This window comes from Trachemys scripta, chromosome 10 (genome assembly GCF_013100865.1).
Source record: "Trachemys scripta elegans isolate TJP31775 chromosome 10, CAS_Tse_1.0, whole genome shotgun sequence".
NCBI lineage: Eukaryota > Metazoa > Chordata > Testudines > Emydidae > Trachemys > Trachemys scripta.
In genome coordinates, this window is record NC_048307.1 from 29,773,112 (window position 1) to 29,844,470 (window position 71,359).

Consider the following 71,359-nt stretch of genomic DNA (forward strand, 5'->3'; position numbering starts at 1 on the left):
GAAGGGAAGGGCAACCAATGCTCAACAGCTGTCATGGGAAGGCCAGGGTGTGCCCTATCCTCCCTCCTCTCACATGCTGTTCAGCCACCAGCTAGCCTGTAAATAATACTCAGGGAGGTCCCTGGCTTTGGGGAGGGAGATGAATCATGATCCATCCTCACTTCAGCTAAGCTCTTGGGGGTAGATTGTTAATGGCCTCTGTAATTGTAAGACAAGAGCTTTGTTCCCGTGGCCTAGCTGCAGCAGGGTTTGCACCATGGGGGACTGGTGGAGAAAGGGGTCTCACATATGCTGTTGCAATATGCTGCAGCATTTAGTGCAATATTGCATTGCAAGTCCTCCAGCCCTACTAGCTCTGAACTGCAAATAACTCGTGTAGGAAAGCAGAGCCCCATGCATACAGCATCAAAAGGAACCAAACAGCCACTGTAAACAGTGGATTAAATGCCCTTAGCCTAGTTTTTGTACTTTGTTGTACTTGATTTCCAGTTTCTGGGCGAGTTAATTTTGATTATAGAATTGCAGGCCATCCAGGTGCAGAAGCATCGCATGGTGTTTGTATTACTGATGGGGAGAGACTAGACCAGCTGCACTGCTAATGATGGGTCTCCACATTTAAAGCCATTCACTTACTTTTAGTGTAGGGAGCCGCAACTAACCCTACGTTCTGGTTCCTCTTAGTGAAATGAGAGAACCGCTTCAAGTACACTCTATTCTGCTTTTGTTATGAATAAGGTTAAGATTATGTCACAGGTATTTTTAGTAAAATACACAATAAATCACAGAAGCACAGGGCTGGCTGCCCGAGCCCCATCCCCTTAGGGGCTGAGGTCACCTAAAATCACAGAATTCATGACCTCCCTAATCTCTGGGACCAACTCATAGCCTTAGTTATGAAACAAATTGAGCACTCCTTTACTTGCTGGAAACAGTGGGGTCCAGCAGCCATTCATTCATCTTTCATCTGTGCCCCAATCATTTTATACAGAGGAACAGGCTGTTCACTAAGCCCAGCCTTTCTGTCTGCCACTGTCAGATCTATTGGTGGAAGAGAGAGACCAAAGGTCAGTATTAAAGGAAGAGGCAAAAAATCATAGAAGCAACCCCTTTGAGAGGCTAAAAGCACCCACTTAAGCCACTGTGAGAAGCAAGACCTTAGGCTGCAGCAATGGTGCAGCCAGCCAGGAGCCACATACCTGAAATCTGCTGCATAGTTACAGATGTACTAAAACATGTACTGCTGCATTTCTGAGACTGGGTTATTCGTTCCTCTCTCACAGGAGAACCTGGATCTGCTTCACCTCAGTCTTGGGGCTGCTGCTTTTGATCAGTGTGGTAGGAAACCTGAGGCTAGTTCTCAGGAGCCGGGCAGCAGAGCGCCGTGAAAGTGGTGACTACATGTACCATCCACTGAAAGAAATGAATGGAGAAGCCAGTCATACATGCCCTTCTGCCTCTTTGGAGCAGTACCAGGCAGAAGACACTCAAGATCAAAGCCAGCCAGAGACTGAAGCACTCCTTTAACTTCACAGGTGAGGAAAGACTTGAGATATTCTCCCCAGCTGTGGTACTGGCTTTCAGCACAGAGGACCTACCAAGGGCTGCTTCGTCCTGGAATGAGAAGCTAGTAACTTGCGCAGAACAGCAGCAAGAAGGGGCACAAGGTGGTATTCACAAAACATGTGAATATGGGCTCAACCCAGCAGCTGCCTCTCTTCTTGCCACTTCTCAAGCAGAAATCTCTCAGTTCCTTTCCTGGGCCTGGTGCTCAGGAGAGAGAGGGAACATGAGAAGCCCTGTGCAACTGCTGCTCTACCATGGAGAACAGGGGCCTGTAATAACTATGGGGATTAGTCAGTATTCACTGCATTAGTTGTGCGTGGATAAGGAATTCCCTGCCCAGCAAACAGAGCCTGATTAATTAAAGAAATGAGGAGAAGAAAACTTAAGAAAAGTCAGTGGAAGTGCAACATGCACTAGCCTACGGCTTTTCTCGCTTTGGGCCAGTTCTCACACCATGGCACGTTCCATGGTTGAGCGGTGTGGCTAGAACACGGTCACATCTGGCTTGTTTCACTCAAGCAGTGTTTCTTGCAATTTGGGCCGGAAGGCGTTTCTTTCACCAAGGGTAGAACTTGTCTGCCACAAGCTGGCTGTTTTGGATGACTGGTTGGTTGCCGCAGCGAGGGATGGATTACGTTTTTGATAGGGTCATAAACAGTGTCAGTCCCCAAAAGTCTCACTCCTCTTCACTGTTGCTAGAGCTGACACACTGCTTTGGGGATTTTAAGTGATTCTGCCCCACTTTTTAGTAAAAGTGAGTTTAGCCTGGGCTCACTCTCTGGACCTGGTCCTGTGCTGTCCCTGGGGCAGTGAAGAACAACTCACCTGGAAGGAAAAGCCTCAAGGCAACAGCGCACACAGGCTACAGAGAGGTGGAACACTTGAGTTAAGTCATATGCTAATTGTGCCAGGATCTAACTTCTTTATTCCCTACCATGTTGGAACATGGTAGGTGCTGAAGGCTCCAATCACTGCTGTAAAAATTGCATTTGCCCTCTGAGTGCAGAAAGTTGCTTAATAGAGAGGACTGAGGTTCAGTAGATTTTAAAGTTGTCAAAGCTAGTAAACATATCAGGTGGAGGTTGATGATTTTACTAGGCCAATGAGTCTAAAAGGGCTTTTAGAAACATGTTCATTTGCTTCCTCTTCTTGAGGCAAGTAACTAGTCTCCAATGTGCCACTGGCTGCTGCAAGGTGGGCTTAAAGCACCTTGAATATGCACTTTGATCATTTTTACTGTGACTCTCCACATAAGCAGAGCTCGTGGAGTTTTTGTGCCATATTTGAAGTGTCAGATCAGTCTGTACATTTAAGAATTGATTTTGCTATTGGTGACTTACCACTTGAATAAACTCAATTAGTAAGTGACTGTTTGAACTCTTAATAAACCAGTATTCGCACTGAGGGAAAATGGTCTATCACAGCCAGGTTTTTAACTGGGGCTCCTTCCCATTTTACCCACTGAGAATCTTTATAGAGCTGGAAGTGCTGCTGTGGGATTTTGTATCATCCTCTGCCACTACAGAAAAAAATATTAATTTTAACTGAACTGTTACCACAGCCCATGAGACAGGTTTGTGAAATGAGGTAAGATTCATCTTTACTCCTTGGTACATTTAGATAACCGCAGCAATAGATACACTATATATAAATTCCTTAGACTACCTGACAGATACACAACTGCAATATTTAGTCATCTAAAAAAACAATTTATTGGTTTATTCGTTTTATTTTTAAGTTACAGAAATATGGAGAGCAGAAAATTACAGCTGGTAACTTCAACTTCCAACTGCCATAAGTACAACATCTGTAGCTTCACATTTGTTGCTGAGTAACATGTCACAAAGCACCCTGTGTATTCCAGTAGCATGCTCTGAATTCTCAGAACAAGATTTTTTTTTTTTTTTTTTTGCTGACAAGAATCAAGACCCTTGTATAAAATTTACGACAGGAGCAGGTTGAGTGGGGAAAATAGTACATTTCCCTAAAAAAAATAATGCCCATTTATTTAGTCTTTATACAGAGATAGCGTGGAAGTGTTACAGTGCCATTAAAATTGATTCCTGGTCAATGCTGACAATGAACATCCTTTATGGCTAGTTAGAGGAATTTTCTCAAGTCGGTGCTGGGAGCATAGAAAACCAACACCAGGCCCTTCAAATAGGCTTTCAGCCTTAACCTGTAAAGAAGAGTCTCATCACAGTAGAATTGCACGACCATTAGCATGAGGAGGGTGAGGAAGTGAAATGCATTTCAAAAGAAGGTCACTGGCTTTGCTGATACAACTGGCCTTGGCAGATATGTTAAACGCATGACAGCTTAGCACCCAAGTTCAGTAGGTAGGACCTGCAGATTCTGGCCCTTTTCCTACCCACTAGTTTTTAAAATGACCTTTGGAGTAGGGCATCAGAGCCTTACTTGTTTGCAAGACTGTAGGCAAGGGGAGTGCAACTGCCACCTTTTAAGGAGCAACGTGCCACTGAAGTCCAACCCTGGGCTCTGGGATTGTAAATGCAAAACAAAGACTATTCAAACAATGTCTGAAATAGTATCCTAATCCTCTAACACTGAATCATCACCATAGCTCAGCATTTCACTAGATAAGTCATCCAACTGAAGATTGTTTCCACATATTTTCCACAATAGGAAAACAATATAGAGAAAGGATCCATATCAAAAGGAATTTATAGTCTATCCCTAACAGAGAAAAAATACAGTAGTGCTTTATTAGTATGATTTTTATGCTCCAGAAAACTCATTTTTGTTCTCTCAGTGGACGGGCTGCTGGGGAGAAAAAAAAAAAAAAAAAAAATCTAGCAATGCTGCTTCAGTCAGATCAAGACCACTTGGACTCAAGTCTCTCTCAGCCCTTCTGCAAAACTAAGGTTGTGGTCCATGCAGGACAATAAAAAAAAGCTCCTTTAAAATAAACACCATTTAAATCTTTAACCACAAGCCCTGAACTCAACTGGAACATTCTGGCTTTTGCCCCTGCATGACACTAGAAATGTAGTCTGGCATCCAGAGTTCAATGCAAATCACCTTTTCTACATCTGTTTTATACCCCAATTTGCTGTGTACCAGACTGTGTATATTTGCAGACACACACGAGTCAAGATGTAAATATGGCCATGTGATTTCTAAACTATAGAGATGGTCATGTAACACTTTGCCTTTCCTCTCAAGATCTCAGAAGCCTTTACAAATGTCAACCTTGCAATGAGCCTGTGAGGTAGGTATTATGTGCATTTTACAGATGGAGTAACTGAAACAAAGAGATTAAAGCCCAAATTTACAGAAGTGATTTCATTCTGGGTGCCCAATTAGACAGCTGGGCCTGATTTTCCAGAAGTGTGGCACAGCCAGAGCTCCATTAACTTCAGCTGAAGTGACAAGTGCTCAGCACTTCTAAAAATTACATGGGTCTATTATCAGACTTTTGAAAGTCCTAGCCCCGTGATCCAGGAGCCAAATTAATGATTAACATTACCCAAGAGAGCCGCCAGAGTGTGAATTCATTGTTTCATTTACTGTAGTGCTATATATTCCTCTTTAAACAGTCTGGCAGGGGTAGGGTGACCAGACAGCAAATGTGAAAAATCGGGACGGGGGTGGGGAGGGGTAATAGGAGCCTATATAAGAAAAAGACCCAAAAATCGGGACTGTCCCTATAAAAATCGGGACATCTGGTCACCCTAGGCAGGGGAAATTTTAATGTATTTATATACACCCCCCCCACAAAATGACTGACCCAAGTACTATTATTTTATCAACTACAATTGGTTAACATAGTAAAAGCATCCTGATTGGTTCATAATTAAATCACATGGTATTTTAATATCATGTGCTGCAAAGAGCCACAGGAGACATGTTAAAGAGCCACTTGCGGCTCGGGAGCTCAGTCTGAGTGTCCCTGTTCTAGCCTAAAGAATTTGCTCTGGATCACAAGGAATCAATGGGGAGCTGTGAACGGAACCCGGGACACCAATCACCTTGTGCTCCAGGCACTAGAGCATGCTCTGAAGAAGTGAGCATTAGGCCTTATGAGCTAATGTAGCTTAGAAAAAAAGAGTCAAGTTTCAGAGGAGTTTTACTTTGTCCTATTTGGTTTTTTTACACGTCTGGAATTACAGTGCAACCTCACACATGGTACTCGGTGCACGGGAGATTGATGTTTCAGGATCATGGGAAAGAACACTGGCCATTGTAAGAAGCCCTAGAAAGACAGCAGGAGTGAGCCATCCCCTGGCCTTTACCCCTTCCACTTAAGGCTCTTGTTCCCCATCTCAGTTCAGAATGTGCAGGCATGCAATAAATTCTAAGCTGAGAATTCCACCTTCAGTACTTTTTACTGGCTGAAAGAGAACTATTCTTACAGGGACAGAGTAAATATGAAAAAACGTAACTATCAAACCAAGAAACAAGCAGCCATCTTGAAATATGGCACAGAATAGGACTTGGGCTTTGCTGTTGGAAAGGGCTGGAAATCAAAACCGTTTAAAAGTTATACAGTAAATTGAGTAATTGTTTTTAGAAAGCGAGTCAGTTGTGGTTAAAGCAACTTTGTGTATGTGGGTACACATACACTCGCTCTCACCAACTTTGATTTCCAGGGCTCTCTCATGGTGAAGCCCATTTTCCATTCTCTCTTCACATTAAACTGGGACTTGCTTGAGAGGTATCATTAAAATGGCAGCCCCTACCTGAGAAAGGCAAAACCCTCGTTCACTTGATGGAGATAACTAAGCACTGGCAAATGCTTGGAAGAGTCCCTGATGTTCGTTCTTATTTAGTAAGGGTTTTACCAGGCAGGTGTTCGCACGGTCACTGGAGCTTTCCTTTTCCATGCTATGAGTGACAGCTAGGATGTTCAAGGGGGCCTCAATTTATCTTCTGGAACTGCCACTAAAAGTCAATGTGAACTAGATGCCTAACTCCCTAGGTTCCTTTGAAAATCCAGCCTACGTATTTATACACTAACTTCCTTATGTACATTGCTCCAGTTATCAGTTTTTCCCCCCATTCTGGCAATGCCCTGTGCTTAGAAACAAGCAAATGAAGGTAGTGAGACGGTTAAGGATGGGTGGGGCAGAGAAGATAAACTCTTATTGAGGAATACTTCTTGCATGTCTGTTAGTTACAAATACTGCCCAGAAGCAGCTCTGTATCGACCACCTGTTTTTCTACCTTCCTAGTTCTTACTCCTTTTGCAATACGTCCGTCACTGACGTAATCAGCAGAGATTGTACAAGAACATATCTTCAACAGCTCTTAATGCTCCCTCCCTGCCAATAACATCCACAAACTCGGTCCCTGCTCTTGCAAAATCTTACTCACGCGAGTAACATTGAAGTCAGTGGTGCCACTCCCATGAGCTTTGGGAGAAGAGATGGCACACTGCCCTGAGTGCTACAGCCCTGAACGCTAAGACGTCCAGCTGCCACAGAGACTAGAAATGAAATCTAAAGGTCTGTGGGTTTCAAGAAGATCTGCCGTTCCCTTTTAAAACAAAAAAGTGCAGCCGGTTAAAAAAGGTGATCTGGTTCAATAAATAGTTATCACTGAAATTATAAATAAATTAAGCAATAATTTAAAATAAGCTATGATACAATTTGAATAAATATGTTTCATTAAGTGTTTAAATACACATGCACACATACTTTAGAAAAAAAGAGTTCTCTCCTCTCCAAGTTAGCCCGTTTTTAAAGGAGCAGCTCCTATAATGCTGCCATAAAACTTGTGCCTTTAAGGAAAGAACATATTGCTTTTCTTAGCCCTTTATAATGTGATTTGATTCCCACCCAGTCTGATGGGGTGGGTCAGAGAGACACTCATTTATTGCTCATAAACCTGAGGAGGAAATAAAGACAAGTGGGTGTCTTTAAGAAAGGACTTGCTTGCTGGAGGTAGGCTTTCTGCCTATGCACTGCAGGAAATACTGGGTTTTTTTAACTAAAAAATTGGAAGCATTTCCAAGCAACATCCAATCGGATTGGGAGAGGTTTCAGGTTTGGGTCACCTTGGAAGTTTCTCCTCTTTCTCCCCACCCCCGTCAAAACGTACTGTCCTGTCTTCAGGTATTTATTTACAATTTGCTTCAAGTCCCTGCTGCTGAAACACCCACTGTATTTTGAGTGTCATTGGTATTGCAGGCGCCCAGAAAAACTAGACTAATTTTGCTATATGTGAATAAATCTAGTTCTACGGGTCATTACAAATAAGGCCACATCAGTCTCCTCTATCGTATGTAGAAATAGGACTGATTGGAAAGAGCCCTTTAACCTTAGTAATACACAGATTCATGCAAAGTGATATTCACCCTAAAACACAGGTCTGTTAAAACACAACTGGTAAGTAGGCCTTTCAATGGAATCCAGTTTGCAGATTGAAAAGTCACACGTCTCTTACTGAAAATAGATTCCAAAGAGTTCCCCAGACTGCTGCTACTCGTGGTCTTATGAATGACTGCCCCCAAAGCCTTGACGCTGAGCCACACTGCAGCCTCTTTGGGTTGGTCCACAGAGCTGCCCTGGAGGGAGGCCTCCAAGCGCGGACGTAACATTTCAGAGGTCAATAGAGGCCTACGCCACGCTATCTAGAAATGAGGGAGCTGCTCTGGGATTGGTTGGAAGATGTCGTGGCTGCACTGAGCTGGGAAAAGCCACTGTTGCAGGATTCCAGGCTTGACATGGACCCCCTGGGATGAAAGAAAATGGATACCTTTGTTACACATACAGCTACTTATTGATACTCGAGTGCGTCCGAGATTCCATTACTTTATTTCCAGTGATGTGCAAAGTGGGATTTTTCACTCTGTCCTCACTGTGGTCTCTCCAAATGTAAAGACATTCAAGATACCTACGTGCCACAAAGAGGAATTAAATTGTCACAGCCAGGGATGTGGTCTACCGAGGTGAAGATTCATCTATAATAGTTATCATGGGAGTAGGGCATAGTAGCTCTCTGGGGCTGTATATACAGTGAGTGGGCAGAGAAACAGTTAAGTGAGCAGTTAATGGCACACTGGATGCTATCAAAAGAGCTGCCACAAGCTGAATTGAGAAGGATCTGTTTGCTGTGGGTTGCCAGCATCAGATCATAGTTTCTCCCTCACTTAAGATGTCTAGCAGTGGTACCCGGATTTCCCGACACTGTGGCAGTCTGAGGTTCTATTTATTACTGTTGTAGCCACTTTCCACTACCACGCAGTGCCGCCCAGAGGATTCAGGGGGCCTGCTGACTTCAGGGCACTTCGGCGGCAGATCTCAGAGCGAGTGAAGGACCCGCCGCCGAACTGCCGCTGAAGACCCGGAGCAGAAACAGCCCCAGGTATTTGGCAGCGGGTTCTTCACTCGCTCCAGGTGTGTTTGGCGGCACTGAAGGACCTGCCGCCGAAGACCTGCCAAAAACTCTCGTGGGGGGCCCTGAAAACTCTTGTGGGGGCACCAGCGGGGCCCAGGGCAAATTGCCCCCCCCCCCAGGCAGCCCTGCTACCACGTTTTTCCCCACAACCACAGCACTGGGAAGTAAGTTTGAATGGCTAGACTTAGGAATTCTGGGTTATTTGCTATTCTCTGCCACTGACTCAGCAAATCATGTCATATTGGTGCCTTCAACTAAAAAAACACAACCCAAAAAACCCACCCACTCTCTCTCCTTCCCCCCCACACACTTTTTCTGCTCTGAGGGTTAGTTGTCTGTAAAGCATTGAGAGCGTCTCTGCTGGGAGGCACCATAGAAATGTGTTATTTTTCCCCATTAAACCATCAGGGTGTACAGATACTCTACAGGTTTCCTCTATGTCAGACTTTCAGCAGACAAGTCTGTTGTCATGTGACTGATATCCTCCTTCGAACCCCAGACATATCACTTGATTACTTTGCCCAATGGTCTGGAAAGAACATGCTATGAAGTTACTCCTAAGCACTGGTCTCCCAAGTAACTGTACTCCACACCCCTTCAAGAAGCTACAGCGACTATTAAAGACATTTGGGGTAAGGCAATATATACAATGAGTAATTCCTCCAGACGATGTATAGTCTAGTCATGGCCCTTACCAAAGGGAAAACTTCACTTCCCACCAAGACTAAGGATGTGTCAAGGCTGCATCTGGTGCTAACAAAGGGAAGTCTCTCTAAGGAAGAAGACCAATCTACTTGTATCCATTTTCCATGTGGTGCGCAACAGACATTTTAAAGGTTAGATACATCTGGAATTCCAGAGTTACAGTCTGCTTTGCTAGACTGTTCCTCTATTGCAAGTCACACAGTAACCTAGCCCCTAGCATGGCTCCTACCTGAAATCCTTGGATGCAAGCACCTCAAAGTAGTACATGAGTTTACACTTGTGACTGGAAACTTGCAAAGAGACCAGGACATCATCTACTCGAGGGAGGCTGGTGCCAGAGCATGGCAAAGAGCTGTGCATTTTCCACTGCAGAACATAAAAGCCAGGCCAACGAGTCACATGAGATCCCTGTAAGAGATGGACAAAGAGCACCATCAAGCGACTGCCAAGTGTCTGAAAAAAATAGTCACACCCTTTTTAAAAAAAAGTTTGTATTTCCAAAAATAAAAATGAAAGCCAAAACCAAAGGCCAACTAACCTCAAACTCTAGTGAAACCAATGTATACGTCATCCGGTTAACACATTATGGGCCTGAGCCAAAGCCCATGAATTCAGTGGGCTTTGGATCATGACCTATTGCTTACCAGTCTCCAATAGAGCATTGTGCGCATTTGGCCTGCAATGTCAAGCTCATGCCAAGGTCCCAGGCCTCACTGAAGACTAACAAATAGCTGGAAACCAGTCTGGCTTCCCTGTGTGTCAGTATAGTTAAAATAGATATTAGAGTTATGAGAATGTGTTTAGAGTTTATGGAATGCTTGCAGGATGCTGCATGTATTAATCCTACTTATAATAACTGTCTCCCATGTTATATAGTAATATGTAAAAGTTTACTCTAGAACTATACAAGTGTTTGCTAAGACTGTAAATCCCCCACAGTCAGGGGAGAAGCATTACCAAGTGTGAAATAGTAGTTCACCACAAGAGGTGTTATCTCCTCCCTAGCAAAAGAAGGTCTACAGACATCAAACAAGCCATTGTGGACAAAAGACTTCATTGATTGTGTCCCCCACGCCCTTGAAGAGGGGCCCTGCTCCAGCCCTATTCCATTACAGATTGAACACTGGGGGAAGGGAATAAAAATGCCGGTTAAAGAAAAATTGTTATTCCTATGCTGCTTGAACTCTGAGAGGTAAGAATTTCTAAACACACGCAAGGAGTCTGCACAGGAGCCCCGCCAGCTTTTTTGCCGCCTTAGGCGGCGGAAGGTCCTGCCCCCGAAATACCGCCAACGACCAGGGTGGCCGAAGATCCGGCCGCCACAGTCACCGCCCCCCAAATGTTAGTGCCCTAGATGGCCGCCTAGGTCGCCTAATGGGTTGCGCCGGCCCTGAGTCCGCAAGCTGTTGAGCTTGGGTTAGCGCGAAGGGACTTCTAAAGCATGCATATAATAGCTACTATCATTTTTTGGAACCTAAGTCTGTACCTCATTTGTGTGTATATCTTTACCTGTTTTACCCTTGTAAATAACATTTCTTTTTCCTAGTTAATAAGCTTTTAGTTAGTTTATTACAGGATTGGCTACAAGTGTGGTCTGATTTGAGATCTGAAGAACAGTTGACCTGAGGTAAGTGAGTGGTCCTTTGGGACTGGGAGTAACCTGAATATTGACCTTTCACAAGATAGACAGGAGTACCCAAGGGGACTGTCTCACTTCATGGTAAGACTGGTATAGTGATTTAGGCATTCACACTTGTTGGTGAAATCTAATTATAGAACATACAATCAGTTTGGGGTTTTTTGTCCTGCTTCTTGACAGTCTGCCCTGAGGCTGGCACTCACGGTCCTGAGCCACTCCAGATATTCTGAAATGCTCTATGCTGTGTGTCAGGCTGTGCTGAAGGAAACAAGTCTAAGTCAGGTACTGCCGTGCTATGCACTTCCTCAGTGGGTCTGGGAGTTTAGTTCATATGCAGAGAGCTGTAAAAAGAGCCTCTATTCCCTTGCAGTGGAGGATTTCCAGTCCCCATTGTCTGGCGTATTTTTAACCATGGGATTCTGGAATTTGTTAAAGTTTTGCAGAAAAACGTCAATGAAAACTACTACTCCCTATGCAACCTGCTCAACAGTCACATACACCCTCCACTACCAGGTTCTGAACATTACACTGGTTCACTACGGCTGTTTAGAGGTCAAGAGGCAGCAGGACGTCCAACCTGGATGCTCTCTCCTTCCCGGCACACCAGCGGAGACTCCATGCGGCTATAATCCACCCCCAGAACCCAGCTCTTATCGATTAGCTGCATGTTGTCCCCAGCAGTCAAAGCACTTGATGAAGTGGCCTCTTTGCGACTGGTCTCGGGCGCTCTCTTGGAGTGAAAGAGGCAGAACACCACATCTCCCTTCAGGATGTCAAAGTCCCATGTGATCACAGACTCGCCCTCCAGGATTTCCACAACGATCTAAACAAGCAGCAAAACAAGCAGGTTTTATGGGCTTGGTCTTCAAGTGAGAGCCAACATCCTCCCACGTTCCCATCACACACAAATCTGTCCAGTTCTTGTAGTCTTAGAATCCATTACTGCTGCAATTCTCAGCTCTCCAGGGGGTCATGAGCTGATCCCAGTTCCTGCCTGCAGATTTCACTGCCGTGGATCTGCTTTCACCACAACCTTCTCCTGCATCAGCAGTACCTTACAAAGTATCGTGCCAGTTCCCATGGTACCCCTCTTAAGCACAATTGGCACCAAAGCAAAGGTTTCTGGGGCTCAACTGTGGACTGCTTTAGAACCACTAATTGTGGGGTTCCAACTGGCTGTTGCACAGGGAAATCGAACAGCCTGAGTCAGAATGAGCCATCGTCCATGGTTAGAAATGGGTGCATCACTCTCAGATCAAAAGGATTCCTCTCCCCAACTTTGTCCTTTTTGATTACACCTGAATATTCTCAGCTCACGTTCTCTTCTCTCACAAGATCAGAGGCATGATAAATAATGGACACAAGGATATTGGTGGGGAAGCCAATGGAGTCTATTTCTCCAGAAAAAGGAGGAAGGTGCTACATTGTGTGCAGGGACAAGTTACACCAGAGAGAGACTAGAGAAACTGCTTCCTGACCCTCAAATTACTGTTCTTAACTTCCACACACCTCAAATGCTGGCTGTGTTATCTCAGCCATCCCCTGCCGAGCACTGTGCTGCTGGAACACATCCAGCAGTTACATGCTGGGATCCCTTCACTGCTCTATCCCAGCCTTCCCAAGAACAAATCTACAGCTCAGTCCTTGGAATCACCTCCCTGCCTTCCCCAGAACAGCACATGGTTGGTCTGTACCTCGTGGGGAGCCCCTTTAAGAACATTTGCAGAGTGGTAGATGGTTTCTGTCCATAGTCGGATGTGATCAGAGTTCTCCGGTTCTTCATCTGTTTGATAAAGTGACTTGGGGACCAGTCCACCCTCAGGGACATTGCACTGTAAGAACCAGAGAGAAACAGACATCTATACTGGGACTTCTACTAAACTAACATTTATGGAAATATCTAGACATCCCCAATATACCCAGTTACCTATTATGAAACATCAGATCCTCAGCTTGGCTTTACAGAAGTAGGATCTGGCCCCTGCTCTTTGTGAGGGGCACCTCCCATCAGTTAGATTGGGAAAAGACAGTGTTACAACATGTAATATTATTTGAAGTTTTACCATGATGTGTCAGTGAAAAGCCCTGGCTTAATTTTAAACGCTCCAAGCAGAGTCTGGAATCCAACCATTGCACCATGGTGCTAGCACCACACAGCCCGAAAGCAAAGTTGACGAAAAATAAGTGAAACTCATCATTGTATTTTCATTGTCTGAATGGGGTGTGACATGGTGAGCAGCATAAATGATGAAAAGTAAATTAAGGTTTTTTTCATTATTTCAAATTTAATATAATTTATTGAGAAGCTTCTGGACAACCTACAATAAGAACACAAGTGCCTGCACATTATTGCATGAAGTTAACAAGGTTCAAAGAAAGTGGCTTCAATGGCAGATATCAAAAATATGAAAACAACCGTTCTAATATTTTAAAGCTCAGACTAAAGGCACATTACCTGTAATGTATGAATTATGCATAAAACCCCCCAAAAAATCAAATTGAGAGTCTTATACACATGTGTTGGTTTATTTTTTTTAGTCTGGTCGTGTCCCTTTAATAATCTTCCTAATCCAATAGGCACTACAGGAGCTAGGCCAGATATTTTTAGACCTGGGCTAATCTGGATGCCCTTCGACAACTGAAGCAGTGGAGTCATATTTTGATGCTATGTCATGGGATTGGGACATGATCACCAATCTCTAGCCTATGGCTCAACCCATCCTTTCACGTATTCTTTTTTTAAAGCAAGATGAAGACAGAGACCCGAATAACCCCAAGGAGAACCACACTGACTCGAGGAAGAACTCTTGATGGCCAAGGACCAAGTTCCGTTTTTCCTTAACATTCAAGGTCAACAGAGTCATAAGAGTAGAAGGGTAAGAATATCTAAACGCATCTCCCTCATAAAGGTTTCCTCGGCAAAATGCCACCTCTCCAAAGGTGAGCTCAGAGGCAAGGATAATCTCAGCACCCAGCATCATGTGTCCCCAGTCCTGTATGGGCCTTTGGGCACTACCAGTCTAGAAAGGTAACTACTCCAAGGGAAGGAGTGGAAGGACCAGGGGAGTTGGGAAGGGAGAGGTCCCCAGGAAGACAGCGTACCTCAGATTCACCTTACACGAAAGTAAGGGAAACTCACCATACATTCTCCTCCAAGGAAATCTGGAATCACGTCTTTGTCCAAATAGTCTACAAGCCCTCCAGGACCCTGGTAGTTATTGCCGCTGTAGATGAGGAACTTCTGCCTGGTGTTTTCATTGATGAAGGGACTAACCTGAAATACAGGTGGACAGAAGATGATGTTCTTATGGCATGGACCGTAATGGGAGAGGATATTGCACCACATTCCAGAAACACTCCTAGCACCATGGACTGGAGTCCACAGGGAAGTTGATGGCCCTGAACCAGAATAGCTTATACACAGAAATATTTCCATTCTCTCACAGGGTTCCCCTGCCATCCCCCCCCATTAGATAAAACTAGAAGTCACCTCCCCATCCTCAACACTATTCCAGAACTGCATTGGGCTTTGTCCGTTCTGTGGCCTATACACCCAGCAGGCCCCAGCCAGGGTCACATTCATTACTTTATTCTCCAGTGCTCTCTCGAGTGGGATTTAAAAGCAGTTTATCTTTGCCACTCAAACCTCTGCCAATTACAGCTTTTTATTGGCGCGACTCTTGCATATCGGTATGAAAGAGTCCCAAGAGCTAGCCTGTCGGTTGGTAGTAATGCAGCAAAGCGCCATGCGAGAGGTCAGAGTGTAGATCCCAAACTCTGGTCAGCACTGGCAGCATGGCGGAGGCTAAAAGTGATGTGAAAACAACATATAGTGCTCTGTGGCAGTTCTATGGCTAATTCCAGAGCTCCGCCAATGAGCAGTGTCTAGCTCTCCTCAGTCCAATGACAGGTTGCCTGAGAGCTTTTTCCTCCGTAACCCTCCAATGATGCAGAACATCTGCAGGCCTGGATGTTTTAGGCACTTGTGGCACTGGCCCAGTTCTCCCTACAGTAAGGATTTCATTTACCAGAGTCCACAGCACAGGGAAAACCCGTGGTGCTCGCACGATCAGTAACCTCCCCAGTGTCTCAGGGTAATTGTCCTCTACAACCTCGATTATCCGAAGGAGAGCCTTAACCCCAGGCCGCCACAGGTGGCGCATGTTTAGCCCTTCCAAATCCACCAGACACGTCCAGGATCTGAAATGCACAGAAGAATTGGAGAGAAATGAACCACAGTATCCCCATTCGTCACCAACACAGCACCTGTCCAGCTAGCACAAATAAGAGTTCCACAAAAATCTTTTATCGTACACTTTCTATTAAACCTAGGGGGTGACTGGCAGTACCAGTGGAGCAACAACTACCCCCCACCATACGAGCAGCAGATGGCCGGAGTCCAAAGGTATTTTCAGTGCACGGAATGGATTCCTCCGCCCAGGGAGGACGACACTTCGAGGTGGTTAAGGGTGCTCAGGCCCTTGAGCAAATGGCTCTTTTAGATCCACCAAGACACAATCTGGGCACTACTGTCATGGCACTAAAGAGTTATTTTGCATTAGTTAAAAACCCGATGCTGTGCAAACGGAGCCAGAACTAAAGGCTTCAAGCAGCTGGATTGGGATCACCAAGGCATCAGATAGAAGATCCACTTGGAATGTGGCAGAAAAGCTGGACAATGTGATTGGGGAAAAATAGCCTTATTTTCCTTCATATGAAATTGTACAGTTTATCTAGGCTAAGCCCAGGACATATGGTACCACAGACACCCCTGCCTTGGCTGGAGTAGGGATTGACACGAACAAAATACTCCTGTCTGTGGCCTGGGCCTAAGAATTCCAGTTACTTATTTCAGTAAAATCCATGATATCTTAAAAACTCTCTCTGAAATGTTACTTCCACCTTGCTGGCTCACACCATACCAGGACCTTAAGACAGTTAAATGCATACTAACGTGATGGGACGGCCAAACAGGTTGGTGTTTTCCTCACACCTCTTTTGTCCCTCCTCGTTAATTGACAAAACCTGAAATGAGAGAGAGAGAGCGCGCTCAAGAGCACAGACTGGGGGTTACCTTGGCAACACACCCAAAGAAGAGCCCCCCATCTCCTACTCCACCATGGAGGAAGTCACATGAACAGGGAGCTGGAGCCAAAACATGTTACGTGTATAAAGAACAAGAAATGAGATTTCTGGAAAGGTTCTGTCTGCTGAAAAGTCAGTTCTACTGAGTTTACAAGGCCTGTTTGTTGAAGAGCCCAAGACGCTGCGTACCAGATTCTCAAGCCCTGCTACAGGCCCCTTTGCATCATTTGGGTAATGTAAGGGCCACAATCCAGCTGCACATCACTAACAGAGAATTGCCCTGGCATCAGAGAACTTCCTGCTGGTGCATTTGCGCCATGGCTGGGCCTTGCCCCACTTTGGGCTGGAGAGTATGTTGGGGGTTGGGAGGAGCTACACCGCTATGCATGCCACTGAAGACCCTACACAAGAGGGGTAATGTAGAGCTGCCTGGTAGCATGGGGGCTGAGGAGACATTCCGAAACAGGGAGTCTGAACGGATTCCCCAACCATGCTCCCCTCTCTCTCCTGCACTGAGAAGAGCTCGGACACTGGAGAGGAGACCAGCTGCTGCTCTTTGTTCAAGGTGATGGCAAAGTAAGCACGTGCTGTAGTGGGAACTGTGCCAACAGACATCAAGGTCGGGCTCTGTGCTTGAGCTAGCATGCTAAAAACAGCAGTATAGCCAGGATAGCATGGGCAGTGACTCAGGCTAGCTACGCAAGCATGTATTTGTCTGGACCCCCTGGGTTCGTGTTAAAGCAGCTAATCCAAGCCATGGCCCCTGCTATCCTGGCTACATTGCTATTTTTGGCAAGCTGACTTGAGCGGAGCTAGGATAGGTACATCTACACAAGCTGGAAATCCATTGTAGATGCACCTTAGTGCTCATTTAGATAAGCCCAAATAGCCACTGTATCAACCAAGTGCCAGGTTCCGTGATGGCCTAACTGTTGAAGACAATGAAGAGTTTGCCTCCAAATTTGTATCTGGTAAGATGCGGCCAATCAGCAGGCTATATAGTTCCCCTATGCTGCATGCTGAACCCTATCGCCATCAACACTTGATGGGAGAGAGATACACAAGGCCAACTGATACGTGGTATTAGAACCAATTCCTTCATCTGCTAGTCAAGTGGATCCCTTCCCATGTGGGCCTGCTGCTGTGATTTGCACTTCATCTAAACCTCTCAGAGCACTGTAGCAGCTGAAGTTATATAGGTAATAAAAGCATCCCTTACGTGTCGCAGGAGCGACTCTTCTCCCAGGGCCTTCAGCAAACCTTTTGTGTCCATCTGACCAAGGCGGAGGATGTAGAGGGGGCGGCCATCTTCAAAGCAAAGAACAAACAAAGACGTTACAGGGAAAACACTAGTTCTAAGCCCCCAAACGGGAGATCCTGCAAAGAACCTGGAAACTCTGCTGAAGAAAAGTAGCATTCAGATGGCTAATCTAACCACAGCTTCTTGTCAGTAATAAATAGGCCAGGTGCCTGGGAGATGGAATAGCCTGGTGGAGGCTGGGGGGAAATGAGCTATAGATTCTCTCTTATCCATGCCACAGTTTAACATTGGCCTAAAATGGTTAGCTGTCTGATGGTCTTAATCCAGTCTTCAGTGAGAAGGTGATGATATCACAACAGCCTTGCCAGAGAGAAGCTGTCAGTTGAATCGGTTGGTGTCTGACCTACTCATCTCCTTAGGGGGCAGACCCTTCTGGGAAGGGATGGGGCACTTGGGTAGGAGAAGCTTCCACTGTAAACAGAGTTGCTTACCTATAAGCGGGTTATTTTCTTAACAATTAAAAGAAAAAAAAAAATGGTGCCCAAAGCATATTCCTATCAAGGGGAGCTTTAGGCCAGCCAGATTCAGCCTCATCTGCATGTACAAAAACAAAGAGATTGCTTTGACAAAATCAGGACATTCATATGAATTAGGAAATGTACCCATGCTAGGATTCTTCACCATGCTACAGTGTAACCTGCACTGGTGGTGCAGATACACCGTCCTACCTTTGTCCTGGTAATGCCACCCCCCGGTGTAGTACTCCTCCAGCAGGGACGGGGGTCGCCAGGTCTGCAGGATGTAATCCACCTGGTACTGCTTGCGCCAGGTCAGCGACTGGCAGAGCATCTCGCGAGCCTTGTCGATGTTGAAATCGCGAGCCCTCAGGAATCGAAGGATATGCTCATCTTTGGGGATCTGAGAGACAGAGGAGACGCACTCATCCCAAAGAACTTGGACTGCACCGCTGCCAGCGCTCCCCTCCCACAAACCCCAGCGAGATGCAAAGAAGCTTCTAGCTCCTCACAGGCATGGAGAAGGACTGAAGTTTAATTTTCTTTCCTCCTGCTATGTCCATTTGGTCTGCTCCAGCTAATCCAGGACTGTAAGGAAATGACAAACCCAGCCCCTCTCCAGAGATAGGGCCCTCCCACCTACCTGGGCCTATACATGCCATGCATATTCAGTCTGGAAACACTGCAAGCCAGTGCATTGAATAGACAGCTGGGAATTGCAGTGAACTCTGCTAGCCAGAGTCTCCCAAAACATTCCCCCACCAGCCGAGACAGACCACCCGCAAATCCTGCCCAAAAGTAACAAAGCTGCAACGTTCCTTCCCCAGAGAGCAGGGTGAGCCCAAGAGAGACAGAAAAGCCACACAGCACCATGCAAAGGGTGAAAAGCATCTTTGTTCAACACGCTAGCTTACAGGAAGGCTCCTGTGCTAGCCCTATGGAGACTGGTCACAGCTGGGCTGTCTATAAATAGACCATCAGACACCCTCCGAAGGCTCCCTTCAGCTGGAACACTGCAGCTCACACTCTTGTGCAGGCTCTTATCATCGGTCTTGTCTGCTGAACCTCCACACTGGCCTTGTCCGGGTAGGTCAGTCCCTCTCCTTTCTCCATGACAGCTCCCCTTCATGACATTACAGTGTAACCCCCCCCCCCCAATTTTCCCCCTCTTTTATTAGCCAGTGGGCCCCCCCCACAAGCTTTCAGCTAATCACACCAGCCTCAAATGTTCATCCACTTCTCCCACCAACACTTCTGTACTTTGTCCCTTGCTGCCCCTTCTGCATGGGGCACTAGGGTGACCAGATGTCCCGATTTTATAGGGACAGTCCCAATTCTGGTGGCTTTTTTTTTTTTTTTTTTAAACTATAGGCACCTATTACCCCCCCACCCCTGTCCCGATGTTTTACACTTGTTATCTGGTCACCCTATGGGGCACCCTCCAGGATAGCAAGCACTTTCTGACTTCCTTCAAATCCCTTGAGATTCACTTCTACCTTAAAGCCCAAGATAAAATTGCCAGCTACTAACGGGGTAGGCAGTTGGCCAGCAGCAATCATCATCAATAAATCCCAAACAAAGCTAAATTTGACTTGAAATTGCAAGTTGTGCATACAGCTAATTTGCAACTACATCTTCCAATCTCCTCCTCGCCCCATTGCCTCAGTTTAAGCTCGTGTTGCATCTCATCTTCATTCAGACTATAAACTCTTCAAAGCGGGGACAGTATCTTCCTATGCATTGCTACGGCATTTAGCATAATAGGGCCATGGTCCCAGGTGGGCCGCCTGCACACTACTGTAACACAAACAATACATATGTTCAGGGTGAAAAGCTCTCTTATCAGCTTACTAACATGCGGATGAAAATAGAAAGAAGGGCCGGAAGCAAAGCAACCAGGAATTTCAGGCCTGAAGCAATCTCCGTTACACATACCGATATGAAGCTGCAATAGACACACTTAGGGCTTGTCTACACAGTGCATTAGTCTGCATTACAAAGATGTCAATTCTAACATGCACTCATAAGTTGCGCACTAGCTGGCCTGTGTGGACCCTGCTGGCATGCACTAAAAGTTCCCTAGTGCATCTGAATGTAGTCCCGTTTCAAACAGTCCTACACAACGTGCACTAGGGAACTTTTAACAGAGTCCACGTGGGCCAGTTAGCGTGCAATATGCTGGTGCAAATTAGAATTTATACCCCTCTACTGTGGACTAATGCACCGTGTAGACAAGGCCTAAGAACAGATTCAGTGGAGAGAAAGCAGATAAGTTTTGAGGTAGCTTGGATGCACACCTGGGGTAAATTGTTTCTAACCAACGCTTTGCAAACATCGCATTCATACAGGTTGGCTACAGGGTGGGGGGGGGGGGGGGAAGAGGGGGTAGTGGACATGTTTCCACATCGGAGCTCAAAATTTTATTTAATAAACGCTGGCAAGAACTGGTCTGCATCACACTATAGAAACAGCTGGGGGTTTTTTTATAGCAGACTTTGAACACACAACTTCAGTGCTGAGAGGAAGCCACTATCCACAGGGCTACTCAGGTTGGTTCAAACTAGAGCTGTCAAGTGATTAAAAAAGTTAATCACGATTAATGGCACTGTTAAAAAATATAAAGTGAGCACTGTACACTTTGTATTCTGTATTGTAATTGAAATCAATATTTTTGAAAATGTAGAAAACATCCAAAATATTTAAATACATGGTATTCTATTATTGTTTATTACAAATATTTGCACTCTAAAAAACAAAAAATAGTATTTTTCAATTCACCTAATACAAGTACTGTAGTGCAATCTCTTTATCATGGAAGTTGAACTTACAAACGTAGAATTATGTACAAAAAATAACTGCATTCAAAAATAAAAAGTGTAAAACTTTAGTGCCTACAAGTCCAATCAGTCCTATTTCTTCTTCAGCCAATCACTCAGACAAACAAGTTTGTTTACATTTGCAGGCGATAGTGCTGCCCACTTCTTGTTCACAATGTCACATGAAAGTGAGAACCGGCGTTCGCATGGCACTGTTGGAGTTGGCGTCGCAAGATATTTACATGCCAGATGCGCTAAAGATTCATATGTCCCTTCATGTTTCAACCACCATTCCAGGGGACATGCGTCCATACTGATGACGGGTTCTGCTTGATAACAACCCAAAGCAGTGCGGACCGACGCATGTTTATTTTCATCAGATGCCACCAGCAGAAGGCTGATTTTCTTTTTTGGTGGTTCAGGTTCTGTAGTTTCTGCATTGGAGTGTTGCTCTTTTAAGGCTTCTGAAAGCATGCGCCACACCTCATCCCTCTCAGATTTTGGAAGGCACTTCAGAGTCTATAACCTTGGGTAGAGTGCTATAGCTATCTTTTAGAAATTTCACATTGGTACCTTCTTTGCGTTTTATCAAATCTACAGCGAAAGTGTTCTTAAAACGAACAATGTTAGCTGAGTCATCATCCAAGACTACTATAACACAAAATATATGGCAGACTGCGGGTAAAACGGAGTCGGAGACATACAATTCTCCCCCAAGGAATTCAGTCATAAATGTAAAAATGCTCGTTAAAAAAAATGAGTTAATCAGCATGGAAGCATGTCCTCTGGAATGGTGGACGAAGCATGAAGCATACGAATGTTTAGCATATTTGGCACGTAAATACCTTGCAATGCCAGCTACAAAAGTGCCATGCGAACGCTTGTTCTCATTTTATGGTGACATTGTAAATAAGCAGCGGGCAACATTATCTCCCATAAATGTAAACAAATTTCTTTGTCTGAGCAATTGGCTGAAAAAGAAGGAGGACTGAGTGGACTTTTAGGCTTTAAAGTTTTACACTGTTTTGTTTTTGAGTGCAGTTACATAAGAAAAGAAAAATCTACATTTTTAAGTTGCACTTTTAGGATAAGAAGATTTCACTACAGTACTTGTATGAGGTGAATTGAAAAATACTATTTCTTTTGTTTATCATTTTTACAGTGCAAATATTTGTAATAAAAAATAATATAAAGTGAGCACTGTACATTCTGTATTCTGTGTTATAATTGAAATAAATATATTTGAAAATATAGAAAATATTGCTTAGCAGTGTGATTAAAACAGTGATTAATCATGATTAATTTTTTTAATCGTGTGAGTTAACAGTGATGAATTGACAACACTACTTCAAATCCTCACAGAAAAAAAATCAAATATAACATCCAGGGGAGCCCTCTGAGCAGGGCCGCCCAAAGGATTCAGGGGCCCTGGGGTCTTTGGCGACGGGGGGCCCCCCGCCGCTGAAGACCCGGTGCTTCGGTGGCAGGTCCCGGGGCGAAAGGACCCCCCCACTGTGAATTGCCGCCAAAGAGCCGGAGCAGAAGAGGCTCCGGGGGCCCGGGCCCCACGAGAGTTTTCCGTGGGCCCCGGAGCGAGTGAAGGACCCTGCTCCAGGGGCCCCGAAAAACTCTCATGGGGGCCCCTGTGGGGCCCAGAGCAAATTGCCCCACTTGCCCCCCCCTCTGGGCGGCCCTGCCTCCGAGTCCCTGTCAAGAGAATCCAACACACTGGTTATTACATAAAGTTTTGCCATTTTCAAGTGTCATGTTGCCAGGTTACAACAAACTCTTCCTGGCTGATTACATAGATAAATCAAGCGCCTACTTACTACATAGATAAAGCAAAAGCTTACTTACTACGCCAGAGGAAAGTCTGTCATAGCAATAACCAGAAAGCCTAGGTATGGGCAGCGGTACAGTTCTTAATATAGCAATGCACAAGGACGAGTGAGCACTTACATTTGGGTCAGAGGCAGAGCTTTGAGAGGATGAGGTGGTATTGTTATACAGAGAATCAAGTTCAAAGGCTAAGTTAGCGGAATGAATTTCTGACACGAGGGACTGCATTTGGTTAGATGGTTGAGAGAATTCCAGAGGCAGTAATTTCCATAGGCAGGAAAATGAAGGTGCTCCTGTAGTTCTCATTATTGGTGTACCCATCCTTGCTGCTTTAACACTAACACACAGACCATTGCTTACAGCTATGTGTCGAAATCTGCAGTTTTTGCATCATTTACAGTCTCCAGTTTTCTCTGGCTGGCCTTCAAGCTATGGAAGACTTTATTCAGCAAAGCACTTGACTGCTGCTGTGGAAGGAGCAGAGAATGGACACTGCAACTGGACAATGGGAGTGTTTCATTTAAAAACAAACATCCAAAGGGGCAAGCTCCCACGAACAGAGATCTGCAATGAGCCTCTGAAGAGGTGATGGGTGTATTTATCCTGGAACTAAAAAAAGTCACAGTAAGAGATCAGCCTCCTCAGAGCGAGTTCAAATGGTCTGGGACAAGCATCTGACTCTGTACCCGCCTGATAAGCTGTTTATGCTTCTACAAAGCAGACAAGGAAGCAATAAATGGGGTTTGCCAATACCATCCACTCTGCTTACAAAGGGCATGGGGAATACACACAACCTACAAGAAGTGCACAAGGCTACCTACAGCTGTCACTACGGCAGAGTCAGTTTCACCCTATTAGTGGATCTAGCACAGCAAACAGCTGCCAAGAAGAGTGCACACGCGCGCACACACACACACACGTTAGACCATCCCTAGGGGCAACTCTTTCACATTGCTCACATGCTCCAGATTTTACCTTTTCCGGCTTCCATTCCCCAGCCTCTGACTACAAGAAAAAACAAAAACAGGCATTTACACTGTGCTTTCCAGCTCAAAACCTGGGTCCTGACCCATCACAAACATGGCTCCCCATCACTCTCTCCACGAAGGGTGCCTCGGGCAGGCTGTCTGACAGCTGGCACATTAGATACAGGAGTCAGTGTGGTTTTGCTGGATGGACTGCAGAAGGCGTGTCAAGCCAAAGCAGTTATCCCAGCTGTAAAGTAGCATGCGCAGAAGCCAGCTGTAGCACTGTATGTGAACTCTGTTTTCTTTTGGAAGGTCGGGAGAAATCTCTTTGCCAGGTCTCCCTGCCTCTCAGAAGTGCTTACCAATGGGAGCGGGCAGTCATTACCTAAGATGCCTCGTTCAACCCCACCTAACCAGCACAGCTCTGCACACTCCCCCTCTCCCCTGCTCCGGTCATGAACGGTGAGTGTTAGTTAATCAGGGTAAGGAAATGAGAGGGAGAGCGGTTTGGGGCCTATCTGGGGACCTTCAGGAAGGCCTCACTTTTTGTTTCCCACCCACCCTCATAACCTGTCCTGTAGGCCTGATGGGACTATTGGCTGTGGGCAAGGCTGGACAGAATGGGCAGCTCTGTTCACAGCTCAGTCCTACTCCTAAGGAGCCAAATCAAGAGCTGCAATTAGTAATGAGGTTCCCCTGCCTCCCTGCTCCCCAGGAACACAGCACACTATTTTCCAGCCCCCTAAATCCCCAGTAAGGATGGGAGGGGAGGGACCCAAAACCGGAGTAATAAGATTTGAACCTGTCCCTCCACTCTTGCATTTCACAGTGCAGAGCCCGGACATCAGTTCTGCTGGCACAAGGTTTTCTTGGGTTTGTGCATTAGACCCAACCAAGGCCTCAGCACTGCTAATGTCAAGCAGTCAGGCACAATTCCTCCACACAAGTGTTTAACACTGCACAGCACAGCCCTGTCTGGGCATCTCCATCCAGAAACGCCAGCAGGCTTCACTCTTCTGGGCACGTCTGGAAGGGGAGAATACAAACCATGCACCCTCCCCAGCCTTTCAACCCACACCATCGGTAGTGTCCCACTAAACAAGGCTGAATTCTTCCCCAGTGTAACAGTGCTCTAATCAATGGAGGAGTGGCAGGGATACATTTGTCTCACAATCTCCAATACGGCCTGTGGGAGCCAAACACAACCCAGGATCAGCACCCAACTGCTGTGGTCAACTCTGGCTGCACTTGCAAATCACTCTCTGACCCCCACTCTACTCTACCCCCACCAGGTAGTTACTCTTCGGTTTGAGTGTGATCTATTCCCATGAGTTCAGACAGACACACCCTGCTCCTCAATATGGAAGTTTCTGCATCAAGTTTGAAATACAGAATTTTCATAAAAAAATAAAAAATAGATTTAAACAAAATTCCTCCCAAAATTAAAGCAGCCTCTAGGCAAGTTGGCTTATGAAGCTCACCTGGAAAAGGACTAGCTAAAAGCTAGGCATTATCACCCACCACTCTAGTGAGCAATGTCTGCCAAAACCTTGGGATGTTGGTAGGTTTTCAACTGATCTACCCAGTGCGACTAGCAGGTTCTCACCCTGCCCCACAGACACAGCAAGCTAGACTTTGAAGGGAAGCAAGACCACTTGATAAATACTACAAGGGGGTGACTTAAACCACAGAGAAATCACACATTTTTCATGGGTTGGTCACGGCATAAACAGGATATTTCGTAGCTATATTATACATCTGCGAAATTTGCTATTTATGCCGTGACCAACCCACAAAAAATTTTCTCTACAGCTTTTCTCAAACTGTGGGCCCTGACCCGAAAGGGTCACCTGGGACACCTGGCATTGGCCACTGTCAGAATACAGGATACTGGGCTAGATGGACCTTTGATCTGACCCAGTATGGCCGTTCTTATGTTCTTAAGGGGGTCGCAAGCCTATTAGGAGGTCACAGTATTGTCATCCTTACTTCTCCACTGCTGCTGGTGGTGGCCCTGCCTGAAGGTGAGAGGTGGGAGAGCGGCAGCTGCTGCCCAGGCACCCAGCTCTGAAGGCAGTGCCACCAGCAGCAGCGGAGAAGAAAGGATGGCATGGTATTCTGTACTGCCGCTGGCAGTAGCAATAAGACTCACCTAAAGCTTATCAGGAAATAGCTGTCTTAACACAGCACTCCACAATCAGTTAAGCCTCAGCACATGCGAGTTATTCACAGTCCTATTTTTATATGGGGAAATAGAGGCACAGAGCAGCCATTTGCCCTAGACCACACTGGCAGGGGTTCCTGGATCCTAGTTACATAATCAAGCCGCTAAGCAAAGCTGCCTCCAAGAGGCCATCAGTTCTCTGGAGAGCTCCCTTCTTGTCTCCAGGCTGCCTACCTTGCCTTTGTGCATTTCCTGCAGCCACTGACGGAGTCGGATCAGGCAGCTTTCCTGCATTGGAGTCAGCTGGCCCAGGTACCGTTCAATGTAATCAGCGTCCAGTTTGTCAGCTAGAGAGGGAAGAAAACAGCAACTCAGGGGAGAATTCACCCTGGTAGAAGTGGAGGATCTGGGGAATTGTACAGTTATTGCCGTACACTAAACACACACATGCAATTTCCACTGGGAATTTTCAAACACTCTCGGCCTTCTTCATCAACAGTCTGCCTGGCTTTTGTCTGGGAAGGGCTGGACAGCATCCCAAGGAGTCCATGGGAGACATTTTGATTACAATTAGGGCGTGGGGACCGAGTCAGTAATTTGGGATGTCTAGAGCATCACAGCAGGGTCCACCCAGTACTCAATGGTGCCAATACGCCTTCTAATTCCTGCCTCCATCCCAAAGCTGCCCTGGTCTCTGGCTGGGATTTTCAAAGGAGCTTCAGGGACTTAGGCACCCACCTCCTTTGATTTCAATGAGTTCTGGACACCTACCTACCTTGGGCTCTTTTGAAAATCCCACTGCACTATATTCCTACAGCAAGAGGGAACAGCAGCCAGTCTGGAAGCTGCTGAAATGCTATTCCACGGATAGCCACCAGGGGGAAAGAGTGAATAACTTTAGTGGCTCCTCTCAGTACACAAGGGTGGCCTTTACCATGAGGATTGTCCTGTGTGGCTAGTGCAGCGCAGGGTCCCTCCAGGTCATAGAGACAAAGAACAAGGGGATCACATCTGCCAGCATGTGGCATTCCAGGCAGATGCGCAGCCAGAGGCGTTTGTGTACAGGGAACATGGTACCAAGAGTAGCGGCACAGGCCAGCAGCTGTGCTGGAGGCATGTGGAGACAGAAGGGAAAGGAGAGCAGAGGGAATAGTTCTGACCCTTGATACAATAGGCGACAGTATCGCACAACAGGGATCACATGCCTAGAGAACACACTGCTGCCCCTCATTCCTACAGGAGAGGAGAGCCTTCCTAAATGCACCCTCACCGCAGATCATAGGCACCGTCTCTGTGGGTGCTCCGGGGCTGGAGCACCCATGGAAAAAATAGTGGGTGTTCAGCACCCACCAGCTACAGCTGATCAGGGGTGCCCCCACAAAACAGCTGATCAGAGGTTGGGGGAGGGGACAGAGTGAGTATTTATCACCCCCGGGGAAAACTAAGTCAGCAGCTATGCCACAGACCCAGCCAAGCTGGGGAGCAGAGACACAATGGAATGGAAAGAGGGCAGCTGGGAGAGCCATACAAAGCTGGCAGTTCAAGAGCAGAGATATGTGAAGAAAAGGAAGCCAATAATTCTCCCCCCACCTGGCTGCTAAGTAGAGTTCTCCACTTCTTATAGCACCTTTCATCTCGAAGCACTTTACCAATATTAATTGTGCCTTCGAGCTTCCTTAGCCAGTGGCTAAGTATTCAAACCATTTTACATATGGGTAAACTAAGGTATAGAGAAGCTACATGACCAAGGCCAGGCAGGAACAGAACCCAGGAGTCCCACATCTCAGTTTCTTGCTGTTCTCAAAGTTCTTGGAGACATACCTCAATTGCAAGGGCAGGGATTCTGAGTTAAAGTTCCCAATGTTGCAGGTGTCACTGCAATGCTACAATGACCTCTCACTTCCTTCTGCTTAGGCAGACACTTTCACACTGGGCTGGAGCCTTTTCCTACATCAGGCTGCAGGAGCTTCAAGAGTTAAGTGGCAGAAAAATCCCAGTGAGAGACCCAGAAGGTCTTCACTGCTAACCTTCACCGCTGCCTGAGGATAACATACCATCAGGGCTAGCCGTCTCTGCAGCGGGGCACGAGCTGCCTGGCTGCTCTTTGGTAGTTCCATGCATGCAAGACTCTGCTGGCACAATACCAAGGTTGTGTCCCACAGCCAGGGCCCTCTTTTCCTTTTGTCTGCTCACTGGTGGAGGTGTCCATCGGGGGATGAAGGTGATGCCCTGGGAGATCAGCTCCTTCAGGTAATGTTCGATCACCTCCTTGCCCTGGAATTGAAGGCTTGCATTAGAGAGAGAAACCCCGTGGGAAAGGATTTCTAATGCTCCGAGAGATCAGTATCCCTCCCAGCCGCAAGCGGGAAGGGGAAGTTTCCCTAGCCCAGGGAAGAAGGAGCACATGCCCATGTTTAATGGCCTCGTGCAGCAGCTTTAGAGCAAGGCAGCGGAATGGACCGTGTGGGGAATGTTTTATTGGAGTGTGAAAGGCACATTCTAGAGAAGAGAAAACATGCTGTTACTCAGGAGAAAGCCTGAGGTAAGAACAGGTTTGGGTTCAGGAGAGGGAGAAAACAGGGTCAGTCAGCCCTACACATCTCACCTGTTTGCTGCACTGCTCCCCTGCGACCCTAAACTCAGGGAAAAGGCCATCAAATCAAACGATCATCTCCCCCAAGACAACGCCACTGCACTGCCCAGATCCCGTCAGAGCAGAGTCTTTAGTGGAATGAAACTAACAGGCACCCAGGGCTCGTCCTTCCTGCATGTGTATTCAGGAAGGAGGCTTCCTGTGTGGGGACATTGATCAGGGAGCCTGGACTGCACATGGAACGTAGCCCTCACACAGAATAATTCCCTTACAATCTCTGCAAGGAGATATCCAAATGAACAGATTGTTTTGCTTGTTGGATAGTGGCTTAATCTCCGCTCTCTACCACTGAGACTCAGAGACCCAGGGCAGGGCCCAGATGCTCCTTAGAGCTGCGTTTTCTCTCTCTACAGAGGACGAAACTCAGGCAACAGTGAGGCGAAGGGACTTATTCAAGGCAACGGCACAGGGGAGAACTGGTCACAGAACCTAGGTCTCCTGCTGATTCCCACTCCCTTGATCTACCCATTAGAGAACATTGCATCTCATGACCCTTTGCGCTCACTGCCATGGCAACCTTGGACCCGAACAGCCATTTTACTTCCCCACTTCTAACGGGCTGCGGACACTTGAGCTGCAGTTCTCGGAGCTAGGGGGAAAGCCAACTCTCACCCGCTTGATGTTGGCAGTGTACTGCTTCATGGCAATTTTCTCCACTGTATTTTCAAAGCCAAAGAACGACTTGATGTCAAGAGACGCAGACTGTTCAAAGCACGTCCACTCTTCATTCTCAGGGTGAACCTAAACTCAGACAGAGACAGGCCCGGGGTCACACAGCGCAGAGCAGACCAAGGCTGCCAGCCTTCACACCAGGCAGTAATGGGGCTGTTCACTCACCCAGGCTGCAGACCAGGGGGCTTCCTGCAGGATGTAGGTCTGTCAGTACTTAGTGATCTGATTAATCAGGACTGCGATGCTCAGTCTGACAGCAGTAGAACACATCTGGAGCACAACCACCGTTAGGATGGGATTCTCCCCACCCAAGGAAATCAGGACTAAACCTACCTCTGCTGCTTGGCCCCCCAAATGGTAATGGCAGGAGTAGAAAGAGCATTACAACAGTGCCGAGAGCATTTAATCAAAGCCATGGTGCTAGACGCAGTACGTGCACATAGCAAGAGATGGTCACTGTGAAGCAAACCCGCAGCCAAACCAGGGCTGCTCGCTCAGCTGCCCCTCCAGCAGAGCCTGCAGTGACTCAGCCTTCAGGCACACGGCAGCAGCTTGTCCCTGAGCAGAGACTGGGTCATTTGAGCCTGGGGTCATCTATTTCCCCAAGCCAGCCAGAGCTGTTGATTTATCTATACAACAGTATAGCCCGGCCAGGAACCCTCCTGCTGCCTCGCAGCGTAACACACTCTCCAGCCTGTTCTTGATCCCGTTCCTGCCCCAGCCTTGCCTGAGCCTGGTTCTGGGTCTTGTCCTTGAACTACTCCGACCTCACTTCAGCCTTTGCGCCTCCTGACCCTCAGACTCCGACTGTCCAGCTTCAAACTTTGGTCTGCACCTGCACTCCAGCTATGGTACTGACTTGGCTTGTCCCTGGACTCTGATCTCTGTTCTAGCACTACCCTCGGCCCAGCCCTGACCCTACAGCCAGCTTTGACCTCCACTCCAGCTGCTAGGCCCAATTACCAGGAGGAAGCACTTGACAGTCATTACCACTGCCCCAAACAGTTCACAAGTTAAATAGATAAGACAGAGTGAAGGAAGGGGGGAAATTATCCTCCTTTGTTGAATAGATGGGAAATGGGTACCCACAAATTAAATGACTCACCCCAAGTTGCCAGGAAGTCTGTGGCAGAGCTAGGAACTAAATCCAGGTCTCTTGAGTCTCAGCCACTACCTTAACCACAGAACCTCCTTTCTCTCTAGGCAGTCTCCCTACATTCTTTTCCTCAAGGAAAACACCCACATAGCTCTTACCTCTATCCCTTGTGAAGGAGTCTGCTTTCCTCTTATGTGTTACTGTTTTAGCCCAGTAACAGAGTACAACCCCCGCACCCCATGCACATAGAGATTGGTAAAGAACAGAGTCCACATGGGGATTATAGGCAGCAGCCAGAGAAAGATCTTATTTCTCCAAGGAACACAGCTGAGGTTGAAACATGAGAAAAACCTGTTTCCTGTACACTCCCACAATTAAGAGGAAATGAGCAAAAATAGACAGCAGGAGCATCTCAAGGATGCAAACAAGTAGTTCCTCCCTTCCAGAAAGCAGACATATCTTGGAAACCCAGGAGTTAACCTTCCTTCCAGAGTGGTTCAAGACCCGCAGGTAACACACTGTGGTCAGAGAGATCCCGGTAGCATGAAATTTGGCACTGGTGCATGCGCACACACACAGCATCACTGCTGGGCTCACTGAGCAGCAGCTCAACACAGTCAGCAACTGAGATAGACCCATGGTGACAGCAATGGAAAAACCTGATCCATTATCATTCCCATGACCACCACGCCACACAAATGTCCCAATGGTCCTGGCCCTGGGGGCCAAGTGAAATCAGAGGTGGGGGGGAAGAAGATTTGGGCAGGGGGTTAAGTTATTTGCTTCGCTAGAAGCGACAGCCATTGCAAGCTTCTTTGATTCCAAGAAGCTGCACTAACGTACAAGTGCTGAGAGGGCAGGTAAGTAACATGATCTGGACTTTTGTTTAGGAAACATGATGAGGTATCCGATTGCTTCCAGAAATAGATGACGCTATTTTTAATGGTGATTGAACCCCTGTGGCCCCGATGCACTGATATGGTACACACACTCAACAAATGGAACACGCTGGGTGACATCTTCTCAGGCCACAGATAAGTAGCACAAGAGCTTTATCTAAATGATCGACACAGGAGCAATCTGGAAGTCCCAGGGACAGAAAGAGCACGACAGGGAAGCCAGGAACTGCGCTCATTTGGGAGCAGCATGAGAATTCAGCTGCCACAACTGCCTGCCCTACCCACCACCTCAACTTCCCATCACAATAAGTACTCGGGGCTCCTCCCTAAACTGCTAGAATCATGCCAAGGCCAAACCCTGACACTGGCCAGACATCCCTCTTAACTCTAATTCTAAACCCAGAGAACTATGGGAACACTTTATACCAAATCTAGAGCCCCACCTGCCTCTCCTTGCTCTCTGAGCTCACCCCAGGACCTAATACTCCAGCCAAGGCAAGGTAACTCCTTCCCCGCAGATGACCTAGCTGCTGAGCACTCCCACCTTTGGGAGTCCCTTCAGGTATCCATCAAAATGGAGCCCCCAATCCAGGTCAACAGGCTTCCAAGTCACATTGGATTATGGCTCAGCATCCACACTCTTCGGAGCACCCTCCCCTGGCTGTTAGCCCAAGGCGGAAGGCTTCCGCCATGGTCACTCAGCTGCTCTGGCTCACCACATGGTCAAGAGGAAAAGGAAGGCTGCTTGGGAAGAGAGGTACTTACCGAGTAGCTACACGTCTCAAGGACAACAACACGATTGGCAAAGGTCTCGTTGTGAGCCTCAATGAGGAGTGTTCGCTCCTTCCAGTTTACGGTGTTTTTCTGTATGAAAAAGACATACTCTACCCCAGCGATCTGAGAAGGAAGGAAGAACAAAGCCATACAGGACGTTAGGAGATGTGGGAGCAGAGCAGTCACCACGGCTCCAGCCTCTACTGCCCAAAGCAGCAGACACAAGGAAGCCTGGACACACTATGTACATTAGGCTCTCACCTTCTTCAGCAGCCGCGGAGCGTCCACATTCAGCTTGCAACTCCGTTCGACAATATGAACAGCTCCATCATCACTCTTGGATTCCTGAAGGATCTCACTGCCCAGGAAGACAGGGATCTCTGGGCACGTGGGAAAGCGCTTCTCATAAGCCTAGGAGATGCAATGAAGAATAAGGCTACACCTACACTGGAAGTCCTGCAGCTGTGCCGCCCTAGTGCTGTAATGTAGACACTTACTACAGCGACAGAAGGGGCTCTTCTGTCGCTGTCGTAAGTCCACCTCTCCAAGATGTACTAGCTAAGTCAGAGTCTACATCAGGCCTAATCATAAAATATCAGAGTTGGAAGGGACCTCAGGAGTTCATCTAGTCCAACCCCCTAGACCAATTCCCAACTAAATCATCCCAGCCAGGGCTTTGTCAAGCCTGACCTTAAAAGCCTCTAAGGAAGGAGTTTCCACCACCTCCCTAGGTAACCCATTCCAGTGCTTCACCAGTTGCCTAGTGAAAAAGTTTTTCCTAATATCCAACCTAGACCTCCCCACTGCAACTTGAGGCCATTACTCCTTGTCCTTAGCTTTAGGTCAGCTAAACTACATCTCTCAGGGGAGTGATACCTAACTTTGTAGTGTAGACCAGCCCTGAGCCTCAGCCACCGGGCCATTCGCAAAGACCTCTGCTGACAGGCCACAGAGCTACAAAATCCCCTTCATCTCAGAAAAGAGGAACTAATGCAGAGGGTTAAGTTATAGCGCGGTGCACAACTGCACACCAATCTTTACTAAAGCAGGGATTAGTTAAGCCCTAGGAAGGTTGTGGAATCTGTCATGGGAGGTTTGAGAACAGGATGACAAACACCTGTCAGGGATAGTCTAGATCAGTGGTCCCCAGACTGTGGGGCACAACCCTATAGGGGGGCACGGAGGAACATTCGCAGGGGGGAGTGCAGCAGGCCCTGGGGGTGGGGAGAGACCTGTGGCCAGGTCCACTCTGCCCTCAGTTCCACCCTTTGCTCCACACCCGAGTCAGCTCTGGCCCCAGCCACAGCTCCACTCCTCCCATTGCTCTGCCCACAGCTACAGCTCTGCCCTCATTCCCTCTCCATCTCTAGCCCCAGTTCCTCCATCAGCCCAAGGTCTTCTGCGGAGGGAGCTATGGCTGTGCAGTAATGGAGGGGAGGGGTGCGGACAGTTTCCATTATTGGTAAGGGTGTGGGGGAAGAAGAGCACAACAGGAACTTCATGTTAGCTAGCAGGGTCCCTCCAGGTTATGTTGTAATGTGAGGTATCTGGGAGCCAGGTGATTTTATTGTGGGTTGTGGAATGGTGTTCCATCTCTGGAGACCAGAGCTACAATCCTATCAGGTCAGAAGTAAGACAATTACATAAATTTCCATCTTCTCTCAACCCTCCTTCCTCCCTCTTCCCAATTTTGGGCATGTCCCAGAAGTATTACCTGACTGAACAGCATTCTCAAGAGGCCAGAACCGGAATAGCTGCAAGTCAGAATTGAAGTGCCTTAGCAGAGCTGTGCATGGCCCCAGGAACACAATAGCAGGGGATAAAGATTGAAGTGTTTGTGTGATACTTGCACTACATTAGCACTAGAAAAGTAGTGCTGGAAAGGACCTCAAGAGGTCATCTAGTCCACCCGCCCATCCTTCAGCTGAGGCAGGACAGGTAAACCTTGACCATCCCTGACGAGTGTTTGTCCAACCTGTTCTTAAAAAACCTCCAATGATTGGGATTCTACAACCTCCCTTGGAAGCCTAGTCCACAGCTTAACTAACTTTTTATAGCAGTGGTCCCTAAACTTTTCACATCACGCCCCCCCCTTATCCCAGTCTGCATGGCCCCCCGCTGGAGCTGGGGGCAGGGCCGTGGCTTAGGGGGTGTTTGGACAGGGGTAAGCCACAGCTGGGGGCAGGTCTGGGGGTGGGAGTGGGACTGCAGCCTGGAGCCAAGGCTGGGACTGGGAGCAGAGCCACAGCCAGGGGCCACGGCTGAGGCTGGGGACGGGACTGGAGCCAGGACCAGGACTGGGGGCAGAGTGGAGCTGGGCTGCTAATACACCCCAGAATGCTATTATCCTTTTTTCTTTGCAACTGCATCACACTGTAGACTCTCATTCAACTTGTGATCCACTGTAAACCACAGGTCCTCTTCAGCAGTACTCCCACCTACCCACTTATTCACCATTTGTACGTATGCTTTAGATTTTACCTTCCTAAGTGTAATACTTTGCACTTGTATTTATTGAATTTCATCTTGCTCTGTAAATCTTTAATGCTAGTTTATCAGAAAGGCTCTCCCCAGCTAGGGGCAGGTGTCAAGAACTAGCTGCTGTTCTTCCTTAGTCTGTCTTTATCTTAAGCCAAATGCCTTCAGCAAAACCCAAGGGATCCACATATTCTGTAGGACTTTGCAGGGGGTTTAAAACTTGCCATGTGACTGTGCAGCACAAAGGACCCCTGAACTGCAGCCGATAGCTAGCGCAGGTCCAGTTCACGTTCATCTGCCTTGAGCCTGTAGATTTGCCTGGCTGAAGCCTTATCTAAGGCAAGGCTAAACTTTTGACTTCTCTGTCGAGCTAGCTCAGGGGTTCTCAAACTGGGGGTCAGGACTCCTCAGGGGGTCACAAGGTTTAGGTTATTACATGGTGGGTCCTAAGCTGGCAGCCTCCACCCCAAACCCTGCTTTGCCTGCAGCATTTATAATGGTGTTAAATATATTTTAAAGTGTTTTTAATTTATAAGTGGGGGGTCACACTCAGGGGCTTGCTATGTGAAAGGGGTCACTAATACAAAAGCTTGAGAACCACTGAGCTAGCTGCTGAAGAGATGTAGGGCAATGCGTGACTTCAGCAAACAGAACCACATGGGTTGGGGAGCGGACGGGTAGGGCTGACACCTCTCGGGGGGAGTGTGGAAGATGGGCCTGGTGATACTCAAATGGACAATATTTGTAATTTGCAGCCAGGCTTTTGAACCATGCCAGTGCCAGCCTTGGACAGCGCACCATGTGTCCTTGCCAGCACTTGGGTCACTTTCTAGCTACTGTACCGGTTTCTGACACCCTGTGGCCATGCTCTTAGTCTGGGGAGGTGTGAAGTCATAACTGGGTTTTTGGTGTCTTTGTGGGAGTGTTAACAGCATGTGTAATAAATTATACAAGTCAGAAATGATGAGGGCAGGTGCCAAGTAATACTGCACGCTGGTGGCCTAAGGGGTAGCTTGCAGCTTTCATTGGCCCAGTGTTGAGAATCTGATGCCAAGGAATGGCTGGGCTGAACTGCCTGAAGTAACTCTTGCCTAAATGCTCCAGGAAAAGACATGTTTTGGGGTTGTTGTTTTTTTCCTCCAGGGGACAAGAGCGTGAAAACAGTGATCTTGGGACAGTGAAGGTCATGAATTTGGAGGAGGGTGTGGGAAGCAGGGAATGTTAACCCCATCCTCCTCTTCTGGAAGAAAGATTGGTATGCTGACAATGGCAGGTTTCAGAGAGCAGGTAATTAGGGAATCCATGCCTAACTCTCTGACCCTAGAACAAAGTGCAGCTTGGGAACCAGCTACCTGGGAGCATCCTTTGGCATTGTCTGACAGTCGTGAATATTCCTGTGAGGCTTGAAAACCTGTAGCAAATCAAGCTGCTTGAACAATAAGGTGCCTTTGGCCAAGGAGCCAGTTTATCCTGTGAGTGAGATTAGACCATTGGTGATTAGCCAATCGCTCCGGGAAGCTTTAATTTTTCTTAAAACATCCTCTCCTCAAAAGAGGATGGCCTTAATGGGAGGCCTTACAGACCTGGGGAGATCTGCAGAGACGAATACATGACTTGGGGACATGACTTGATGAACATGCTAACAACAGGCAGAGGGTGAGTTAAGGATGTGAGCTCTAAAGGCCAGAATTCCACCCAGGGTAGTCTCTCTTCCTATTCTGGATATTTGAGCTTGCTGACCGCCTGAAATCGATGCCATTCCATTCAGAGATCTAAAAGCAGGGGAGCTGGAATGTGTCCTCAGAAGCCTGTGCTATTTTAAGGGCGGGTGCTATTCCCAGCAGCAGGCCACACAAGCCTGGGTGGTGGGAAGTCAGCCTCCCATACGCTGGGGATGTACACACTGCTTTGGTAATTGGCAGCCCCCACACAGGCTGCGTTGTGCACATAATGACATCTGAGATGATCTAATTTATGGTCGTGTTATCTCCTTTCTGTGGTTGGTTGGCTGAAGGGACTTGCACTTCTGTGTGACACAAGAGAGTCTTCCAAGTCCACCATATTTGCCATATATTGACTGGGAGCTCCTGGCAACTTAACCCAGTAGCCCACGTATAGCTGAGTCCAGCCTCCATTTGCACCAAAAGCAAAGAAGTCTGAAGGGATCCATGAGACTGCTGCAAGAAAGAACCCTTTCCACCGTCCTCAGTTTGTCTGCCCTAGGGACCTCTACACTGGAGTTGTAAGCCCTTTGTACAGTACATGCTCCTGTTTAGTTATTTTTTATTTACAGCTGCACCCACCATCATACTAGGCACTTTCCATAAAACCTCAAGAAGGATGATCTGCTCTCCAAGGAGCTTGTAGGACAGACAAGTAGAGAGAAGTTAGGAGAAGGAGAACTTGAATGCATGTCAGCTTGATTCACAGTAAGAGGCATGGCAGTGGGGTATTAGGAGGTACTCAAACATGGACAAAATTGGGGAGAGGCCTTGCAGATAAACTTGGGATAGGGGTGGCCCATGCATAGGAGGCAAGACCTGGAGGTGATGGCATGCTTCACATGCCAGTAGTAAAATTTGACATGGTTAGATGTTTGTAATGGAGCTAGATTTGGAGGGGGGGGGAAAATGGGTTTTGCATTGTGTATTATTCCATTCTCTTCACTTAACGCCTTTCAGCAGAGGATCTCCAAGTGCTTCACAGAACTGATTAGGAATAGAAAAAGTTTTAAAAAAGTAAAAACTTCATAAATTTTAAACTTTCCTCTGTAGTGTTGGTAATGCAAACTGCAGCACTGGGCTAGTGCAGGACTGGGTGCATGGGAGGAAGTGAAACTGACTAGTTTAGCTTCACTGTCCAAAGGAAGTAAAAGTCAAGGAAACAACCTGCATTGCTAGGGAATGTGTACAGTAATGCACAGCATTTGCCTAAATTGAGAGATTGGAGCAGGCCTTCCTTTATTTCTCAGTTTTACATCTCCTCCTGGAAGTCAGTCCTGGTGTCTCAATCCTGACTGCCCAGGCTGGGTTACCCTACTACCTCCTAAGAGGGGAGTTGGAGTAGTAACTAAACCAGTGCTTCCAGCAAAGAGCCCAGACCAGCAGGGGGAGAGCACAGGGAACACAAGTCACATAGTAACAACAGGAGGAGGCAAGAGACTGCAAAACATTGCCCAGTGCCAGTTTCTTTCTAGGAAAGGCCCCTGAACATGTGCTTTCTTTCAGGTACCAGGATTACAAACACCTTCCCAGCACATCTATTGGGATGAAGCATTAGTTCACTCAAAAGGGACACTATCAAGTTAGGTCACTGTATAAATCAACATGTCACTAACTACGTTACCAATACAGATTGTTGGAACTGATCTTAAGATATTCAGTGTACTTTTCACTCCTGATGCGGTTTATTTTTGGTACTCCACATAGCAGGGATCTCCTTCAGGGCCTATATGCTACACATATTGCTGCTCTGTCAACTCCTAAAATAATGAAATAAGACTAGTCAATTTCATTTTGTTTATAGGCCAAGTTTCTAGGCAGTGTTGCTTACAGGTTCTCATACACTAGTACGTTATGCAATGCTGCAGGAGAGCAGTTCTCTGCCTAGCTGTTTCCTTGGGAAGGTCAAAGCCAATGCAACCTTTTGCTTGGGCCAGAGGTTTGGTAAAAAGCTAGCTTTCACAAAGTCTAAAGATCAAGTCAAATTTGGCCTAAATACTGCCTCTTTAGTAAGAAAAAGTTGGTTTATGGCTATGAAATCCAAAAATGTAGAACATCTTAAAGCAAAGGAGACACATTGCTTCTTTAATTCAAGCACAGATCTGGTACCAGGAGTCCACTCTGCAACCTAGAGTAAAAACCACTACTGCTGCGCCTCCTCCTTCCCACGATGGAATACATTACTCCAAGTAACAACAAGCTTAGAAACAGCAGCCACTGACTAATGAGTCACTCCTTCCTGTTAGAAGCAGGCACACAGCCCCTATGGAGTAACTAAGAGAACAGCCCAAAACACACATCCTAAATAAGCTTTATCTCCTGGTTTGAGGAAGGATTCCTCTTCTACATATCAACCTTAAGCTCTCTGCTAATCTTCTCTACACACCAACAGCAACTCTAAAAATACAGTAGGTCATGGCAGCTGCCTGCAGGTCCCGTGGAGGAGACCTTGGAGAGCTGCGCCTCAGTGCTCTGGTTGGCCCCATAAAGCACTATTGACCATTCTGGTACCCCTTTCATCACTGCAAAGGGGTACAGGGCTGCGCTGCTAACAGATGCCAGGTATGAGGCTGAGCTTTCACCCTCAGCAGCTAGACCCACCAGCACATTTCTCCTCCAACAGGCAGCAATCACAACCCCAAAAGGGGAAAGAAGGAGTTTTGACATTAAGCAGCAGTTGCCACCCCCCACCCCCCCCCCCCCCCCCAATCACTCCATGGAGGTTAAGATGCAGAACAGAAAACAGCACAGCCAAATTGAACCTGAACGGGACTTAACATTACCAACCATAGTATTAGAACAAGCTAATCTGCCTGCATTTGCCCTTCCAACTCCTTGCTGCTGTAATTCTTCCCTGAGTTTTTCCAAGGAAAAAGCCCCTTGGAGTCATGGCTCTGCAGGCACTGAACTAGTCAAGAGCTATGTTCCTTTTGGGTCTGTCGGTAATCCAACATGATTCAAGTGCCGAACAGAATCAAATGCGTACAGCAATGAGTGATTTAGTCATCCTGTCCCCCCTCCTTCCAGAGTGACCCACTTGGGACAAATACTGAGCAAAGCGTCGCTCACCTCCAGTTTTCACTTCCCACAAATCCTCCAGCCTGAACCTGCCAAGTCTCCACACCAGAATCCAGGCCACAGACCGTGGAACTGCCTCTTCCAGCTACAATCACGTTCAAAGGCTGACTTATTACCAGATCAGGAGAAAATCCCGGAGCAACTGATCTGAACAGCTGCAGCAGCTGCCTGGGCAACTCCAACCACTCAATACACCCGATTAGCCAAGTACTAATCTCACCATAACAGTTAGCAAAAGGATCTTTCCTTATGCTGCACACAGGCCCCTTACCCTTGAAAGAGGCGTCTACAATGGTAGTTAATTCAGGCCTAATCTGTTCTATGGCCTTGTCTACCTCAGAGGTTATAGCTCCAGCTTTCGCACTGTTATACCATCAACACAGCTCCACTGGTGGTAGCAACTGCGACAGAACCGGTGCAGGCAACTCATCAGTGGCCACCAATGTTCCAAGCAGCGTAGGGTTAGGCAACTCTGTGCTTAGCACACTTGTGGCTGACTGGAGTCCTGTCTAGCACTACCATCAGCAGAGCTGCAGCAACAGTGGGAAATATAAGCACAAATCCTAACATGCACACCTGGCCTAAGAACTACCACGCTTTTGGAACCAAATTGGGACATCCATCTGACTGGATACAACCAATATGGCTGAGTTACGCCCACACAGCAGCTTTCCTCACAAACCAGTCACGTGTCAGCCATGGTTGTAGGTCCACACTGCCAAGTGTGTATCGGTGCACTACAGCATGATCTGTTCTGCTATCCCAGACCAGCTCAGCATACAACACACACAGAATAACACCAGCAGCACATGGAGCAATGTGCCCTGTGACGTCCCATAGCACATAGCCAGAGGAAGGGAGTGGTCAACCTGGTTCCATAAGCACCATTAAGGGGTCCATCAAATAGTGTTATGAACTGGTTATAGTCCCAGACCAAGAGACAGGGTTAGCTCCCACTGCTACTAACAGAGGATTAGCCATGTTTACAGCCAGCCATACCACAACAGATTACAAACTCAGGTCAAGTTATAGTGCTGGGAGAACCTCAGGGGACCCTGAGAGTGAAAGTGCCACACGAGAAAGACATTTTTCTCCAGTAAAGGAAATTACACCCTCTAAAAACCTCATGCTCCCTCTGAAAGGGAGTGGTGTAAGGAAGGGGAATGCCCCCTAAACTACTGTGTTCCTATCCCTCCTCTCCCAGCCTCCATAGCCTCCCCCAAATCCTTCCCCCTTTCATAGGATAAAGGTCTAGAGAAAAGGTGCATGTGACTCAATACAATTCCCTACATCTCGAGTATCCCTCTCATCTACCCCCTCTCTTCAGGATAGAAGATGCATTCTTGCCCACCCTCTGCCCTCCAGTATGCCCCAGAGAATGGGAGCACATGCCCAGGGCATCTGATCTTTACACAACTCCTCCTGCTTCTCCTCTGGGGGTTTTCATAACCCATCAGGCAAGTGACCTAGAAACAGATTATACAACAGATGTGCCTCAGGAGTCCGGACTTGGATATTTCTGTCCGTAACAGCACGGACGCCTAAGCACCAAAGCAGAGCAAGCAATAAAACACCTCACCAGCATAACTCTGCTGTACATGTGCAGACATTTCAGCCCAGACCCTGCTGAGTCCTGAGTGGTTCCTGCATGCTCCGGTGAGGCAGCACTCAGAATTAGGTTATATAGCCTCATACTGTACCAGAATATCCTTGAGGGGAACATTATCCTCTCGGCTCATGAAAGGAAACTGAAGGGGATTATACAGTAAGTCAGCACAGTGTTGCGTAACAATTCCCAGGACAGCAGCTCTGGCTTTCTCCCCATGCCAGTCACTTCTCTAAGACTAGAGAGAGGCTTCACAAATTCCCTGTTAGTACACATTACTGCTGAAGTGACTGGTTTGGACCTTGCATGTTAGGAGCCAGCTCCTTCAGCAGGCTGGGTAAAACGAGGTGAGACACCCACCTTCTCGCTTGTTCTCCGCCTGCATTGCCTCTAGAGCCCCCTGCCTACCCAGGCAGCCATTTGTGAATGAGAGCAGGCAGTTGGGCTCAGAGGAATTGGGCCTGCTTACATCTGCCAAATGTTGCTCCAGAGTGGTTCTGTGGCTCTCACAGTGGGGCTGTCTGGAGACAGTGGCATAAAAGAGAGCTGCTGTTTTAGAAACAGGCCCAAGCGCACAGATCAAGATGGGAGAAAATGGAGGACAAATCACTGCACGCAGAACCCAGTTACGGGATCTAGCAAGCGCATGAAGGCTCGTCCACATCAGAAAAATTACCTCGCATTACAAAATAACCTGGAGGGGCCCTGCTAGCTAACATGATGTTAAGCACTCAGCGTAGACAGAGACCGCTATGTTTAGTGTCGTGCGAATGGGCTGTGAACAGTAGGGTTCACCTTAGGGCCAACTGAGACCAGCTGACACCATATCAAAACACGATGTGTCCCTTCCTATGCTGAGTCACATTTACCATTGTGCAAGTTACCATGACTCCTCAAGCTTGTGTTCTAGCTCAATGCAATCCTCCAGTGCAGAGGAGCCTTAGAGAGAGGGGGTCTGTGTTGGGAGAATGGAGGGGGGAGGGAAAGAGGGGAGTGAAGGTATGATGTCAAGTTTGGAGCTGAAAAGCTCCAAAGCAGCATCCCCCCCAGAGGAGAGGAGGGGTGTTGCATTTCTCTTTATTAGCCACTTCTAGCTGGTGTGGGGAGGCGGGGGTGGGGAAGAGAGATTTTGACTGACTCTAGAAAGAGCTGTGACCCTCCCTCATGGAACAAACTGCCTAGGGAGGTGGTGGAAGCTCTTTCACTGGAGGTTTTCAAAAGGAGGCTGGACAGCCATCTCTCTTGGATGGTTTCGCCACAACAAACCCTGCATCTTGGCAGGACGTTAAACACGATGACCTTGCGGTCCCTTCTAACCCTATGGTTCTATGGCTCAGACGTTGTGTCAACCATCATCCAAGGCTCGAAGAGAGTGGACTTTAGCCAGCAGTCCTTTCTGTGTCTGCTTAAGTCAGGCCAGCACTTAGGGAGATCCTGTGTGGTGACACATGGCAGCTCAGGCTCCATGGGTTAGTCTAGGAGACCAACAAGGGCCATATGTGTGTCCAGCAAACAGAATAAAGAATCTTCATGATATTCATCATAAGAGAACCCTCCCTCTTGTCTACCCAAGGGTAACACAAGAGAAAACATGGGTGGGGTTGGGGGTGGAGGGAAGGTGCAGAGGAGTCAGGACTCCACCAGGGGAAAAACCCCTCCAAAAACACGCAAAGCAGTTATGGAGATAGGTGAGAGCTTTCTGTGACTGAGCAAATACTTCCGCTCCAGCCCAGAGATCCACTGGACTCCAGAGCTATAAACACTTATCTAGTGTTAGCGCCTTCTGGATGGGAGCCAATGATCTGCCTCATTCCTTCAGACTCAGTGAAAGGAACAATTCAGTTAATTCCAGCTGGTTATTACAATGCATCCACAACTGGGCGACACAGCAGACCTTCCAGGACCACGACATGCGCTGTAGCTGGATGCTGCTAATCCTGGAAATCACCGACCTGCCCCATCTCCCATCTGACAGGAAACACCATTCCAGACAGGCTATTCTGCTACAGTATTCGCCTTCATTTGCTATCTAAATACAAACCTACCGAAGGTCCCCTTGATGCCAACAGGCAGAGGACACAGAGGGTGCAGCACCTAAGGTTGTACAGGGATCCCCTGCGTTGGATATCTGCATAGCAGTTCTCTCATTCTGCTCTTTGGTGGTCTCCACCGACAGCCAGTAGCCCACTGCTCGTCATAACCATTGTGAAACATACGTATGGATAATATTGAAGGAGTTAAGAGGAGAAAATGATGCTCTTAAGGTCTTGGCGTTAAGGCAGGTCCCCAGCAGGTGACATAGCTTGGAGATGTTCCCTTCAGGCAGGAGGAGGTAAGTGATGCACCAGGCCAGACAGGGAGATGGGTATTATATGTCTGTCTATTTGCATACTGAGCCAAGTACACAAGCACAGACTGCAAAAAAAAAAAAAAAAAAAAAAAAAAACACCGACAGTGTAAAAAACTGCAGGGGCTATTCTGTGTATGAATAAAGATAAAGGGCTGGGCTGGCATATCCTGGAGTACATAGAGATACACAGAATCCTTCACCGAGGAGGCAAACTGACAGTGTGCAGGTCTCATGAGAGAAGGGTCGCAGCCAGCCGGCTGCTACTTGACTCTCTGAGCTTTGTTAAACTAACACTGGATTTCACTATAGAGAGATGCAAGTCCTGCGAGTTAAGCAGAGCAGTGATCTGAGATGGACCTGGTATGCTGGGGTGTACTGCTCCTTGTGGTATGCACAGTTTTGCTGCTCCCAGAGCGCCCAGGGGTTAGACACTCCAGGGAGAAGCTCGGAGGGCTTGAATGTGCCTGTTGCTAACCTGGGGGGGGAGGGGTAGTGGGTGCCTCCCAACCCTGGTTACCCCCAGGAAGCATTACACAGGTCAAGACATGATCAACCATCAGGATATGTTGGCCTCTGCAAACGACCCTTCAGCAGTGGGGCCAGAAGCCACACTCTACTGAGGAACGATTGCTAGTTGGACAAATTTCCCATGTCCCACTTTGGGGAAAGTCTGGTATCTTGGAGAAGGAAGGTAGTGAAGCAAAGCGCCCAGGGGCAGCCAGGCTCTTGGGGAGAGGAGCAGAGCAGGCCAGATGTACCATTGGACACATACAGACCAGTGAAAAGTTTGATCCACGTTATTACAAATAAAAATGCAGGGACGTGCACATACATCGCACCCTTGTGCGAGACAGGACAGTTTCAGCCAGTCATTTCCAGAAGCTGCAGTGGGAATTCAGGTAGGCAGGACGTAACCCAGATTGGAATTTGGCCAAGAAACTGTGGTTAACAGACTTACACTCTTACCAAAAGTGCCCTACCTGAAATATTTAATACCCACAAGAGCCCAGGGTCCTCAATTTTACTTTGTCAATTGAGTTCTTCAGGGCAGGGACCATCTTCTCTTTATGCACAATGTATCTAGTACAGTGGGGCCCAAGCAGGATTTTAGGTGCTACTGGAATACAAATAATAAGGACATCTCCAACAGCACAGTGCTCCCTAACGCCATGCCAGGGCCTTGATTCAGTACGGATAAAAGTACAACATCCGCCTCTGGTGACCCTCAGAGCTCGCCCATCCAGGTGCTGACCTACAATGACCCTGCTCAGCTTGAGCTCACATCATCACAGCACATGGTGATGTGTCTGCAAACAAGAAAGAGAGGATAGACTGAAGGAAGAGTCTAGGGCCTGAGGATGCATTGTATGGACTCCAGTGAAAGGAAGCTTACATTCCTTTTGGGTGGATCTGCCCTAGAATTCATGTAGTTCTGGGCTCAGTCCCTCCCAACTATTCAAATGGAATACTTCGAAGCCAACAGAAGTCTCAACCCCAACACTGCCTCAGTACAACACACTAAGCATCAACAACAGAAGGCAGCTAAGGGAAAGAAGTTTTTGATGTTCCCAAAAATATACATATTAAAGTCCAGAGTAAACAAATGCAACCAGCAGCTGTTTCAGAGCCCTGGATGAATCAAATAGCTGCTCTCAGCAGCAAAGAGCATTTATCAAGCACTTCATATTCAGTACGTGGGAACCATCCTACACCACCAGCTAGAGAGGAATGCATCAGAGGCGGTCTGCTCAGACTGCTGCTGCTCACTCTCACTCTGCTTAATAATGGAGAGGTATAGAAACTGGACAAGCGAAGGCAGCTAAGACAGCGCGTCTAACCGGGGATGTCATTTTTGGTATCTGTCCAATGAGAGTAACTTGGGCATGAGGATGTCGTGCTGTTTGTACCGCATCAGCGCAACATGGTACTGTGGCCTCAAACCATCAGGTCACACTGAAGCATGTCATAAAACAGTGGGACTTTTGTGGGCTCTGAAAGAGTATTGAGACCCATTAGCTTCTCCCAGTCACATTAAGAATAATCCAGGAACTAACAGGGCAGGCTGGAGAGTGGAAGAGAGGAGACATCTTCCTATAAAATATTTGATATGGACCATTGTTAGATACAGGTATCCAGGTAAAAAGACCATTAGTCTGCACTCAGAGGGCAATTTCTAGAGTTTTAATTATTCCATTAAAACGAGACTTGGTTTCCCACAGTAACACCCATTTTGCAAGTACTGCACTGATCTATACTAGGCAATTTCATGAGCCACGTATGAATTGCTCAGCTCCCATCAATGTACAGGGATGGTTATTTTGAAACCCTTTTTTCCACCTCTTGCTCATCTCAGATACTCCGGGCTAGTGTCAGCCAGAAATGCCATGACAGACACACTCTGAAAACTGCGTCACTGTCTAGGTCACGCCAGCTCCTAAGGAACCTTGGAGCAGTGGGCAGGCAGGCTGCTCGCTGCCAAGTGCGGTCGTGTGTCAGTCGCAGAACGTTCAAGGGCAGAGTGGGTAACATGCACCTGCAGGCAAGTGCCTCTCTGGCACTTCCTCAGTTACGGAGACGCTGCACTCAGAGCTCCATCCAATCTTCGGCTGCTCTGTACAGACCTCTCCCATCTGCTGCAGCATTCTAGCTGCTTAGAGTAGATTCCAGCTACTCAGAGATTGCTCTCCTTGCTGCAGGGGGAATACTCTCCTGCTAACTGGATCCAAGCTTGAAAATGGAGGTTGCAGAAGCAGAAATATGTGTAACCTACCTTTCTGTTAAAATTCTGATTCTGCTGATCAGAGATATAAATCTAGACTTTCACTTTTAACCAGTTAGGGACTCCTCAACCTGATTGAGATGTACTGGGATGTATCAATACCGTAAACTTTATAAAACATTGGACTGCAGTTGACCTAGATACCCTTCCTGTCTGCATGTCTTGTCATACAGATAATATGAACCATTGTTGTATCCATATGGGATGGATGGATTGATCCATGGATCCTATAGATAGATGCACTGAACCGGTCATTCTATTGCAAACAAACCCATAAACAACAGGACATTTGCTAGTCACCGCCACGCTTGCAATGTTATACCATTTTTTACCACCCTTTATCTTATCAAGTTAGATTGTAAGCTCTTAAGACCGTCTTACTCTGTATCTGTGCAGCACCTGGCACAATACAAATGAGCTTTTGGGTCAGACAGAGGACTGTACATACCTTTCAACAACTGTAGCGGTGATCAGGGAAGGCATAATACAGAAGAGTTTGACTGACAGTCAGTCAGACCTTTAATCTGTTTACACCCTAATATGTACCTTCCTTAAATGTGACCTGAAGCTTATATAAAGCTATTTAAAATCCAAGCTTCACAACAGAATACACATGGGCACTGAGGAATTACAAATCAAAGCCAGACATGTCCCATTATTATTATTTACTCTGGTTGAGTCCTTTAGGCACTGCTGGGATTGGGGCCCTATTGTGCCAAGTGCGGTCCATACACTCCCTACCCCACAACACCCAGAGCCCGAATAGACAGGTAGTACTGTCATCCCCATTTTACAAATGGGGGAACTGAGGCAAACAGATGCAAAGCCCAAGGTCACATAGGGGATCTGTAATGGAACTAGGAGTTGAACTCAGGTCCTCTGCTTCCAAGTCCAATGCCTCAAGCACAAGACCATCCTTCCACCCCATGAATCACTGTACTGAATCATTGCACTCCAGAAAACATGCCCATAGCATTTTGGGGCATTCCAATACCGAAGAGGATGAGAATGCTTGGCTTATGGTGACACGTAAGTATGAGCATAAGTGACGGCAAAGTCGTTTGCTGAAGAGCGAGCTGGTTTCATTTTACTCCCACTCTCCATGCGTAACTGCCACCCAGTGACAGTTTAGCACTCTGCATCTGTGCGAAATGCTCACTGCCTCCCACACTAATGGAACATTCTGTTTAAATCCGTCTAATAGGATAATTGAGACTGCACCGTGACTGATCCGCTGTTACTAGATTCAAATGTCAGCATCTCTAGAATCTTTGTGACTTCAGCCTTCACGCTAACAGCACGTTATGCCTGGCGGGGTGAGGATGCTGGGCCTCAGGAGATTTGGGTTTCACTCCTGGCTCTGCCACAGACTCCCTGTGGTAGACAAGGCCACACAGAGTAAAGGCCTCACATGGGCCACGTGACCTTGGACAAGTAACTGCATCTCTGTGCCTCAGTTCCCCCCCCCCCCATCTGTAAAATGCACCTAATACCTTTGCAGAGATGACACAAGGCTTAGTTATTTAGACATATAAAGGACTAAATGTCACTTTTCGTTCCCAAAGTCTTCAAACCACAGGGAGCTAGCAGTTCTGTCAAGTAGAAAGCATCCTGAAACCAAAAGCAAACAGAACTAAACCACTCGAAAATAAACCCATCAAGCCTTGGCCTCCAGGAGTTCTGCTAACCAGCTTACAAAGGATTTGTCTAGAGGCAAACGTCCTTATATTAGCAGGCAATCTATTGACTAGCATCTGGCATCAGGGCAATCCTGCTAAGATAGACTGTGATGGTGCTGAGAAGCACACGCACATCTGGCATATTAGTGCTGTTCGCACATCTCTTTGTAATGAACATTGCTGTATTGTTTTAACAGGCTGCACAGAGTCAGCATGGAAGGGAAGACGCAGAAAGCTCCTACCACAGCAAGCAACATGCTTCATTAGCCTGGGATATGTTTTGCCAATTTCCATAGCACACATGGCCCTGGCAGTTTGCTTCACAAATTAGCAAGGACAGAAAGCAAGTGAAAAGAATCAGTCCAACACTGAAGAAGAGAGGGCCGTACGCTTTGCCTTGCACACTAGGTTGGTTGTGAAGGAGCCTCCAGGGGACTGGATTCCTCTCAGTTTAGAGAGCACCACCACCATAATGGTACATTCAAAATTTAGGAGCCAACTGCAAGAGCCTGCCAGCCAGTCTTAACTGCTGTGACAAGAGGCAGGATGAGCGGCTGTTTTGGATAATCAGGTCCCAGACCAGTTGTATAGTAATAAACCAGCTGTACATTAGGAAAGGCACCAGGGGCCACTACTGTCATGCAGGAATCCAGACAGAGCAATGGGGCCAATAGGAACCCAAGGCTGCAAACCATTCTAGGGAATGGTGCATACATCCTCCATCCATGGACACACTTCAACCCATTCATCTAAATGTTTCCCCCCCTTTTCCTCACCATCTGTGTCAGTCACTAGGAAAAGCTAGAGACCTACTTCAGTAGTAAGGGCACATGGAACATACTGGGGATGTTCCGACCCAAAAAGGCTCAGTCTTCCCGAGCAGCTACACAACCACTGAACAAGATGTGACAAGATGAACCCATATGTGGGCCTCTGAGCTGAATGACCAGCTGCTCAGTGTTTCCCTCTGAAGTCTCCCGGAGCAAGGCGCAAGCCCACCCAAGGGATATTCAGCTCATTCCTTAGAGATCAGTAGCTGAGTCAGAAATATCACACTAGGAGTAGTAGCAAAAACCACCCAGCTATAGAACCAGAGCCCTTACCTTTATCCACCATGATGGGCATCACATAAGGCTGATCGGCCTTTTTTGAACTACAAAATTTATCAAAATTTTAAAGGAAAAAAATGGGAATTTTTTTTCCCCCCCAAGAGATTCCCTCCCTCTACCCTCCACTTTTTAACCAGCTCTAATCACACTTATCTACATAGTCATGGTCCCATACACAGATCTTATGTCAGATTGAGAAGGATCAGAGAAACCTATGGAATCGGTTCATCGCCACTTAATAATATTCCCTCACCATGGGAGTTTCTAAACAAAATGGTATTTGGGGAGGCTGCGAATATCCACAGATGGTTCCTTAAACAAGGGCCTAACCAAGCACAGCTGGCTGCTTGCCCTTTCACAGGCACTGATAGCCTTTACCAACAACAGTTCCACTGGTTTTAAGAATCAGGTGTGAAGGATGCAGATCTATCTTACAGACGGCTGCTCAGGGACCTACGCACAAACTCCCCTTCAGTGAAGCAAACACGGTAAAGAAAAAAAAAATGTAACCAGCACAGATGGCATGTTTTTTCCTCTCCTTCTGACACTGTTCTCATGCCCATGGGCAAGAAATAAACTAATTTTACTAGATTAAAAGAATACTTAGACTGAAGCAGATTTTGATTATTTCTAGAGTACGGCAGTGAATGTAGAAGATTGCAATGGAAGGAAGAAGTCTGTGCCCCGAACTCACCCTAAAGAGAAGTTCCTCTAAAATCAGTGGTACCCAACCTTATTGCACAGGAGGGCCATATAAACCTAAGCACACCCTTGTGTGGGCCAAACAGATGCTACATATTTTAATAAGTCTTAAAGTCTCCCATATTGATTTATATTTTAAGTTCAGCTTGTTTCATATGTATTTATATAGAAACAACTTATGTACAGTATTGTTTATTTAGGCAGTTGTGTAAACTAAAATGTAAACATGACAAAACACTAACGAATCGACCATTAGTATATTGCACTGAAGTAGGCCTCAGGCCTTATGAAATGCCCTGGTGGGCCGTGTATGGCTCGTGGACCCTGCTCTAAATAACCCATGATCTCACACCGGAGCCCCAACACCTCCCACCACCTGACAACGCCATAAGTTGCAGTCGAGCGTTTAGCTGTAGGAGGAGACGTAGAAGTGCAACATCACTCACCGCCATGACGAGCTCAAAGGGATATTTGTAGACTCGAACAGGGGACTGGTACTTCTGCACCATTTTTAAACGCACACCTGCAATGGGAAGGGAATAGTGGCTTTTAGATTTTTACACTGAACACTTCAACTCTAATAAGCATCATCATTTATTTTGCATTTTTCATCACTAGACCTTAAGGTGCTGTGCAAAAGGAGGACAGTATCATTATCCCCATTTTACAGCCCAGGAAACTAAGGCACAGAGGGGTGAAGTGATTTGCCTAAGGGTCACCCAGCAGGCCAGCAGCACAGTCAGGAATAGAACCCAGGGCTCCCTTGTCCCAGTGTAATGCTGTACCCACTAGGCCACACTGTCTTGCATATAAGCAGTGCACATTTCTGCTTCTCAACACCATTGCTGTGAATCCCATTTAGAACTTAAATGCAACTTACAACAGCAGCACAAGTTCAGAGCATGAAACAGATTTCTAAGTCAAAGAGCTGCTAGACCATACCTGGGAGAACGAGACCCTTAGGCAGCTCACCAAGCCTGAATTCTAACTTGTGTCTTCTACCCGATGTCTCATACCACCACACAAATCCACAGTGCTGGAACAGTTACACCTGCATCTCCTTGTCTGGCACGTGGGATTTAAAACACCTCTTAAGCCACCTGATTAAGAAAGCCAAAGGAGGCAGAGTGCTTACAAAACCTGCCCACCACTTAACTAGGAATCGCAACCCACTGACAAGTGACAACGCCAACTGCTTACAGTGGAATGAAGGAAAACAACTGCCTTGGTTACAAACAGTACAGACCTCAGCACTTCCTTTATCCAAGTCACCTCTCACTGATCCCAGCAAAATCCCTCTGCTGGGGTTTTAACCCTCAAACACATGCCAGTAACTAGCATACCAAGAGAATACATATACCCTTAGAAAAAAACTTGTTACATGGCTTTTTGCAAGTCCTTCCCCTGCTATTAATACGAAGTGTCTGAGAACACAGAAGAGAGGCTCTGGGTCTGAGAATCCATGCTGCTCCTACCCCACTCAAATTCCAGTGCTGTGCAGACACTGAAAGTACTGTCGCTCAGCACTGAACTCAACGGCTAGGACACAGAACTACTAATCCCTGCTTTAAGCCAAGGATTGGAGGTGAAACGGAGCTAAAAGGCTCTAAGCAGCAATACACCCACCAGCTTCAGGAAGATTTCGACAAGAATGCCACTTTAGCCTCTCACAGGTCTAAGCATCTCAATATTAGGAGGGGGGGTAGGGAGGATTTGCAAAGAGAACAGCCTGTCACAGTTCAGACACTTCAAAAAGTTTGAGTACCTGAATGAAGTTTGGGGATGGCTCGTAGTAGGAGAGTCTCACATTCAGCCAGAGAGACACAACTCTTTAGGTCCATACGACAGGTTCAGGGCTCAATGGATCTTAGAGAAACAGCATCAGCATTGAAATTGAATAGAGGCAAGCCCAATAGTGTGGAGAGACTCCATCACCAGGGCACCCGATACCAGAGGAAAGCAAACAGGGCGAGGGCAAATGAGCACCCAGAAAGCTAGGCTGGTATCATGTAACAGGTACCCGAGCCAAAAGGAGTACAGGGCACCTTGTAACATAAGGCTGTAATTTGATTATGTAACTGTGATACCTGGCCTGTGCAGGGACCTTCTGGGTAAGTGCTAACATAGTGGAAGAATCCTAGCAGCCAAAGGTATTTAGCCGTGATCCGGTTAGCACTCGCTGACCTAGCTCCCGTATATGAAATCCTGCCCTCTCTCTACAGAGGGGGCAAAGAGTCCTCCAAGGAGAAAGCAGCAACCCAGAAAAGAGCAGTCAGTCTTAATCTGTGTCCACGCTAGAGAAATGAGCCATTGCTAACTGACCACCGGAATGGCACCAGCATGAGGTCCAACAAGGCAGCATAACAGTAGCCATGCTGTTTTAGGTATAGTTTTGTTTTGCCTGTACTTGCGCTGTACCATACTGTTACAAAGTTACTACCCCCCTGGGTGCCTATTCCACAATTCCCAGCCAAATTCCCTGTAGCAGTGGCTTGAGAAAGAGTTTGAAAGGTCTAGGAGTCAAGGGGGGCTGTGGTAGAAAATAAACTCAAAATGCCCTGGAAAATTCCCATCACTCCCAGGGAAAAGGTGCTGGCACAATTTCCATTTTCAGAAAAGCTCTAGGAATTCAGGATGAATGCCCACCTTTCACACAGCCAGAATGGCTTCTGCTGAAGCTTCTAGACAGTACTCATGAGACATCAAAGATAGCAGTGGAATGTACCTGAGATAGAGACTAGCAGTTGAGGAATTTCATGCTGCATCATACATACAACTTCCCCCCTCTGGACAGCACTTAGCACTATGTTCACTGGATAAAGCTTAGAGAGTGGGCGCAGACTATGGCCACGAACTAGTGGGCTAGAGTTGTTCTTCAGACCTGGGACAAGCAGCAATGGCTGCAGAACTTCAGACAGAAGGAGACTTGTACAACCTTCTGTGGTGAGACAGTACAGACATTGCAGCCCCTGAACTGCCCAGATGACAGCACTGTTCCTCATGGAAAACACCATAAGATCCTCCTATAGAAACCCGACCTACCTAGTTACTGGTCAGTTGGCCCAGTTTAGGGTTCAGAAATCCATGGTGGCAGATGTCACCATGAAGGTAGGTATGCAGGAACACTACATAATGCCTTGTACGGGCATGTTACTGAGATGACCAGTATAGCAGAGATCATCGAAGAACTTTTCAGCAGCAGATTTCCCAAACTGTGCAGGAGCTATTGATGGAACTCATGTGCCTACTCTTGGCCAGTCTCCAGGAATACATTAACCAATGGATACTACTCAGTAGCGGTGCAAGTCTTAAATGGATCACCTGGGCAAGGGCCCAGCTGTGTAGAGAATGGCTGAGTGATGTGCCCACGGCCAATTTTTTTTTTTTTCCAGAAATTCATGACTTTGAGGGAAAGGGACTATATTCCCACTGAGGAATACTAACAAAGCCTCCATCTCTACAGTGATTCTAGGTGAACCTGTCTACCCACTTTTACCATGGCTCATGAAGTCATTCCCAGATTACACAAACCTTAGACAATGGTGAATCAGCTACAGATTCTGCAGGGGACAACACGGTGATGGAGTGAAGGTGGAGATGTCCTAACCCACAACAGTTTAGTAACTAATGTAGCAATATCATCTGCCTGCTGCAATTTGAACAAGTAAAAGAAAACGGGGTCCTTAAGGAGCAGGGAAGTGAGTAAGCAGTAGGGCAAGCAGCAACCTGTGCATCGAAAGGCAAGCTATTGCAACTGGGGCTGTTACTGATTAGCCCAGCCTGCAGACAGCATGCTGTTCAAATTAGAACTATTCTGTACCCTTTGCTGTACAGATGGGGGAACTGGGGGAAAGAGCCTGTAGGTCTGATTCTAAATAAAATGCTAACATCTAGCTTACAATTTTTATTATTCCCATGACAGCTTTTTTCTTTTATCTTTGTATAGGCAAAAAGATTTTATGACGTGTAGCCAGATGTGAAATTCCCATCCTGTGTTTCTATACAGGAACTACAACAACATAAGAGCACAAGTGCAACTAAAAAGTCAAATCACTTACACACTCCACTGCAGCACTTACTTCTGGGAGGGATTTCAAGAGTGCTTTGGGGAGTAGGAGTACACGTGGAATGGTTTCCTGCAGTTATTTCTCATTGTTCAGCAGTGATTTGGCTTAGAGTTGGAGGGACATTGTCGAGGACAAAAAAAAACAAAAACAAAAAACAAAAACTGTTGAGCAATCGATATTAAAGGGTGCTACTTGTCTGATTTTTTCTGGAATCTACTGTATTACACATACAATGACCAGCTGCAGTATCAAACCAGACTAGCATTTACAGTAACTAAAACCATAGTATTTTACAGAAAGAAGTGTATGTTTGGGGTTCTCATTTTCCTTGCCCCATTCATGTGAAAGTGGGGAATGCCTGAGAAACTACAGGAGAGTAGGGGAAGAGCAACAATAGTGCTGTCCTGGCTAGCACATTTGTATTGACAGGAGTCAGTTGCTGGATCAACTATGCAGTCATGTTTTCTTGACCTCTTAAGTTCTCTCACTGGAACCATCTGTTCTCATGTCTCTCCTTCCTCGCCTTCTGGAAATCTCTGGAGATTCTAGAATCTCCTGCCTAAAGCTGTTCTGTCCTCCAGAAGTGAACCTCATCCTCATAACCAAAGCATTCGATCAGAATCCCTTTTCCATCTCTCGATGACAAACAATGGGAGTTTCCAGCTTCTTTTTTCTTGGATCTCAGATCCACCAACCATTCCACCAATTTGGATCCTGTCCACCTGCCTCTACGCCTATCGAGCAATATGGCCATTACAATGAAAAATAAGTGACAGGGTTATTAACCTAGCAATATCTCATCCATTCATTGGAATACCAAGGGATGCAATAAAATTATGCTACAAAAGTGGAGTGGTACAAAGGGAGGAGGAGGAGTGGTGGAGACTAGCAGAACAAGGTAGAAGCAAACACTTCCAGCTAGGGTCTCAAGATAAGCCCCCGTTGAGGCCTAATACAATGCAAAGCTGCATACTTGGCATAGAAGGCTGCTCATACACAGGTTTCTTCTCCTGCCAAACTGGCTTGAATGCCATTTCCACGGTGTGTCTGTATCCTGGGATTTCCCAGAGAGATCCTGGCTACATGTTGGGAATCTCTCAGACTGGCATCTCCCATGCCAGCTCCTCATTCCTCTTGGGCACCCGGTTCAAAAGGTGGCATTTGCACTACTGCATTGCAAGTAATCTCCATGCTAGCTAGTAGCATAGGAGGCTGCATGTAAGGTCCAACAATTCAGTCCAGCTTAGAGAACAGATACATTTTACATGCAGAGCTGGACCTACTTTTGTTGTCCCAGGCTTTATTGGAAGGAACTCTGGTTCCAATATTTAATCTTTGCACAGTACCGCTTGCTGTTCTGATTAAAGCCCATACCCCCAGTTACACAGCACAGAGCTCCTTACAGAATTCAGCCTCGCCCAGAGCTCATCTCCCCAGATGGCCACCAGCACCTGCATGTCAGCCTCAGGCCAGCTGGCAGCAGGCTTCTAGGGGAAAGCGCTAGACATGCTAGCAGATGAAGTTGATCACTGGCCAAACAGCATACAACTGAGTGCCATGGTGTGTGTGGTGCTATTTGTACAGCTAAGTGGCTTCAAACATACTTGGCCCTGGTGTAGTGGAGTTCACAGAGTGGAACTGACAGGCTGTATAGACAGCGACTGATGCACTAAGAAGATCTACTACACCACTGGGACTGTTATGCAGGCACCTCCTGTTCACAAAGGCACAGCACCAGTGGAGAAGAGGCTGAATTGGAGCTTTGAGCAAGGCTCACCATTGTATCATCTTCAAACAGTTTCATGATATAGGCAGGCGTTCTTATTGCTGCACAAGTCATGGATTCAATGCGTTACCAGTGTGGTAAGGGAACCCAAACTACTAGTATGCCAACCCAGAGAACAGTCAGGCCTGGTTTAACCCTGCACTAAAGCCAATCAAGGTGCACACAGGAGCTGAGCCAAGTATATCAGTACTTTTATAGTAACTTGCAGGGGCCAGTCTTTTGAAGTTAGAAATATTTGGGCCTCGTTTTCAGCAACCCACAGTTCTCAGTAACATCAAATGGAGTTGTGGACAACCTGCCCTTTTGAAAGTCCTTTGTTTAAAAATATTGTTTAAAAGGTCATTTAGTAAGACCCACACAAAACCAGAGCTTAGCATTCCATCCACTGAATTCCATATTACATTTAAATGCAAGACACACTTCTTCAGTATTGCCTTCTCTGATATAAAAACAGAGTGTAACATGGACAACAAAACAAAACAAAAAAACCTTAACACCATCAAAGAAACCCTACCAAAACACACCTCTGAATTAACACACAATTCGCACCTGGAGAGAGGAGGAGAAAACACCACAAGAAAGGCGTTCATCATCTTGCTTAATACACTACTGGAAGATTATTACTCCAATACCATGGTGATGAGCATAGAATAAGAAGCTATATAGAAAAGAGTTTAATGATATCCGTGATGAGGCTGGGGCAGACATGCCAATGTTAGCTCCGTGTTTATTTCAAGCCCAGGCAGAAGGGAAGAGACTTTGAAAGGATAAGACTGCTAAGGGAAAAGAGTTGTTTTCAAGCTTTAAAAAAAAAAAAAATCAGAAGGCAAGAGAAGTTAGATATGGGAACCGGAAATAGAAGGCAACTAAGTACTTAGTCTTTTTTTTTTTCCTAAATGAATTTTACAGTGTAAAGTGATTTACTGCAAGATAGAAGAGTTTTCAGGCTTGTCAGTTACTCATCACCACTCCAACAGCTTTACTCCTCTCTCCACTCCCCTGAGGCTCCTAACTAAGATCTTCTCCAACTTCTCCCATCAGCAAGACTGACATTTTTTCATGTCTCCTTCATTCCACCCACTAGTGCCTTCCTTGAGCTGTACTCATCCGTACATCCCCACTCTCCTACCCACAGACATAGTGCCTGCACCAGGCAACTTTAGAGAAAAAAATCCCACCCATGCTACAGCTTGTTCAGTTGCACCAGTGGAGCCCTAGTACATGCAAGCCTCTGGTGTTCTATCAGAGAGCACAAGATATACCTGTCCAGCACCACTGACAGAGTCTTGCCTTAGGGCTGCCAACTTGCAGCTGATGCAATGGGAATTTTCTTCTAAGCTACTCTAGAGTAGCTTACTAGGAAGTCTTCAGCATCTAATGTGCAGAAATCAAATCCCGGTTGGTTCAAGTGAGAATAGACCATTATTAACTTCTTCCACATCATACAGCAGTTTACCCCTATCCATTGTTACGAGTCTGGAACTACCAAAGGTCGTGGGACACACTGGATCAGCAGGTATCAGCACAGTTCAGGATTTAAGTGCATTGGGAAGGCTCCATGGGGTCCCACAGAGGAGAAGTTAAGGAGAAAGGGTGATAAAGACCAGCATTCAGGGACATTAGCAGTTATGTGGGAGCCCAGGCCAGGATTAATACAGGGGGCTGCAGGCCAGGTTGAGAAGCATCAGCAGAGCTGCGTGAGGGTTCACGACTGGAGCAGTGGGTAGTAAGTTTCCAGACTTTATGGTTGCAAAGAAAAGCTGCTCGATGGGACCCACAGAAGTGCTGTCTTCCTGAGGCAGTGCCTGAGCTGCTGCTTAGCACCTAACTTTACCTAGCGGCTGCTCTCTGGGTAACTCACCTGAAGAAGAGCGCTGTGGCTGTGTGGCTCGAAAGCTTGTTTCTCTCACCACCAGAAGTTGGTCCAATAAAAGTTATTACCTCACCCACCTTGTCTCTCCAGTTTTACAGGGGCTGTTTAGAGCCCTGTGGCCAGCAGCGAAATTGTCCAGAGTCCAATCAATTCCCTACTGCTGCACAAAGCTCAGGGCAGCAAGGAAGGCTGGCACCGGAGTTGCACAGAGGAAGAGATTCCCTCCGCCCTGCCCCTCACCCAGGAAGAGGGGGCTGGAGCGGACATGATCCTCACGACAGGGGATGCGGCGGAATGATCCTTCTCCCCAGCTGGGTGAGGCGGTGAGCAAAGCAAGCAGGGTCTAGGGCCAGCAGCCCAGTCTAGCCCCCGGGACAGCTCCCCGCCCTGGAGCGGCAACAGGGAGCTGGGGGGCGACTCCCCAGCGTTCACCCCGCTCTCCGGAGGGAGGGGCAGCTTATGGCACTGTCCCTGGCCCTGCCAGGAAAGCCCGGGGCGCCGCGGCGGACGGCTGGGGTGCACCGCCTGCCAGGGTGGAAATAGTCAAGTACGGAGGGAACCGGAGCTCCGTCCCCACGGGATGCACCAGAGCCGGGGCTGGCCCATAGCAAAGCAGAAAGGCGGGGGCGGAGGAGATGAGCCACCCGCATAGGGAGGGAAACTCTGAGGATGCGCCGGGGCTGGCCGGCGGGCTGCGGGGGAGCTGAGCCGGGCAGCGGCAGGGAGCTGCGGGGGAACCGAGCCGGGTGTGTGGGAGCGGGCTGCGGGGGAGCTGAGCCGGGCAGCGGCAGGGAGCTGGGGGGCTGGCCGGCGGGCTGCGGGGGAGCCGAGCCGAGCCGGGCAGCGACAAGGAGCTGCGGGGGAGCCGAGCCGGGTGTGTGGGAGGCGGGCTGCGGGGGAGCTGGCACGGGGGGGAGGGGGCGGTAGGGATCTGGGGGTGCTGCAGGGGCTGGGAGCCGGCCCCACTCTGCGGGACTCACCCTCACACCGCGTCGCGGAACAGCCGGACCGGATCCATGGCGGAGGCAGCGGCCCGGCCTTCTGCTGCCGCGGCTGTTCTCCCGGTCACCGGCATACAGCAGCCCTTCAATCGCCGCGCCGCCAGCGCCCCGCCCACTGTGCCGCATAGCCCCGCCCACTACACAGAGCCCCGCCCACTGTGCCAAACAGCCCCGCCCACTGCAGAGCCGGCCCACTTCATAGCCCCGCCCTCTGTGCCGCACAGTCCCGCCCATGACACAGAGCTACACCCACTGTCCCTCACAGCTCCAGGTATAGTTAAGCCTGCAGATTTATTATTATTTTCATCAAAAATAAGGCACAGTGACCCTGAGTGCAGCAGAAGTGGGGGTACTAGGTGTACCATGACTGCTTCCTGCTTTTTATTCAAAAATGCCTTCCTGCTGGCCCTGCAGAGGGGCACTGCCCCCTTCCTCCCACAAGAGCATCCTCCACGCCAGCCCCACAACTCTATTCCTGCCTGTTGAGGCCGGTGGGGTGAGTAGGGGCTGGTGAGCAGGTTCACCTTGCATCCACATCAAGCAGCAGGAGCTCCTGCAGCTCTGGTCATGAGGGGAGGGGGAAGGCCATCCTGAGTAGCAGTGCAGTACTGCAGCCCTCCACACCTGATTGTCATGCCAGGAGCAGGATGCTGGGCCCAGCCCCGTGGGAGAGGAGCTGTGCTGCAGGGTAAGTGCTTGCCAACTTCCACCCCCAGGAGCTGCCCTCCTCCCGGAGCTGGGGGGCAGGCTTGCTCTTCAGCTTCCCCCCCCCCCCCCCCCCCCCCCCCCCCGGGGGGGGGGGGCCGGCTTTTCTTCCCCCTCCCCCCCCCCCATCTCCCGCCCCTCTGCATGGGGCTGATGCCTGACTTTTGTCCCCCTGTAACTAACCTGCAGCCCTAGTCATGGTACCAAATAGAGCATCATCCGCTACCCTGACCCCATTTGCACCACCCAGCCCCCTACCCTGCCTCAAGTTCTACCAAACAGCTGCTCCCCCACACACACCTGAAGTCCTGCTGCGACCTACAGCCCCGCCTAACAGCTCCACTCCCTCCAGTATTATGTTTGGGCTACTGTGGCCCAATGCTGCACGTGCTAGTAAGGCTGAGGAGTGAATGTTCTGTAATTAACATGTATGACCACATCCACAGGCCTAGTTCTTATTACAATTTATATACTGTATTCGTTGAGAAATAAATGTATCCCCCTTGGGGTTTAGAGAGCACAGCCCCATTCAAACATTGTCCTGAGGCAGAGGGAGTTCCAATTGCTCTAGGTCTAGCATGAGGAAGTGCAGGTTGTACCAAGGGAGTGGAGAGAGGGAGAGTGACCAGCTGTGTGTGTCTCGAGCCCCAGCCTACAGGAAGCAGGCCCTCACAAAGGGAAGTAGCGGAGAACCAGCCCGAAGCCTGGGAGGTACAGAGCAGCCGACCAGCGATGCCCCAGGACAGAAGGAGCACTGTGCCAGGGAGGAATCACCAAGAAAGACAAATTGAAGCCAGACCCAATATCACTGTTGCCCAGAGCTGCATGGAGCTGTGAGTACTGGAGCTTGTGACCTTGCATTGGGAATAAGGAGGGAGGCTATAGTAGGAGGTTATCATAGAAGAAGACACTGGAGGGGTTTGTTGAGGAAAGTTGGCTGGCGGCGACCACAACCAGGAGCACCCAAGACTCACTGCTGGATTGGAACTCTGCCAAGGATTCCTCAACTCCGAGTGTAGACGCATTGCTCGGTGTCTGCCCTTTCAGACTGTGGCACCACGGGGCCTTTCCCTAACAAACTCCTCTGGGAATACCCAGGGAAACAGGGAGCATCAAGGATGTAGCCAGAGAGCAGCAGCAGCAGGGAAATTCTATAATCTGTCCTAGAAGTTTTTGGTTAGACTTTGTATTTCAGAATCCAGGGTAGAAGGAAGGTCCCCGTACTAAAGAAAAATAGCATTCTGTGGACAACTCCCTCCATATTGTCACACTAAGCCCTTTTCCATTCTCCTTTCACATGTGCTTACTGATGATCCAGAGAAAATCAGTCTTGTTTAAACATTAAACAGCCTCTTTAAATATTAAACTGCAAAGTTCACCTAATTGTTAAAGCTGTATTTAAAGCAGCTTGGAAGCGAGTTTCCATTCTCCAATATTGGGCATGCACCTGGTGTCGCTCAATGGCGGGGCACTTTTCAGCACATCAACCAGCATCATGAGGCTCAGAAATGCCAGCTGACTCCAAAGCATTTTTCAGGGACATTTAGCTTGGGGATGAGAAATGGTTCTCAGCTAATAAACTTTCCAATTTTTAATCTAGCTTCATTTAACAAAAAGGCAGCAATCAGTTTCACTGGGTTTAGGGGTAAGCAAAAGCTTCCCCAACTAGGAATGTGCCTGACATGATTCATTCTGGGGAGATTTCTATAGAGAAATAAAATTATTATTATTATGCCCCTGTCTAGAAAGGCTCTCGTACTAGACTCTCAAACCCACTTACTGTGCTTCTCAAACACTGATGATGTAGCTTCACAACACCCCAGTGAGGTAGGTCAGTATAATTATCCCCATTTTACAGATGTAGAAACTGAGGCACAAAGGGATGAAGTGAGTTATCCAAGGTAAAAGACAGAGTCAGTACCACAGCTGGGAAGAGAATCCAGATCTCGAGTCCCGACCAACCACTAACCCAAATTATCCCTCATACAACAGCCTTACCTATCCCATCACAAAATATTGTATCAGTGATTCTTTACCGCACATATCTGCATCACTATTGATCCTTCAACATTTTACCCTTGGTACCTGGCTGTGCAGCCTCTTTTGTAGCTGTTAAATATTTTTGCTTATATCTTTTTTGTTTTGTTCATTAGGAAAAACAAAACAAAAACAAATAAGCAGCAAGAACTGAATCTTCTGTCATGCTTAAGCAAAAATGCACAGATCTAGTGAGTAAGAAACACCAAACCAGTGAGATTCAAACCCACAGCCTTCCAGGCCAAACTCAAGCCATTTTCATTTTGTTTCAATGTGTGATTGCAAGTTTGTGGTTGCAGTGCACTGAATGCAATCTAGGATTATGTTTTAATAACTTTAATGGGACAATATGGGCTCCCCTCTAGAGGATAACCCTTGTTATTTGTCACTAGTTTTAACTGCAGGTTGTAGTCCAATGCATTATAGGGCTTCCTCATCTTTATTATAAATGCTCCTCCTTATTTCCATTAGAACATTTTGGGACCCCAGTTACATGGTCATAACAGCCACTGACACCAAGAGATCTTTTAGATACTACAGTGGTTAGTTTTATAGAGAATTCTACAATAGTGTCATACCAATTGCAACGGAAGGCAGAATTAGGTGCTTTATGGGAGTGCTAGAACAGGCCGTGTATAAATGAGATGCATTTCAGTTAGGTGCCTTTTCAACTGGCTTCTGTGCACATGCTATTTGTTTCTTTTTGCCTTTCCCATTTTGTCTCCTGGTTACTGTGGGAAGATGTCGGTGTTTCTGCTCTGCTTTCTGCCTCTAACCTAATGCCATATGTGTAACAGTAAGGCACGACAACAATTTTGTTATCCTAGCAAAAATCTACGTCAATTCTGGCAGCATTATTCTCCTCAGATCTTAGCTTTCAACATTTCTCTGAAAGGGTAGTGGCTAGTAACAAGGCTATTAATAGTGGTGAAGTGATTTTTGTATGTATATTGTTTGTAAAGTGCTTTAGGAACTTTTTGGACAAAAAGTCACATATAAATAAGTGAATACAGGTGTGACAGTGCACTTCATATTTTTATAAAAATATGTTTATAAGTGTGGATATGATGTAACTGGAATATACTTTATGCAAAAGGTCTCTTGTAAGGTATCATTACAAAGCTTATAATCTACCAAGTCTGTTCATCCTATTTGTATGAACGTATCATTTTTGTATCTGAACTAGGAATATGAAATATAACAGAGGTCCTATTGTAATTATGCAAAGTGTGGGCCATTAATGGTGGTTTAGAATCTTGGTGGCACCCATTGACAAGGACAATTGGATGTAGATGGTTTATTTACCTGCAATCCTTCTTGTGGACATGGGGGCCAGACTGTGGGTAATGAAGAATGAGGTCTTACAGTGACATGTGACCATGTCACCTGATACTGGAATCCATCTTAAATCTGGTGCTTTTCCATTTAGGAGGAGGGGTGAGAATCCAGAGAGACAAAGGATTCCTGCCTTGGGCCAAAGCTATAAAAGGGAGTGGAACAGAACAAAGGTGGCCAGTCATGAGAAATCCCCTAGTTACCACCTGAGCTGGAACAAGGATTGTACCAGAGGAAATGATTGGGCCCAGACTAGGAAGGAGTCTTGACTGTGAAAGAAGCTTATTAGAACATCAGAGGGTGAGATTTACCTGTATTCAGTTTCTTAAATGTATTAGGCTTAGACTTGTGTGTTTTGTTCTATTTTGCTTGGTAACTTACTTTGTTCTGTGTGTTATTACTTGAAATCACTTAAATCCTACTTTTAGACTTAATAAAATCACTTTTGTTTATTAATTAATCCAGAGTAGGTGATTAATACCTGGGGGAGCAAACAGCTGTGCATATCTCTCATCTGTGTTATAGAGGGCAGACAATTCATGAGTTTACCATTTATAAGCTTTATACAGAGTAAAACAGATTTATTTGGGGTTTGGAGCCCATTGGGAGCCAGGTGTCTGGGTGCTGGAGATAGGAGTACCTGCTGAGTGGTTTTCAGTTAAAGCCTGCGGCTTTGGGGATATGGTTCAGACCCTGGGTCTGTGTTGGAGCAGAGTAGCGTGTCTGGCTCAACAAGACATGTTCTGGAGTCCCAAGCTGGCAGGGAAAATGGGCTCAGAGGTAGTTTCAGCACATCAGGTGACAGTCCCAAGGGGGTCTCGGTGACCAAACCTGTTAAAACAGGGTATTATTATTATGCACAGGCCTTCCTTTTACAATGTGTGGGACCTGTGTGGTTTTAAGTCCCAAAGAGGAAATTTGAAGCTATGCTTAAAAGTTCCTGGGTAAAAGGCTAGAACATGCCCATTTGTAATGTGATATCTCAGTTCAACTTGTTATTAGTTGCCAATATCTGTAATACAGAAGGGAAAAACTGAGGCTAAGAAGCAGCTGGCCCAAGCAGGTTAAACTCATCCCAGAGACTCAAACCGACCAACTCCAAACCTCACCAGCTCAGAAATCAAACACCCTCTAAGCAGTGTTTTCATTTTATTTGCCAGACTGTGCTTTCATATCAGATCTCTACCATTTTCACTACTAACCCCATAAAACCTTGAACCACGTGGGTCTAGTTTCCAAAATGTTACACCACACTTTTACTGAAACATGTTCCATGGTGTCCCTTCTGTGCTCAGCACAGCTTACGGGTACCACATTATTGACATTGTTGGCTACCTCTGGGCTTCTTCTTTCCACTTCAAGCATTGCAGCTGGGATAAGCTTTACAAAAAACACATGATATGGATCCAAGACAGCTATAGACACTACAGAGTATGTTGGTTTCACTATAGTCCACTAAGCATCTGAAGAAGTGGTTTTTTACCCACGAAAGCTTATGCCCAAATGAAGCTGTCTTTAAGGTGCCACCGGACTCCTTGTTGTTTTTAAGTTTACTTTGGTTTTTCACATATGAAATCCCCAAAAGAAATCCTTTCAGGACCCATGTGTCCTTCTCTGGTTAGTCCATGCTCCTCTTTCTGTATAGAATGCCAGCTCTAAAGGCTGCCTGCCTGTGGGGTCCATGCATTCACATCCCCTCAGCGATAACTTTCCTGTTGTTTATAAAGCTGCAGAACCAAGAGAGAACAGCCTTGTATAATAATTCAGAGGTAGCCATGCGGGTGGGTTTGCTGCTTAAGTCTTAGGTGGCAAGTCAGAAGAATCAGTGTCTCAGCAGAAAACTCATGGATTTTTTGCTCTGCCTGGAAACTGAACTATCCATTCTGCATTCTGTCTGTCTCCCAGCAGAGCATCTGTGTTATGAATATACACGATTATGCACAGGAGTGCATCTCAGGAGATTTATGTAGTCTTCTCAGGCAGTTCCTTGGTTGGGCTCGAGGGCTGTGGCTCATCACTCTTGCTATGGGTCGGAGGAGGGGGCCATGTGGTTTTCTGATGAAGATGGCTGGAAACAGAAATCAGATTTTACAAAGGTGTGGGAGAAGAACACATATGGCAACTTAGTATAAAAACAGGATTCTGTGTTAAAGAAAGGGATGGTTTATGAAAAATATAAAGGTCACATGTTCTGCAGGACTATTTAATTGCCCTGTAAAATTTGCCAGTGCATCTGTTTTGCACACACTCAACAGAGGTGCTTGGAAATTTTTAGGATGCAGTTGAGATGGCCAGCTAAAGCTTTAGCCTGAGACAATGAAGCATACATTATTAAGGTCTCAAAAATAAGGCCCTAATTCAGCAAAGCACGTAAGCATATGTTTAACTTTAAAGCATGAGTATTCCCACTGAAGGGTGTAAGTGATCTGTAGAATGGATACCTAAATACAACCCATGCTGATTGTACTCTGCTGAGTGATAGCTGGAGTGCATCAGAATTAAATGTGTGTGTTTATATATGTAGTTCTTGGAGCAAGTAATATTCACACCCTTAGCAGGACTCTATTCATATTGAAGAACCATACAGTCACCTAGGAAGATGTCGATCAGACAAGTCCTGGAGCCAGAAAACCTACCTGCCCTGAAGAAAGGCAGGCTCTAATACACACAACAGGAACTGGCACTAGAATTTACCCTGCTCCCTGCTGGAACTCCCTTGCAGGACGAATGGCTTGCCACGGAAGGAACTCATTTCCCTGACATCAGCATTCTCTGAAGGCTGAGTCTCTCTAGTACGGAAGAAGGAATATGGCCCCTTCTCTCACCTCTGCTGTCTCCGTGTTTTCTTTATTGCCACATCTGTGCCAGTCCATGGACCCCCTGATGTCTACCTATTCCTGTTCTAATGCATGGGTTCTCTGCTCATACTTTCAACAGCCAGTCCTATACCAGCACCCCTTGCCTAGTGACTTGGCATTGCGATGCTGCCCACTGGCTCCCTAGAACATAACTTTTATATGGAATATACTTAAGACGTGATATAAAATCCAGGAGCTGACTACTGCACAGGCTGTAATGGATTGTAATTAAGCTGATCTAGTGTTTCAGACTGAACGAGATCAGGAGACGAGATTTGGATGAAGCAGATCTACGTTTCAGAGTGTGAATGAGTGAGCCTGTTGCGTTCTATTTCAGGAAGGTGTACGACGTGTTGCCGTTTGTCTGGATGAAAACGATAAAGGGATACAAAATGAGCAATGTTCAATTTTAGCCATGTTTTCAAAAGAAGCTTTTTAATCTTTTTAACCAGAAAGATCTCAACAATCTACCACAATTGTACATGGACAGTGTTCTTCTGAAGGCTGAAATGTTTGCAAATACCTCCACCAGAACTAAGCAGAAATTAGAGGCCCAAGCAGACCTGACACTTACTCCTTGTAGTTTAGGTTTCCCTCCCCAGTCAGGCACTCGTCCCAGTTGTATGGCAATACTGCAGACACAGGAACACAGCCACCAGTTAACAAAGGGTCAGAAAACATTATTATTTGTTCCTTAACAGCAATGTACAATGCAACCAGCACTGGGAGCATAGTACCTGCATAAAGGATCTACCTACCCTGCTCACTGGAAATGTTTGGGGACCATCGGCTAAGTTCAGAATTGCTAGGCAAGACAGTTAACTTAAACTCAAACACGCTGAGTTAGAATCCCTTAGCCTGACTTACACCCACTTACCCAGAAGCAGGAGGTCTAAGCTGATAGACCTTCATGCCAAGGACACCTTGCACCTTTCTGTTAGCTGCTTTTCCTGCTAAACTCCTTTTTCTTGATCCCTCGGTAGGAGTTACACCAATCTGAAGTGCCCTAGACTCCCTCCCCTCCAACTCCGTAGATCAAATTCAGAGATGATCCATACGGAGAGTGAGGTGTAAATTAATTGACCATCAGTAAGCAGGTGTGAATCTAAGTAAGTTTAAGGGAATCTAAACTGATTTAACAGGTAAGGGGTGAAAGTGTAAGTTATACTAACAATAAGTGCCCTGCGTCTAGACTTTCTTAGCTTCAGACTCCCCTCTGAATTTGGGCCTCTACAGCTGCCTCATCACTGAGAAGAGTTATACAAAATTTACCATCCTTTGTGGTGTTAGCGAGGATGGGCTCCAACAATTCTTTAGCTTCTGATATCAACAGGTCCAGGAGATCTGGAGACGGAAGAGAAGCATCCGAGATTGCTTCTGTTTTATCCTCCTCTGTCCGACTGTTGACTCTTAAAAATAAAAGCAGATGTGTCAATCTTACCAGAATTAAAATGAGCAGCACAGCAAAAGGACTGACTAGCAACTCATGAGAGAACCCCTCAGTAAATTACAGCGTACTGTGCATTTCATCTCATGCTGCCAGCAACACAGGAGTTTCTCTCTTTTAGATGTATTGGTGTTGTGGTGATGTAATTAGTTAATGCAAGGACACTGTCAAAGAGTTTCAAACAATATTCTCAGTGTACTGGAAATCACCACCTTGGAAACACAAGAACAGCCATACTGGGTCAGATCAATTGTCCAACTAGCTCAGTATTCTGGCTTCCAACAGTGGCCAATGCCAGAAGCATCACAGGGAATGAACTGAGAGGGGCAATTATCCAGAGTTCCACCCCTGTCCTAGAATCATAGAATATCAGGGTTGGAAGGGACCTCAGGAGTTCATCTAGTCCAACCCCCTGCTCAAAGCAGGACAAATTCCCAACTAAATCATCCCAGCCAGGGCTTTGTCAAGCCTGACCTTAAAAACCTCTAAGGAAAGAGATTCCACCACCTCCCTAGGTAACCCATTCCAGTGCTTCACCACCCTCCTAGTGAAAACGTTTTTCCTAATATCCAACCTAAACTTCCCCAACTGCAACTTGAGACCATTACTCCTTGTTCTGTCATCAGGAACCACTGAGAACAGTCTAGATCCATCCTCTTTGGAACCCCCTTTCAGGTAGTTGAAAGCAGCTATCAAATTCCCCCTCATTCTTCTCTTCTGCAGACTAAACAATCCCAGTTCCCTCAGCCTCTCCTCATAAGTCATGTGCTCCAGCCCCCTAATCATCCAGTCCTAGCTTCTAGCAGTGAGAGGTTTGGGGACATCCAGAGCATAGGGTGGCATCCCTGACCATCTTGGCTAATGGTCATTGATGCCACCTATCTTCCATGAACTTATTCATTGCTTTTTTGAACCTCATTATACTTTTGTCCTTCACAACATCCCCTGGCAATGAGTTCCACAGGCTGACTGTGTGTTGTGTGAAGAAGTACTTCCTTATGTTTGTTTTAAGCTTGCTGCCTATTAATTTCATTGGGTGACTCTTGTTCTTGTGTTATGTGAAGAGGTAAATAACACTTCCCTATTCACTTTCTCCATGCCATCCATGATTTTATATGTATCATATCCTCCCTCAATTGTCTCTAATTTAAGCTGAACAGTCCCAGACTTTTAAATTTCTCCTCATATGGATGCTGTTCCATACCCCTAATCATTTTGTTGCCCTTCTCAGCACCTTTTCCAATTCTAATCGATCTTTTTTGAGATGGGACGTCCAGAACTCCACACAGTATTCAAGGTGTTACTCCTGGGGGGATTCTGCGTGACTGCATCCCTGCAGAAAATGCCCCCCCCCCATGCAGATTTCCTATGTATCCCTGCAGAAAACGTCAGGGAAGCAAAGGGAAGCCACATGGAAGGGAGGGAGAGCGGGGGAGGGGGCGATCAGGGGCACACAGGGTAGGGTTACCATACGTCTGGATTTTCCCGAACATGTCCGGCTTTTTGGGCCTCAAATCCCCGTCCGGGGGGAAATCCCAAAAAGCTGAACATGTCCAGGAACATAGGGACATGCGGGGCCGGGGGTGCTGGGCCGGGGGCCGGGCCGGGCCCGGCGGTGCTGGGCCAGGAGTGCTGGGCCGGGGGCCGGGCTGGCGGTGCTGGGCGGGCCGGGGGTGCTCGGCCGGGGGCTGGCCCGGGGCTGGCACCCCAGGGCCCGAGCTGAGCCAGGCTGGAGATGCTGGGGCTGGGGCCGGGGCCAGCCGCCGGAGGGAGCCGCTCAGTTGGGGGGGGGGGGGGAGACTGGGCCGTGCCTCCTCCCCCCCACCCCCACCCCAGCTTACCTGCTGCCTGCTTCAGGCTTCCCGCCAATCAAATGTTCGCTGGACGCAGGGGAGGGGGCGGAGTTGGGGCGGGGACTTTGGGGAAGGGGTGGAGTTGGGGCAGGGGCGTGGGAGGGCTGGGGGTGGGGCCCCGTGGAGTGTCCTCTTTTTGGACACTCAAAATATGGTAACCCTAACACAGGGTTACATGCTGCTGCTGCCCCCCCTCATTCTGCAAGAGCAGAGCTGCCCAACTGAAGGAAGCTCTCTCTGCTCTGCTGACTCTGCAGCTGAACGCTGCTTCCTGGGTCCTAGTGCCAATCATGCTCCCCTTCTGGTGTGTGGGGAGCTTTCCTGTTTTCTACTCTGTGCAACAGTGAGTGCTCAGTAAGGGAGGTGGGGGAAATGAGGGAAGAGGCAGTGGGGAAAGAAGGACGGGTGGAATAGGGCAGGAGGCAGAGAATGTGGGAGTGAGGGGAGGGGGATGGAGAAGAAAAGGGGATAGGGGGGGGGGGGGGGGGGGGGGGGAAAGCGGGATCCCGGCATGCGGCATCCCCTCGGCAGCAACTGGGGTTCCCCTGTTAAGCAGGTCCATCAAACCCTCACTCTGACAAGCCCTACCTCCCTACACCTGGACCCCTCCGATGAGCACCCCACACCCAGACCCCCACCCCACTGTTCCCCAACCAGCTGCACCTGGATCCCCACCCCATCAAGCCCCACTCCCCCAGCACCCAGACCCCCCACGAAGCCCCCCACAGGCACCCCTGTGCCCCAACCACCTTAACCTGGATCTAGGGTGACCAGATAGCAAGTGTAAAAAATCGGGACAGGGGGTGGGGTGTAATAGGTGCCTATATAAGAAAAAGCCCCCAAAATCGGGACTGTCCCTATAAAATCAGGACATCTGGTCACCCTACCTGGATCCCCTGCAGAGTTCCATTGCCCCTGCACCCGGAACCCTCCAACAAGCCTCTATGCATCCAGATCTCCCACTGAGCCGTCCGCACCCAGATTGCCCCACACAGAAACCTCACACACACACCCCAGATACTCCCACATTAAGCCCCTCCGCACTTGGATCCTGCTGGGCTGAGCCTGCTCACCCACACCTGGTGCATCTGGCGCAGAGGGGCAGGACCCTGGGGTGTTTCTGGGGCAGGCCCAGCTCTTGCACTGTGTCAGGGTCAGGTGCAGCCTCACTGCCAAGTCCCTGTACCGGGGGATGTGGGGGCTTCAGGGTGATCTCCCACCTCAGTGCAGCCAGTGGCCAGTGCTCCCCATTGCCATGCTGGAGCCACATTTATTTACTGACAAATAGAATTTGCAGAATTTTGTAGAATTTTAAAATATTGTGTGCAGAATTTTAATTTTGTTGGCGCAGAATTCCCTCAGGAGTGGCTGTGCCATGGGTTTATAAAGTGGCATTATGATATTCTCGGCTTTATTATCTATCCCTTTCCCAATGGTTCCTAACATTCTGTTAGCCTTTTGGGGTATGTCTACAGTACAATTAGACACCTGGGGCTGGCCTGGGCCAGCTGAGTTAGGCTCACGAGGCTCAGGCTAAGGGGCTGCTTAATTGTGGTGTGCACATTTGGGCTCAGGCTGCAGCCCAAGTTTGGGTCCCTCCCCCTTTCCCAGGGCCCTAGAGCCTGGCTTCAGCCCAAGCCCAGACATCTACACCTCATTTAAACAGACCCTTAGACTGGGAGCCCGAGTCAGCTGGCATGGGCCAGCTGCGGGTTTTTAACTGCAATGTAGACATAGCTTTTGACTGCTGCTGCACATTGAGCAAATGTTTTCAGAGAATTAGCCACAATGACTCCAAGATCTCTTTCCTGAATGGTAACAGGTAATTTAGAGCCCATCATTTTGTATGTATAGCTAGCTTAGAATTATTTGAAATTGAAATCTACCATCCCCCTGTCACACATAAATACTGGTGTATTATTATAAGGTTGCTCATTAGCCCTGGAATGCTGATTTTTTTTAAACAATAAAAAGTCAGATTTCGGATTCATTTGTTTTGGAAATCAATGCAAAGAATGATATGGGTTTTTCCAACAGATATTAAAAAAGATATGTTCAATTTGTAGGGTAGGGCTACAAACCTTAACAATGTCCCTGTAACCTTTTCAGAGTTAGAGATACACCTCAGTTCATTTGCCAGACTTTCATCAACGAAGATGAATAACAGACAGCATAACTCCCAATTTCAGTAACAGATGATAAAAACAGAGATGGGCCCAAAACCAAACATTGGCTAATCTTAGGCAAGTTTTGCACAGCCAGGATCTGCAACTCAGACTTAACCTGCTCCAGGCCTCTGAAAATTAGGCCACTTATTTAGGTACCTAAGCCTAGGCAATCAAGCTTTGGCCTAAATAACTTAACCAAGGTCACTCAGAAAGAGTTTGGAATAGAACCCAGATCTCCTGAGTTCCAGGCTGGTATTTTAGCCACAAGACCATCCTATCCCATCTGTTTCATTCACCAAGTGACTGTATTTATTCAGTACCTTTGTTACCTAGATGAGGAGCAACAGCAGCAACTGACACCCTGATACCTTTGTTAGTAGATGAGGAGTAACAGCAGCAACTGACACCCTGTAAACAAGGGGCGGGCAAACTTTTTGGCCTGAGGGCCGCATCAGGTTTCAGAAATTGTATGGAGGGCCAGCTAGGGGAGGCTGTGCCTCCCCAAACAGGCAGGCATGGCCTGGCCCCTTCCCCCTATCCGATCCCCCCTGCTTCTCACCCCTGACAGCCCCCAGGGACTCCTGCCCCATCCAACCCCCCCTGTTCCCTGACCACTCCCAACTGCCCCCCGCCACCTCATCCAACCCCCACCCTTCCCTGACTGGCCCCCCCTCCGGGATCCCTGCCCCATCCAACCACCCCTTCTCCCTGTCCCC

General features: G+C 47.3%; 3 protein-coding genes across 4 annotated transcripts in view; 1 reads left to right on the plus strand and 2 right to left on the minus strand.

Moving 5' to 3' along the window:
* The window catches only part of NAGPA (N-acetylglucosamine-1-phosphodiester alpha-N-acetylglucosaminidase), an 18,457-nt gene extending 15,525 nt beyond the window's left edge, over positions 1-2,932 (plus strand). Inside the window, exon 11 of the mRNA XM_034783494.1 lies at positions 1,281-2,932. Coding sequence (XP_034639385.1) covers positions 1,281-1,524 — 244 coding nt within the window. The 3' untranslated portion in view covers positions 1,525-2,932. The remainder of the gene's footprint in view (positions 1-1,280) is intronic.
* Positions 2,933-5,671: 2,739 nt separating this feature from the next.
* SEC14L5 (SEC14 like lipid binding 5) lies at positions 5,672-58,318 on the minus strand. Of its 2 annotated transcripts, none has more exons than XM_034784467.1 (16): positions 58,220-58,318; positions 49,960-50,036; positions 32,273-32,422; positions 32,003-32,134; positions 29,183-29,311; positions 27,972-28,191; positions 26,152-26,264; positions 18,344-18,533; positions 17,574-17,662; positions 16,224-16,294; positions 15,298-15,469; positions 14,409-14,543; positions 12,964-13,101; positions 11,847-12,092; positions 9,860-10,038; positions 5,672-8,260 (listed from the first exon to the last, which is right to left on the minus strand). In XM_034784467.1, the coding sequence occupies exons 2-16, from the start codon at positions 50,020-50,022 to the stop codon at positions 8,155-8,157; spliced, it is 2,133 nt and encodes a 710-aa protein (XP_034640358.1). In that variant the 5' UTR covers positions 50,023-50,036; positions 58,220-58,318; the 3' UTR covers positions 5,672-8,154. The 2 variants fall into 2 exon arrangements, with proteins under 2 accessions (XP_034640358.1, XP_034640359.1); XM_034784468.1 differs by lacking the exon at positions 58,220-58,318 and adding an exon at positions 53,593-53,689.
* Positions 58,319-63,056: 4,738 nt separating this feature from the next.
* LOC117884498 (syntaxin-binding protein 4-like) overlaps positions 63,057-71,359 on the minus strand; it is a gene marked incomplete in the record, with an annotated part of 124,372 nt that continues 116,069 nt past the window's right edge. The window contains 3 exon segments of the mRNA XM_034784928.1: positions 63,057-64,385; positions 65,750-65,807; positions 66,448-66,584. Of these exon segments, the coding sequence (XP_034640819.1) occupies positions 64,280-64,385; positions 65,750-65,807; positions 66,448-66,584 (301 nt within the window).

Coding starts and splice junctions, on each gene's coding strand:
- SEC14L5 (XM_034784467.1), bottom strand. CDS start 50,022: ATGGTGCAGAAGTACCAGTCCCCTGTTCGAGTCTACAAATATCCCTTT. Junction 17,663..18,343: donor GTGGCATTACCAGGACAAAG/GTAGGACGGTGT, acceptor TTTGCTTTGAAG/ATGGCCGCCCCCTCTACATC. Junction 14,544..15,297: donor TCCCTGTGCTGTGGACTCTG/GTAAATGAAATC, acceptor CCTGTATTTCAG/GTTAGTCCCTTCATCAATGA.